This window comes from Triticum urartu, chromosome 3A, assembly GCF_056163025.1.
Source record: "Triticum urartu cultivar PI428250 chromosome 3A, HENAU_Tu73, whole genome shotgun sequence".
NCBI lineage: Eukaryota > Viridiplantae > Streptophyta > Magnoliopsida > Poales > Poaceae > Triticum > Triticum urartu.
Window position 1 is genome coordinate 414,070,551 of NC_141875.1, and position 72,089 is coordinate 414,142,639.

General features: G+C 48.0%; 1 protein-coding gene and 1 long non-coding RNA gene across 8 annotated transcripts; one reads left to right on the plus strand and one right to left on the minus strand.

The window, feature by feature from the left end:
- Positions 1–45,194: 45,194 nt before the first annotated feature.
- Positions 45,195–45,668, plus strand: LOC147979898 (uncharacterized). The gene has a single exon (XM_087515385.1). It carries the CDS (start codon positions 45,195–45,197, stop codon positions 45,666–45,668), a length of 474 nt encoding a protein of 157 aa, XP_087371511.1.
- A 5,064-nt stretch (positions 45,669–50,732) lies between these two features.
- LOC125530130 (uncharacterized) lies at positions 50,733–57,856 on the minus strand. 7 transcript variants are annotated; one of them, XR_015619044.1, is made up of 10 exons: positions 57,140–57,856; positions 57,009–57,063; positions 56,514–56,635; positions 55,643–55,752; positions 54,425–54,481; positions 53,419–54,316; positions 52,651–52,879; positions 52,408–52,520; positions 51,540–51,620; positions 50,733–51,207 (listed from the first exon to the last, which is right to left on the minus strand). It is a non-coding gene; the product is annotated as an uncharacterized LOC125530130 (long non-coding RNA). The 7 variants fall into 7 exon arrangements; XR_015619042.1 differs by having other exon boundaries at positions 55,588–55,752; XR_015619047.1 differs by having other exon boundaries at positions 53,419–53,467; positions 53,992–54,481; positions 55,588–55,752.
- Positions 57,857–72,089: the final 14,233 nt, after the last annotated feature.

A 72,089-nucleotide genomic window follows, 5' to 3' on the forward strand; every position in this document is an offset into this window, starting at 1 on the left:
ATAGGAAAAGCCAATACTATTAAGGAGGGATGAGGTGTTGCTTAATGAGCCTCTTGCTTCATGTGCTTAATGATATGCTCCAAAATCCTCAGCTACTTTCCCACTTCCACATATGACCTAAACCCTAAGCCAAACTCGGTCCTACCGATTCTTCCTATCCGGCGTCACCGAGTTTCACTCGTCATTAGCCACTGCCAAACCCTAGCAATTCGGTTCTACCGATAGGGATCTCGGTGTCACCGAGATGAGGTTGCAAACTCTCTATTTCCCTTTCGTAACTTTTCGGTCTCACCGAAAGAGCGAATCGGTCCCACCGAGATTGCAATGTAAACTCAGTGTTTCCCCTTTGTAACTTTTCGCTCTCACCGAGTTCCACTCAGTCTCACCGAAAGAGCAAATCGGTCCCACCGAGTTTGTCTGACCAACTCTCTGGTTAGCTAATTACCAAATTTGGTCTCACCGAGTTTGTGTAATCGGTCTCACCGAGATTACGTTATGCCCAAACCCTAACCATATCGGTCCTACCGAGTTGCATGTCAGTCCCACCGAAAATCTCTAACGGTCACTAGGTTTACATTTTCGGTCCGACCGAGTTTATTGATTCGGTCCCACCAAGATTGGAAAACTGTGTAACGGTTGGATTTTGTGTGGAGGCTATATATACCCCTCCACCTCCCTCTCATTCGATGAGAGAGCCATCAGAACACACACACCATTCCAACTCATATGTTCTAAGAGAGAACCACCTACTCTTGTGTTGAGACCAAGATATTCCATTCCTACCATATGAATCTTGATCTCTAGCCTTCCCAAGTTGCTTTCCACTCAAATCTTCTTTCCACTAAATCCAAATCCTATGAGAGAGAGTTGAGTGTTGGGGAGACTATCATTTGAAGCACAAGAGCAAGGAGTTCATTACCTACACACCATTTGTTACTTCTTGGAGAGTGGTGTCTCCTAGATTGGCTAGGTGTCACTTGGGAGCCTCCGACAAGATTGTGGAGTTGAACCAAGGAGTTTGTAAGGGCAAGGATATCGCCTACTTCATGAAGATCTACCGCTAGTGAGGCAAGTCCTGTGTGGGCGATGGCCATGGTGGGATAGACAAGGTTGCTTCTTCGTGGACCCTTTGTGGGTGGTTGCTTCTTCGTGGGTGGAGCCCTGTGTGGACTCGCGCAACCGTTACCCTTGGGTGGAGCCCTGTATGGACTCGCGCAACCGTTACCCTTCGTGGGTTGAAGTCTCCATCAACATGGATGTAGGATAGCACCACCTATCTGAACCACGGGAAAAACATCCGTGTCTCCAATTGCGTTTGATTTCTCCAAACCCTTCCCTTTACATTCTTGCGAGTCGCATGCTTTACATTCCGCTGCTCATATACTCTTTGCATGCTTGCTTGATATGTATTGTGTGTGTTGAAATTGTGCCTAAACTCCACTTAAACAGAAAAAGCTTACAAATTGCAACTCTTGCATTAAGTGTCTAATCACCCCCCTCTAGACACATCTACTTCTAGATCCTACAAGTGGTATCAGAGCTTTGGTCTCCATTGCCTTGGTTTAATCACCATTGGAGGAAGATGGATGTGTCTACATTAGGGAGTCTTAGACATAGAGTGCCTATTCTTGAGGGAGAGTATTTTCATGAGTGGAAAAATGAGATGCTTGTAATCTTCAATCAATATCATTTGAACAAGTATATTGCTAGCCCTTGTGCACCCCATATTGATCCCTTGCATCCTACCCTAGATGAAGATACTGACATGATTCGCAATCTTAGAACTATTGAGCTCATCATTAGAGGATTGCCCAAAAATTTGATTGCTAGTTTGCCTACTCACAATTGTGCCTATACCATATGGAAATTTCTTGAGGAACGATTTCCCGATTATTCCTTGAAAACTTTGGATGAAATTCTCCATAAATCTATTGCCTTGAGTAAGATGAACTCTAGTGATCCTAGTTTTGGTAAATGTCTTTTTGAACTTGCCAATCTTAAGCATGCTAAAGGAGATGTTGGAATCATTAATGATATCATATTCAAAGCTATAAGAATTCATAAAAGTGACCACTTTGATCATCATTTATCTAATGAATTACCCTCTCTAGGAAATGATGAGTCACAAGATCATGATGAACATGAATATTATGATGATGATGATGATAGTGACTTCGATCTTGATGATGCAATGAGACATTTTGGTCTTATGGCAAATCTTCGGGGATATGAATCAGGACGAAAGGAATGGGTTCTTGATAGTGGATGTACTGATCATATGACCGAAGATGAAGAGATGTTTCGCGAGCTTGCTGAAAATGACGGCCCTCGAAAATATGTCACCTTTGGTGATAATTCAAAGGGTAAAGTGGTTGGCCTTGGTAAGGTGGCCACCTCACATGATAGTTCCATTCAAAATGTCATGCTCGTTGAATCTCTTGGCTACAACTTACTTTCAGTATCTAGACTTGCTGATTTCGGTTTGAATGTCCTATTTACTGAGGTAGATTGCCAAGTATTTCGTCGAGACAATCATAAAATGGTCTTTACGGGTATGCGTAGAGGTGATCTTTACATTGTCGATTTCTCTAAAAAGGCACAACCTAAAACTTGCTTTGTTGCTAAATCCTCAAAAGGTTGGTTGTGGCATAGACGACTAGGTCACGTTGGCATGAGAAACCTTGACAAGCTTATTAAAGGAAATCATATCCTTGGAGTTAACGATGTCATATTTGATAAGGATAGACTTTGCAGTGCTTGTCAAGCAGGTAAACAGGTTGGAGGAAGACATCCTGTGAAGAATATCATGACCACAAGGAGGCCACTTGAGCTACTTCACATGGATCTTTTTGGTCCCAACGCCTACAAGAGTCTCGGTGGAAATTCTTTTGGTTTAGTTATAGTTGATGATTTTTCAAGATTTACGTGGGTGTTCTTTCTTAATGACAAGTCGCAGGTCCAGAAGATCTTCAGAAGCTTCGCTAGGAAGGCCCAAAATCAGTTTGATGTGAAGATCAAGAAGGTTCGGAGTGACAACGGAACGGAGTTCAAGAACGCAAATGTGGACACCTTTCTTGACGAAGAAGGGATTTCACACGAGTTCTCGGCTACGTATACACCTCAACAAAATGGAGTTGTTGAGAGGAAGAACCGGACGCTCATCGAAATGGCAAGAACGATGCTTGATGAATACAAGATGCCAAAGCACTTTTGGGCAGAAGCGGTTGAGACAGCTTGTCACGCAACAAATCGCTTATACCTTCACAAGCTACTCGGCAAGACGGCATACGAGCTCCTCACCAGTAACAAGCCTCAAGTTGGATACTTTCGAGTATTCGGCTCAAAGTGCTACATTCTTGATAAGCATCGTCGTTCAAAGTTTGCTCCTAAATTTCATGAAGGTTTTCTACTTGGTTATGGCTCAAACTCTCACACTTACCGTGTCTACAACAATTTCACCCGAAAGGTTGAAGAGACGGTAGATGTGAAGTTTGATGAATCTAATGGCTCGCAAGTAGAGCAATTGCCAATTGATGTAGGAGACAAAGACCCTTCAGAAGCAATTCAAGACTTGTCCATTGGCAAAATTCGTCCAACGGAGGTGAAGGAGAGTACTTCATCCGTCCAAGTGGAAGCCTCTACTTCACGACAAGGTGAACCAAGAATCGACACGGAAGCATCCACAAGTGGGACACGCCAAGATGAAGAAAACGAGGAAGTACATCAAGATGAACATCAACAACCTCCTTCTCCACCATGACAAGAGAACGACGACGTCAACAATGAAGAAGGCCAAGAAGAAGAACAAGATGAAGAAGATGTTCAACAAAGACCCAAGCAAAAGCTCTCACGAGTTCGAGCAAGAATTGGCAAAGATCATCCCGTCGAACAAATCCTCAATGATATACAAACCGGGAGAATCACTCGCTCAAAAACTCGTTTAGCTAACTTTTGTGAAATCTATTCATTCATCTCTAGCATTGAACCTATGAAGGTTGAAGAAGCATTGGAAGATCCGGATTGGATAAACGCTATGCATGAAGAGCTACATAATTTTGAGAGAAACCAAGTTTGGACATTGGTTGAGAAGCCCGACAACAACCACAACATCATTGGTACCAAATGGGTGTTCCGCAACAAGCAAGATGAAGATGGACAAGTGGTTCGCAACAAAGCACGTCTCGTCGCCCAAGGGTACACACAAGTCGAAGGTATGGACTATGGTGAGACGTATGCTCCCGTTGCTAGACTTGAGTCCATTCGCATCTTACTTGCCTATGCTAATCACCATAATATCACCTTGTACCAAATGGACATTAAAAGCGCTTTTCTAAATGGTGAAATAGAGGAGGAAGTTTATGTCAAACAACCTCCCAGCTTTATCAATCCTAAGAAACCAAATCATGTTTACAAACTTCACAAAGCTCTTTATGGTCTTAAACAAGCTCCTAGAGCATGGTATAAATGCTTGACCAAGTTCCTTACTACAAGTGGCTTTGAAATTGGTAAAATTGATTCTACTCTTTTTACTAAAAGGGTTAATGGAGAACTATTTGTATGCCAAATTTATGTTGATGATATCATATTTGGTTCAACTAACCCTCTTTTTAGTGAAAAGTTTGGAAAGCTAATGTCAGAGAAGTTTGAGATGTCTATGATGAGTGAACTCAAATTCTTTCTCGGGTTGCAAATCAAGCAAACTAAGGAAGGTACATTTGTCTCTCAAACAAAGTACACCAAGGACTTAGTCAAGAAGTTCAATATGCAAGAATGCAAAGGTATGTCTACACCCTTGCCTACTAGTGGACATAATGATTTAACCAAAGATGGTGAACCGGTTGATCAAAAGGTTTATCGCTCTATGATTGGTTCATTGTTATACCTATGTGCTTCACGTCCCGATATTATGCTAAGTGTGTGCATGTGTGCACGATATCAAGCTGCTCCTAAAGATTGTCATCTTAAGGCTGTGAAAAGGATAGTGAGATATTTAATCCATACACCAAATTTTGGCATTTGGTATCCTAAGAGGTCTTCTTTTGATCTTGTTGGCTATTCTGACTCGGATTATGCCGGAGACAAGGTTGATAGAAAGTCCACTTCGGGTACTTGTCAATTTCTTGGTAGATCTCTTGTGTCTTGGTCTTCCAAGAAACAAAACTCGGTATCCTTATCCACCGCCGAAGCAGAATACATTGCCGCTGGTTCATGTTGTGCTCAATTACTTTGGATGACCCAAACTCTTAAAGATTATGGGATTTCTGTGAAACATGTTCCACTGCTGTGTGACAATGAAAGTGCTATCAAAATTGGTCATAATCCTGTACAACATTCTCGAACTAAGCATATGAAGTTCGTCATCATTTCATTCGAGATCATGTTGCTAAGGGTGACATCAATCTTAAGCATGTTCGCATCGATAAGCAATTAGCGGATATATTCACTAAACCGCCTGATGAGAAAGTGTTTTGCAGGTTGAGAGGATAATTGAACATCATTGATGCTTCGAACTTAGAGTAGAAACTCCATTGGATACATGCAAGACATGAGCTTATGACTAATCCATGATATATCTCTTGTGATAACTATCTTATGTCTTGGATATATTTGCACCTTGCATGTTGTCTAACCCATGTTGCTTGGTTGAATCTAATTCCATGAGATTGCGACTCACTCATATCTTGAGAAATCTCTACATCACCAAGACTCTACACAATAGTGGTTGAAGACAAGGAAGCACAAAACCATTCAAACATATCCTTTGACAAATTCTATATTAAGCTTCATGATTGTCATTTTTGGATACACAAGTTCTCTTCCCTGCAAGAACTAACCCATGTAGGTAGATGAACTCAAACTCCAAGTGGTGCTCCCAACTCCTGATGAACTACATCAACCTTGAGCACCCACACAAGTTCAACTACATGAGCAAGAACCACATCACCACCCAAGGTATGTTATTCCATCTTAGAGAAGCTTTACTCCAAGACATGAGTCAAAGCAACTCAACAAGATGTGAATACATCAAGATGCTTAAACGAAAAATGGTAACCCCATTTTGAGCTTAAACGATGAGTATGACCTATGATCAAGTGTTCTCACTTGACTCCTAAGTCAATATACTCTAACATAGGTGACTATGTCACCGCCCAATTCTAGATGAAGATCTCTTGTGTTCTTTTCTGAGTTATTGCATTTGTCCCTTGCATATTTGTTTCCTTCTCTTTCAAACAAAAAAAACTTCATCTAGAAACTTACACTCTTTTCTTTTTGATTTTTGTTCTGCATATTTCTGCATCAAATTCCTTGCAAATCTTTCAGCTAATTCATTGCAAATCTTTGTGAGATCTTACTTGACTAGTGAGCTAAGGTGACAGGTGTTTTTCTCTGTGTAAACTCGGTTTCACCGACTTGCAATTTTCGGTCCAACCGAATCTTTTCGGTACCACCGAAATATGCCACTCGGTGCCACCGACTTTGCAATCAGAAAAACAGTTTGCCACTTGTTCTACATTTCTTCTGATCTAGCTCCACTCAATGAATCTTGTCCTCTACAAGCATCACAATTTTATCCTCTGCTTTGTGCTGAATCTCAAGGACCAAACCTATTCAACGGATTCCAGGAAAAACCTTCTTGGAAATTGATGTCAAAGGGGGAGAGAGAGATCACATCAAAGCTTGTAGGAGAGAGAGATCACATCAAGGGAGAGAAACAGTCTCAAGGACCAAACCTACAAGAGAGAAAGTATTAAGGGGGAGAGAGAGACCTCAAGGGGGAGAGAAAGTCTCAAGGATCCCAGATGTTGTTAAGGGGGAGAGAGAGATTTCCAGGGAGGGAAAATACTCAAGGATCCCAGATGCTTGATGTTCAAGAGGAGAGATGCCACATGTCTTTTTGGGGGAAATACATGTTCTATTCATATCCTTCAGCTCTGATTTTCTGTTTCCTATCTTCTCCCAATATCCCATGTAAGATTCAAGGGGAGCAAGACACCTAAGGGAAAGAAATCAGTCAAATTCATTGCATATCTTTATTCTTGGGGACATGTTGAATTCAATGTGGTACCTTGTACTTACTCTCTACATGTCATCCCAGTCTTGGTATTCTTGTGGTTTCTTTTGTTTGCTCTGGCTAGTGGACGTACCTGTGTTATCTAACCTTGTTTGTGCAGGTTCATTCCATCCTAAGCCAACTCAAGACCACAAGGTAAGTATATGCATCAAAATCATGAGTATGAGGAGTTCTTGCTTATGTACATACTGTTTGCAAGAAGGACTCATGAGCATGAAGGTATTTTCCTTGATAATCTTTTGCTCTGATGCATATGGCCAAGATGCATGTAACACATTGCCTACTCTGTCATGGTTATGCTCTCACATGTCTCTATATTTCATATTTACATGAGTGCATACATGTAGGGGGAGCCTATGCTTGTTACATGTCCTTCCAAAGCTTTACTTGCTGCTCTTTATATCTTTATCTAAAGCTTTGATGTATGTTGCCATCAATTACCAAAAAGGGGGAGATTGAAAGCACAAGTGCTCCCTAGGTGGTTTTGATAATTGATGACAACATATCGCTTGTTGGACTAATGTTTCTATCTAGCATGTTTCAGACAAGTTCAACAATGGAGTGGCATGAACTAAAGGTTGTGGGAACTCCTTCAAGATGCTAAGGACAAAGGATTGGCTAAAGCTTCAAGCTCAAGACTTCTCATTTTACATTTTAGTGATCCAAGATCACATTGAGTCCATAGGAAAAGCCAATACTATTAAGGAGGGATGAGGTGTTGCTTAATGAGCCTCTTGCTTCATGTGCTTAATGATATGCTCCAAAATCCTCAGCTACTTTCCCACTTCCACATATGACCTAAACCCTAAACCAAACTCGGTCCTACCGATTCTTCCTATCCGGCGCCACCGAGTTTCACTCGTCATTAGCCACTGCCAAACCCTAGCAATTCGGTTCTACCGATAGGGATCTCGGTCTCACTAAGATGAGGTTGCAAACTCTCTGTTTCCCTTTCATAACTTTTCGGTCTCACCGAAAGAGCGAATCGGTCCCACCGAGATTGCAATGTAAACTCGGTGTTTCCCCTTTGTAACTTTTCGGTCTCACCGAGTTCCACTCGGTCTCACCGAAAGAGCAAATTGGTCCCACCGAGTTTGTCTGACCAACTCTCTGGTTAGCTAATTACCAAATTCGGTCTCACCGAGTTTGTGTAATCGGTCTCACCGAGATTACGTTATGCCCAAACCCTAACCATATCGGTCCTACCGAGTTGCATGTCAGTCCCAATGAAAATCTCTAACGGTCACTAGGTTTACATTTTCGGTCCGACCGAGTTTATTGATTCGGTCCCACCGAGATTGGAAAACTGTGTAACGGATGGATTTTGTGTGGAGGCTATATATACCCCTCCACCTCCCTCTCATTCGATGAGAGAGCCATCAGAACACACACACCATTCCAACTCATATGTTCTGAGAGAGAACCACCTACTCATGTGTTGAGACCAAGATATTCCATTCCTACCATATGAATCTTGATCTCTAGCCTTCCCAAGTTGCTTTACACTCAAATCTTCTTTCCACTAAATCCAAATCCTATGAGAGAGAGTTGAGTGTTGGGGAGACTATCATTTGAAGCACAAGAGCAAGGAGTTCATTACCTACACACCATTTGTTACTTCTTGGAGAGTGGTGTCTCCTAGATTGGCTAGGTGTCACTTGGGAGCCTCCGACAAGATTGTGGAGTTGAACCAAGGAGTTTGTAAGGGCAAGGAGATCGCCTACTTTGTGAAGATCTACCGCTAGTGAGGCAAGTCCTGTGTGGGCGATGGCCATGGTGGGATAGACAAGGTTGCTTCTTCGTGGACCCTTTGTGGGTGGTTGCTTCTTCGTGGACCCTTCGTGGGTGGAGCCCTGTGTGGACTCGCGCAACCGTTACCCTTGGGTGGAGCCCTGTGTGGACTCGCGCAACCGTTACCCTTCGTGGGTTGAAGTCTCCATCAACGTGGATGTAGGATAGCACCACCTATCCGAACCACGGGAAAAACATCCGTGTCTCCAATTGAGTTTGATTTCTCCAAACCCTTCCCTTTACATTCTTGCAAGTTGCATGCTTTATATTCCGCTGCTCATATACTCTTTGCATGCTTGCTTGATATGTATTGTGTGTGTTGAAATTGTGCCTAAACTCCACTTAAACCGAAAAAGTTTAAAAATTGCAACTCTTGCATTAAGTGTCTAATCACCCCCCTCTAGACACATTTACTTCTAGATCCTACACTTCATTCGCGAGCGAATTCCGCACATGATGGGTTATTGTTGATGCCGGTGTGCTCAAACCTCTGCTCCAAGCTTTGGTGGGGCCTGCCATTCCAAACTCCGGCTGGGGTCACTAGAGGTTCACGAGTCCCTGTCTTGCCCCCGTCTGGGCCAGGCTGCGGTGGTTGAAGGACCTTGGTGTGACTGCGCCCATGGCGGTGAGGGAGTTCGTCAGGCGTCGAGTTCCCCCGCTTCAGCGTCATTCTCGCCCGATGTGGGACTTCCTCAACAGTCGGGACAACATGAGGTTTCAGGAGGAGGGGCTTCCTCTTGCTCCGCGGCAAACTGTGCTCACGGTGCTATCCGGTGTCCCCCTGCTAGACAAGATGCCTAGGAAGAGCTGCACGTTGAACCGCAGCGAGAACAAGGTTACCTTCGTTGCGACCATGCCTTCCTTTGATGAGTGGGGTCTGCGCCCAATTGGATTGGAGGGACCCCGCAAGAAACCCGTCATCGTGGTCCCATTCTTCGCCGCCGGTGACGAGCTCACCCCAGGTGATGGTGCGGGGGAGCGAGCTGCGACGGGGGCCGGCTGCTCAGGTGCTGAGGAGCACGTGCTGAGTAGTGATCCAGCAGCGTCGTCCTCGGGAGCTTGCGACGCCTCTCCTGAGGCGCCAGTCGCTGATGAGGTGCGGCATGCGGCTCCCGAGGTTGAGGCTTCAGCGGCCTTGGGAGGTCGCAGCGAGAGAAAGAGCCGGGTTGTTCGCCGCAGCCCGGCTCCCCTGAAGCCATCCCTCTTGGTTCTCCTTCGGCTCCGCCACGCGCCGGCCGTCACGTCTAGCGCTTCGGTCGCCTTTGCGTGGACTTTGAGGAGCTCCGCAAGAGGAAGGGATCCCCCAGCGGCAGCAACATCTTTGGACCGTTGAAGCGACGGAAGTACATCGCCATCGACGAGTAAGTACCTCTCCTTGGTGATCTTCTATGTGCCGCCTTCTCTTCCTGACGAGTGCCCCCTCAGGTCCCCTTCTGCTAGGGCCGCAAAACCTCCGGAGAAGCGGCTCCCTCTCGTTCCATCGCACTCGCTAAGCTCCAGCGCTTCAGGCCCAGAGGTTGCCCGCGGCGCGGGGTCAGCCTCGGGAGCTGGTCCATCGTCAAGGCGCCCCGAGCTTGTGCCTTCGCCGCCCTTCCTACGCGGCCTTGCTTGGAGCGCAGCGGGCGTGCCAAGGGCTCCTCCCTTGGTCACGGTTGGTGGATGGCTAGCCTCAATGCTGGAGCCACCTTCAAGCAGTGGGCCCTGCTCGGCCCGGGGCCCTCGCGAGGGTCAGCCGGCGCCTGGGGCCGTGCTAGCCCCCAGCCCCCAATCGGGAGACGGCGCGCCACTTGATGCTCCACCCGTAGCCCCTGAGGCGGAGGACGAGATGGGGCGAGCGTCCGAGCTCGAGCGCGGGCGCAGCGTGGTCCGCCACGAGCTCTTCCAGGAGCCGATGGGTGCGATGAACCGCATTGATGAAGAGCTTGCCGGCGTCGATTCGCGTCTTGAGGCTGAAGGTCTTCGGTTGGTGGAGGAGCGGTGCAAGCTGCGTGTGGCCATCAACCTTGGCCGTTATTATCGCGACCTCGAGAACGCGAAGGCTGAGGCGTCCCTCAAGGTTGCCAATGAGGCCCGCTCGTGAGCTTTGGAAGAAGCCCACGAGGCCTATTGCCACCGCGAGGCCGCGGAGGAGCACGCGTGGGAGATCCAGGCCTGGAGCGCATCCCTTGAGCAGCAAGCCGAGGTGTGCAGGGCCGCCCTCGCGTCGATGAGGGGGACGCCTATGGAGGAAGAGGAGATCTGGCAGCGTGAGGAGGCGCTGGCCCTGGAGGCCGTGGAGCGCAGCCTCGAGCTCGAGCGGCTGGAGACGAGGGAGCGTCAAGTCGCTCAAGCCGAAGATGTCGTCGGGGCCCGTGAGGCCGGAGTCGAAGAAGAGATCAATCGCCGGGTAGTCGTGGTTCGCGCCGAGCTGGAGGGCAGGTACAACTTGAGGCTGGAGCTTGCCGGTCAGGAGGGCGCGGGCAGGGCCGCCACCCTCAGGCCCAGGTTGGACGAGGCCGAGAGGCGTGCTGAGGCCACAACCGCCGCCCTGGTTACGGCGCAGGCGGACCTGGCCTCCGTCCGTGCCGAGCTTCTTTCCCTCCGGAGGCGAATTGACGATGCCGAGGCCGTCGCTCAGCAAAACAGAGAAGAAGTGCTCCAACGCCGAACGCTGGAGCGTGTGCATGGCCCTATGCTTCAAGACCTTTGGAACAAGGCCAACACCTCCCTGGGCCATATCTGCGACGAGTACCCGTGACCCCTCACTCGAGTGACTACGCCAGCCACCTGACCTTCTTCACCGAGGTGGTAACACGCCTGGAGGCTCAATCCGCCAGAGCTTGGTAGCTTGTTGAGGAGAGGGGTCGTGGCCTGCTTCAACGCGCCTTCTCCCGTGTCTTCAGCCACCTCCTGAACACCGACCCCAACTTCGACTTTGATGCCGCCATTGCTCCTGTGCCCATCGCCGTCCGGGGCAACTTGGCGCGTTGGGTAGAGGATCATGTCGACGCGTTGGTCAGGGCCTTCACCTTGGAGGACGGTGGTCGCCGCAGACGAAGGCGACGTGGTCAACGACGGTGATGGGGGCGTCGCTGACGGCGACGACGATTCTGACGAAGGTGCTGACGATGCGAGCGACGCGTCCCTGGATGACGCAGCGAGCGAGATCTCTGGCTGATCCTATATTCTCCTATTGTTTTATTCTGCACGCAAAACTCGGGCATGGCCCTAGGAAAACTTGTGAGAGCATTTTGAGAGGGGGAGCCCCTCATGTAAATGAATCGCAGTTTTTACTTTCCTACGCAATGTGGAAATGTGTCCTCGTGAATTTGTGAAGCTGTGGGCGAGTTTTCGGACGCAGATTACCTTAGCCAGCGCCTGTTTAGGGCTGGGTCATGAGGCGATGAGTTCCGGAGAATCTTACGGGGCTTGCCGCCCCGTTTGAAGGGGGTCCCGGAAAGGGGGAGCACCAGGCGTAGTGCTAGCACGTGCTCTGCGTGGTTCGGCTCGCGAGGAGGTTTGCGAGGGAGAGGCGACGGACGTGAGTCCCAAACCAAACAAGATCCAGAAGGCGAGAAATGGCTCGAAAGAGAAAAGGCACCCCCGCACGCAACGATAAAATTCAGCTTCAACTTAAATCCAGAACCAGAAAGCAAAGCCACAGAAAGAGAGATCCAAAGCAAAAGGCCGCGTCCGGCACCTAGTCTAGTCTTCGGGTCTTCAAGTCTTCTCACCAGCGCGGAGCTAAGTGCTGTCCACTAGGCGTGGGAGGGAGCCCCAGGGCCTGAGGCCGGCGCTCCTGAGATTTCGGGGCGTGTACAGCCCCAACTCATTATTACATGAGAGTGTCACGGGCGGCGAGCTTCACGGGCACCGGGCCTTCTTCACAGGTACTGGCCTTGCTTCATATCGCTAGACGAGGGCCCCACCTTGTGCCACTCTTGACCTCCTTTGAGCCGGCCGGAGACCAGGACGGTACAAAGGAGGGAAAGAGGTCGCCAGCGGTTCCCTCGGCGACCACGGGTCCTCTGCCGGAGGAAGGGTTGTTGAAGCCGCCCCGGTAGAGGGCCTACCTCCGGGTGTCCCCTGGTTTCACGTGCCTTGGGGAGGGGCCTTGCTCCTGGCTCCCTCTCGGCGGCCCCCAGCGTGTCTCCCTTGTTGAGACGGGTGCTGCTGTGCTGGGGTCGTCGATTGGTGCTGCAACCTGATTCATCGGTAGCCCATGGTTAGCATAAGCCTGTTCCTGAGAGGTTAGCGGTACCCAATAGTTGCCGTCGCCGGCGCGATCGCTGTGGTTCTCCGCTGGCTCTTAGAAGGCTTCGACTCCTAGCGCCCCTTCTCTCTAGTCTTCTCCAACGAATGAGCCGATGTCGTCCTTTGGCGCGTACCCTTGGTCCATCATGCGTGGCACGTAGGCTTCCGGGGCTGTCACCTCGTACACCATGCCGTGGTGCCCCACACTCCATGTTGCTCCTCCCATGATGGCGTCCTGGGGATGATAATACGACATCCGATCAAGGCCATGAGGGGTGACGCTTGCGCTTGTGCTTCTCGAGGGCGGCATGGGGGGAGTGGAACCCCCTACGCCGCCGGCTGTGCTAATGTTGGGGAAGCCCCCGGGCATAGTCGACGGCGTGCAGATGTGGTGAGGCTCGCTGCATGACCTTGCATTGGCCTGGGGGGGAAGTCGGTAGCTGAAGGGTGGCGCTCCTGATGCCGCTGCGTCCAAGAGCTCCGCGACACGCTCAAGCAGCATGTATCGGCCGCTCTCCATCAGCCTGCATCGCAGCAGCTCCCTTGCCACTGTGGGTGCCGCCCGCATGTTCGCTTGCTCCCGCCGTGAGTGCGACGCCGTCGCAGCAGCGTGACTTGCTGCTCTCACCGCGGCCCGCGCTTGCCGTGGGGTGAGGGTGGATGATGCCTGGCCGCACTGTTTGCGCCCGGCAGAGCTCGATGACGCCCGCGCCGCCTAGGGTGCGGGGTCGAGATCTTCATGGGCAGGCGGCGCCGTCCGGGCCGGCCAGGCCGCCCAGCGGTCGGGTCCGGCTCTTGGGTCGCCAGACACCATAGCCGGTGAACATCGGAGAGCCGATTGGCGGAGAAAAGGCTCCGGCGCACCCCTACCTGGCGCGCCAAATGTCGGGGTATGGGGTCCTGGCAAACCCTTAAGGTTCGAACACTGGGGTGCGCGCGAAGTCTTTCCCTCGAACCGATCTACGCTCTAGCTTGCTAGGATCTCGCGGACGAACTCGACGAACTCACAACACAGAAGGACACAATGTTTATACTGGTTCGGGCCACCGTTGTGGTGTAATACCCTACTCCAGTGTGGTGGTGGTGGTGGATTGCCTCTTGGGCTGATGATGAACAATACAAGGGCAGAACGGCCTCTTGAGGTTGGGGCGTTCTTGTGCTCGGTGAGCTTGTGTGTGAGGTGGTCTCTCTTTTTAGCTCAGCTCTTCTCTCTTTAGCTGAGCCCTCTCTTCCCCCCCCCCCCCCCCCGATCCCCCTCCACTGTGGTGGCTAGTCCTATTTATAGAGGCCCTAGTCCTCTTCCCAAATATCGAGCGGGAAGGGAGCCAACAATGGCGCGCTAATTTGATGGGGGACAGCTAGTACAAGCTATCCTGACAAAAGTAGTCTTCGCCTGCACAAAGTTCTGGTGGTGACACCGTTCTGGGCTCCACGGTGACCTCCGTCTTGCAGTCCTCGGTCTTGGTCTTGTTGCACCGAAATGGCAACCTTTGCCTGATGCCTCGGTACTCCGCGGCTGCGCTTGCCCCCCTTTGCACCAAAGCGGAAACAAGGACGCTGTGCGCGCTGGCGCCCGCCTGGTGTCGATCGTCATCGGTCACGTCACGAGAACCTCGTGAGGTTCGCCTTGCCTTGATATCTCCGCTCCTCATGAGCCTGCCTAGGTAGGTCGCTCTAGAGGAGGTCTTGCGTCGTCCGCCTCGCGAGGCTTGGACCCTTGCGAGGGTCTTGGGCACTTCGTTGGTGAGGATGGGCCGTACGGCCTGCTGGCTTAGCCACGCGGCGGGCCGCAGGCAGGCAAGTCTGGGGACCCCCGTTCCCAGAACGCTGACAGAATGCACACATCAAATGCAACCAAAACGACAAATCACCATGTTCTGCTAAGCACCAGGTGTTAACATTTTATAGCACTCTTGTAACAATGAAAATGGCATCATAATGCACAGTGACATGCATGGAAATGCTAGTAACATGAAGAGATCAACAAGACGAACATTTTGACATATCATATGCATGATTTGAAACCACGGTCACCGAGATATGGCATGATGAAGGAGGCATACAAATATCAAGGAAAAAGGACTTAGTGAAAATTATACCCTTCGAAAAGTCAACGGGATGAGGTGGTGCGGGATGAAGAGACCCGGGACGGGGCTTGCGCGTTTGGTTGAATGGACGGGTGGATCTGATCCAGGCGAGGATCCGGGACGGATCCGGCGACGACGACGAACTCCGGCGAGCAGCATGGCCGGAGTCTTGGAGGAGACCAGCGAGGGGCGGCGTGGCGAGGAGGAGGCAACGGGCGACGGGTGAGGACGCGGCCGGTGGCGAGCTTCGGCGCGGGCGGCGCGTGGCATCGCACCGGCGGACAGAGGCGGCAGCTCGCGAAGGCGCCGGGCGGTGGAGCAACACCGGCGAGTGAAGGACGGGGCGGCGCGCGCGGCGGCTGGCGGCGTCCGGTCGCCGGAGACGGATGCGGGTGGAGGGAGGAGTGAGCGGCGCGGGCGCTCGGGCCGCGGCGGCGGCGGGATGGGCCCCGCGGGCCCGATTTGTGCCCGGCGTGCCTGGCGCGGAGGGGAGGAGAGAGAGGCCGGCGGGGGGACGGGTGGCAGCCTCCGGTTGGTCCGGCCGTCAGGGCGGACGCGTCTGGCGGCGGCGGACATGTCCGGTGGCGGCCGGGAAGATTTCTAGGGTTTCATATGCGCGAAAATTTTGGGGATGGGTACATATTTATAGGAAGATGGAGGTAGGAGTGTCCAAATGAGGTGCAATTTTTGCCCACACGATCGTGATACAACGACAGAGAACGTGGAGATGGTTTAGATGGGTTATTGGGCTGTTTTGGAGGGGTGTTGGGCTGCAACACAAAGAGGCTTTTGCGGTTACCCGGTTAACCGTTGGGGCATCAAACGGGCTCCAAATGGAACGAAATTTGACAGGCGGTCTACCGGTGGTGTACCAAGGCCACTTTACAAATCTCGACCCATTCCGAGAATGTTTTTCTCCCGCTCACGAAAAGAGACAAGAGGGGTGCGCCGGTGCATGTGGGAGTGTCGGATTGCGAAACGGAAAATGGGGAAAATGCTCGAATGCATGAGACGAACATGAATGCAAATGCGATGCACATGATGATATGATATGAAATGCATGACATGAACAAAAATCAAAACGAAAGAAAAAAACCTAACCACAAAGGGAATATCAGATGACGTGGCCGAAAATGGCAAGAGTCGGAGTTAGAAATATGGAATGTTGTATCCGGGGTGTTACAACACTCCACTGCAAGAGGATCTCGTCCCGAGATCTAGGATGGCACCGGAGGGAAAACAGAAAAGGAAGAGGAGAGGTAAACTAAGTTGCTTCTTCAAAAAATGAGTGAAACCACGAACCTTGAGAGGTTAAACCATTTCGAGAAAAGAACACAACGGAGATGATCGAAGTTGAAAACACTCCATTAGGAAAGAGGAACAAGGAAGAACAAATTCGGATAGCACTCCGGTTGAAAAGAGATGCAAGACTTGATAAGATGAAAAGAATTTGAGCAGAGGACACAACACTCCGGTTAAATGGATAAGCATGAAAATAACACGATCCTAACAACTCGAGATGATGAGTGAAGAGAGCAACATCACAATGCCTCCTGAAGAAATGAAAGAAAGGAACGAAAAGAACGGAGAAGAGAAAACATCCTCTCCCCCAAATAAATTGGAAAATCATCCTTACGAAGAAGGGTTGAACGGAGTTGTTGGAAAATCAATAACAAAAGAATAAGCTTGTAGTGGGCCTATGGAAAACGCCTCAAAATTATGAGGTGAAATTCTGCCACTAACGGAAACAATAGATTTGGACTGATTTCAACAAGGAGACTAGAAACTAATTTCACCGGGAGGATAAATGAAGAACTTGGGTCATTTATAAGCACCATAAATAGCAACAATCCTTAGGGAAAGATTTAGGTGAAATATGACCCAAGATAACCCCAACGAAGAGATTAATGGATTTAGAATACCTCATTCTTGATAACTTGTGAATCATGAAACACGAAGGGAAATTATCAAGAATGACATAATACCACCTCAAAAGATAAGGGAGAAGGGATTGAACTTTGAAACGCAAGATGAAGAATACTTGAACTCCTCAAAACAAGACATGTGTTGAACAACATGTTTATTTCAGAGTATAGCTTGGCAGATCATAACTTAAGGAGAGATCTTGAAGAACAATTGAAGAATGAACAGACTCCTTGACGAGCCACCATGAATAAACTCTCGAAGAACTCCGGATAGATAAAAAGAAGGTTGCAAGGAAAAGAAGCTTGAAAAGAATAAGATGAATCCTTGCATTGATTAAATGGAGCTTCGCGATGATATAATTGAGAAAAACTTGGAACTCCGGAAAGAAAGATAAACAAATGAAATCAAGAATTTTGATGAACCTCCGGAATAAGTAATTAATCACTTGGATAAAACAAGAATAAGAATTAAGTTATGCTTATATTTCACTAATTTAGATTGATGACAAGCAACGGGTTTGGCATACTACTTATTGTCGTAGAAAGTATTAAGAGAGATATAGCTTAAACTTGAGAAGGTCTTCAACGAACCACCGGTATGATTGAAACAACGAATAAATTGATGTGATAACGAAGGAAGAGAAATCTTGTACGAACCACCGTAAGAATTGAAAATGAAATTAGCAAAGGCACAATTCACCGGGAAGAATTGGAAAACGAATGATGATACTTGAGGGAATTTAGATACATGAGAATGAAGAGATCACAAGCTGATTAGAGGATACTTAAATGATGCACCGGTATGATTTGGAGAACGAGAGCTGAAAGCTTGAATGAATAATTCTGAGATGACGGGCTCCGGAGAATGAAACTGAAAAGACTCCTGGATTGCTCCAAATGGTTGAAAAGAATTCTCAAAATCGAAAACAATTATGAGAGGATGGCATGACGCTAGAACCATATATCTTCATGAGAATGGACCAAGATTTAAGAGAAACTCTTCTTCGGTCTTCAAAATCCGAGAATGACGATGAGACACACCACCAAGAATTGTTGAGGCACTCCGGAATAATGCAGAATATAAAGGTTGAATCGACAATGAAAAGAATTTGAAAGATCTTGGAGAAAGACATTTGACTGATGATAACTCTTTCTTATGTCAAACTTTGAAATGAATATGAGAATAGCTCTGAGAAAATAGAAGAGTCAGGTAAGATCCTGGGAAAAGACCTGTGGGTTAGGGCCCACTCAAAAGATACACCGTTGAACAACTTTTAAAGCGAGATTGCACCGGTTGAATTAAATGGCTTGAATGAGATAACATCCTTGAAAGAGCTTGAACGAATGCAGAGTGGAAAACACGAATCTCCTGAGATATCTTCAGTACTCCAGAACAAATGAATGGCGAGAACTGGATGGTTGAGAGGTGCACCAGCATGAGAAAGCATTGGACAAATGAAAGGAATGTACTCAACACCGAAGCTTGAATTGAATCCACGAGAAAAGAAGAAGAATGAAGAATGATGAACTTGTAGAGAATCTTCATGAGAACCACCGGGTAAGAACATTGATTGAAAAGAATGAAGAGACTTCACATGAATAAAATGGATACTTGATTAAGACATCTGATTCCTTGAAGAAAAAGGGTGGGAGGGTGGGAAAACAAAGGCAACTTGGGAAGATGGAATGGATACCATCGAGAAAACTTAGAGTTGATCTTGTGGATGTTGAAAAATGATGGGATCATCTCGAAGAGAAACACACCGGTTGGAAATAGAATTGAGATGACAATCTCGATAAATAAGAAGGGTTAGTATTCACATAGGAATATGAGAACACCGCTTAGGAACGGTATGGAATCAATATTTGACATAGAAGCAACTCGAATACCACAACTCAAAACAAAACAAAGGATTGGAACAAACATATGATAGACCCCATATCGTATCATGTGTCTGTTGGAAAGGTATCCTATGAGATACTTGAATTCCCACTTATAAACTCCTGAAACTTTCTGGTTATGAAATCAGGTGTTGGGGATACAGGGAAAGCATAATATATCACCCAAACTAACAATCCCTACATCCAGCTGTATCCATCCAACACATAACCAAGAAACCTTCGGAAATCGTGTACCTCAACCTTTGAAAAGCATCCGTTATACGAGTTATGGCAGTACTCCCGAACTCTCTCCCTAGTACTGGGTGGTGTCGAGGTTATCTCACCAACAACTACATAAAAGAGATTTTTCGATGTCGGCGAACTCAGGTATTCTAGAACTGCAACGATAAAATTGTGACGACAACACCTCAGAGCTCAACTTCCCGGGACACTGCCACAACCCCTAAATGTCAGGAGGCACCAAGAACAATGTTCTTTTCACAAGACTATCGGAACGATTCCAAGATACCCGCATGATCCTAAAAAAAATTCATGAAATTTGAGGAGAGGGAAGTCAAAACTTATATGTCAGGAGGCCTCACCAGAGCGACGAAGGGACTGAGAAGTAAAAAGAATCCTACTCTCCGATATATATAATCCTAAGACTCAAAACATTTTATTCTAGACTCAACAACGTCAGCGATTCGATCAAGCAGGGGCTCCTAAGTCGGGGATGGATCTGATTACCAACTTGTAACACCCACAATGCGGCTATATCTCCCACATGTTGGGGCACGACTTAGAGGCATAGCCGCATGGTAGTTTTGCCGCAAGAGGGGTAATCCTCACACAATCCCATGTACTAAATAAGAAAGGGATAAGGAGTTGGCTTACAATCGCCACTTCACACAATACATAAATAATTCATACATCATCCAAATACACTCAAAGACAGACTACGGCCAGAAAAAAGGAAGACAACCCCAAATGCAAGATCCCCAATCGTCCCAACTGGGCTCCACTACTAATCATCAGGAAACGAAACGTAGTAAGGACCCAGATCCACTTCGAACTCCCACTTGAGTTTGGTAGCATCACCTGCACTGGTATCCTCAGCACCTACAACTATTTGAAACTAACCGTGAGTCACGAGGACTCAGCAATCTCACACCCGCGAAATGAAGACTATTTAAGCTTATGGGTAGGAGAAGGTAGTGGGGTGGAGCTACAACAAGCACTAAGCATATATGGTGGCTAACATACGCAAATAAGAGCGAGAAGAGAAGCAGCGCAACGGCCGAGAAGCTAGAAGTGATCAGGAAGTGATCCTGAAACTACTTACGTTCAGGCATAACACAAGACCATGTTCACATCCCGGACTCCGCCGAAAAGAGACCATCACGGCTACAAGCGCAGTTGATTCATTTTAATTAAGTCAAGTGTCAAGTTCTCTACAACCGGATATTAACAAATTCCCATTTGCCACATAATGGCGGGCACGGCTCTTGAAAGTTTATACCCTGCAGGGGTGTCCCAACTTAGCCTATCACAAGCTCTCACGGTCAACGAAGGATATTCCTTCTCCCGGAAAGACCCGATCAGTCTCAGAATCCTGGTTACAAGACTTTTCGACAATGGTAAAACAAGACCAGCCAGACCACCCGACTGTGCCAACAAATCCCGATAGGAGCTGCACATATCTCGTTCTCAGGGCACACCGGATAAGCTAAGCATACAAGTACCAACATAACCCAAGATGTAAAGGGACAGTCCCGCACGGTGCTCTAGTTTGGACCAACACTCAGAGGAGCACTTGCCCGAGGGTTTAAAATAAAGATGACCCTTGAGTCCGCGGAACCCTAGGGAAAAAGTCTTAGGTGGCAAATGTTAAAACCAAGGTTGGGCCTTGCTGGAGGAGTTTTATTCAAGGCGAACTGTCAAGGGGTTCCCATAACACCCAACCGCGTAAGGAACGCAAAATCAAGGAACATAACACCGGTATGACGGAAACTAAGGTGGCAAGAGTGGAACAAAACACCAGGCAAAAGGCCGAGCCTTCCACCCTTTACCAAGTATATAAATGCATTAATTAAAATAAGAGATAATATGATATCCCAACATATCCATGTTCCAACATGGAACAAACTTCAACTTCACCTGCAACTAGCAACGCTATAAGAGGGGCTGAGCAATAGCGGTAACATAGCCAAACAACAGTTTGCTAGGAAGGTGGATTAGAGGCTTGACATGGCAATATGGGAGGCATGATATAACAAGTGGTAGGTAGTGCGACATAGTGATAGAACGAACAACTAGCAAGCAAATATAGAAGTGATTTCGAGAGTATGGTCATCTTGCCTACAAAGTTCTCAGAGTTATCGAAAGCTTGATCCTCGATAGCGTACTCAATAGGTTCCTCGGTCTCGCACTCGTCTCACGGCTCTACCCAAGGCAAGAACACAAGCAATGGAGCAACAATCAATCACGGTGCAATGCACAAGAAACATGATGCAATACATGGCATGATATGCAATGCATATGCGTGCTCCGGAAGGAAAAGAAAGATCAATGCATCGACTTGGCAAACCAAGTATGCCTCTGGAAAGATGAGCCAATTTCGGTCGAAATCGATATAAGGATCATCGAAAACGGATGCACGATTTGCAAATGACAAGCAATATAAGGATGATGCGAAACTGCGATTAGCAGCATGATAGCACTTAGAATGCAACAAGAAACTAAGCTACTGCACTCCAACATGTCAACAAAGCATATGGCAGTTATGTACAAGAGATTCTTGACAAAACATGAACACTGAGCTATGGCTAATTCACCATAGAACAGGTTGAAACAAGCATGGCAAAAGTGCAATAGATTCGTGATAGCAACTTTGCGAGCTCATGCCACTCACCACAAAGCATTGCATGACAACATAAGCATACCAACAGTAAGAAAATATGTTCGTGAACCTAAACACGGCAAGATCAAGTTAATAGGATGCATGGATCACTAGCAACAACCATGGCAATATTGATTAACATGTTAACAATCTGCCAGGAACAATATATAGCAAAAGTAGAGCAAGAAAAAGACATGCTAGAGCACTCCATAATTTCAACCAGGGGCATGAATGGATAGAGCATAACCACATGTTCAAAACATCCTCACCGAAGTCTCTCAAAATAAGCATGGATCTCATGGTAGTATCAAGTTTACATGGCATCAAAATAACAACAGGAAAAAGGGCTTAGCAAAATCCTAAGTCCCTGAAAATAGTAACATTATGAAGCCTACTTTGCATGCTTGTGCTAGTCACCACATAGATTACAAAAATACAAGGGTTGTACCTCTGTAAATATGGCATGATGTAGTTCAAAACACATGTAGACCTCATGTTCATAGGATGCACACATCAAATGCAACCAAAATGACAAATCACCATGTTCTGCTAAGCACCAGCAGTTAACATTTTATAGCACTCTTGCAACAATGAAAATGGCATCATAATGGAGAGTAACATGCATGGAAATGTTGCTAACATGAATAGCTCAACAAGACAAACATTTCAACATATCATATGCATGATTTGGAACCACGGTCACCGAGATATGGCATGATGAAGGAGGCATACAAATATCAAGGAAAAATGACTTAGTGAAAATTATACCCTGCGAAAAGTCAACGGGACGAGGTGGTGCGGGATGAAGAGATTCGGGACGGGGCTTGCGCGTTTGGTTGGATGGACGGGTGGATCCGATCCAGGCGGGGATCCGGGACGGATCCGGCAATGATGACGAACTCCGGCAAGCGGCGCGGCCGGAGTCGTGGAGGAGACCGGCGAGGGGCGGCGCGGCAAGGAGGAGGCAACAGCCGGCGGGTCGCGAGGCGGCGGAGTGAGGATGCGGCCGGCGGCGAGCTTCGGCGTGGGCGGCGCGCGGCGTCGCGCCGGTGGACAGAGGCGGCGGCTCGGGAAGGTGCCGGGCGGCGGAGCAATGCCGGCGAGCGAAGAACGGGGCGGCGCGCGCGGCGGACGGTGGCATCCGGTCGCCGGAGACGGATGCGGGCGGAGGGAGGCGTGAGTGGCGCGTGCGCTCGGGCCGCGGTGACGGCGGGATGGACCCCGCGGGCCCGATCTGGGCCCGGCGGGCCTGGCAGGGAGGGGAGGAGAGAGAGGCCGGCAAGGGGAGAGGTGACGGCCTCCAGTTGGTCCGCCGTCAGCGCGGACGCGTCCGGCGGCGGCGGACATGTCTGGTGGCGGCGGGGAAGATTTCTTGGGTTTCATCTCCGTGAAAATTTCGGGGAGGGGCAAATATTTATAGGTAGATGGAGGTAGGAGTGTCCAAATGAGGTGCGATTTTCGCCCACACATTCGTTATCCGACGACGGAGAACATGGAGATGGTTTAGATGGGTTATTGGGCTGTTTTGAAGGGGTGTTGGGCTGCAACACAAAGAGGCTTTCGCGGTTACCCGGTTAACCGTTGGGGCATCAAATAGCCTCCAAATGGAACGAAATTTGATAAGCGTTCTACCGGTGGTGTACCAAGGCCACTTGACAAATTTCGACCCAATCCGAGTACGTTTTTCCCCCGCTCACGAAAAGAGACAAGAGGGGTGCGCCGGTGCATGTGGGAGTGTCGGATTGCGAAACGGACAACGGGGAAAATGCTCGAATGCATGAGACGAACACGAATGCAAATGCGATGCACATGATGACATGATATAAAATGCATGACATGAACAAAAATCAAAACGAAAGACAAAAACCCAACCACGAAGGGAATATTAGATCACGTGGCCGAAAATGGCAAGAGTCGGAGTTACAAATATGGAATGTTGTATCCGGGGTGTTACAAGGGAGATCATTCCTAGTGAGGTAAGCAAGGAAAGGCTCGGTCCATGGGGGAATTACAGCCATAATTTCATGGGCCGATGGTGTTATTTCAGTGCCTGAGCCCCCGATGATATCGGTACTGTGTTCGTAATCGGGGGGTATGATCGGCTCTGGGTCGGTGCTCCCGTTCTCGTCTTGCCACACCACGGATGGCTTGAAGAGCCTTTCCAGAAAGGTGTTAGGTGGGACGAGGTCGCATTTAGCGCCCATGCGAGCAAGGATGTCCGCGGCTTGATTACTCTCTTGAGCCACGTGATGAAACTCGAGGCCCTCAAATTGAGCTGATATTTGGAGTACGACGTTGCGGTAAGCCGCCATCTTCGGATCTTTTGCGTCAAAGTCTCCATTTATTTGGGATATTGCAAGGTTGGAATCCCCGCGCACCTCAAGGTGTTGTATGCCCATGGAGACAACCATCCGGAGACCATGCAATAGGGCCTCGTATTCGGCTGCATTGTTAGAGTCTGTATACAATATTTGGACCACGTAACGAATTGTGTCTCCTGTGGGGGATGTCAAGACGACACCAGCCCCCAGTCCGGCTAACATTTTAGAGTCATCAAAGTGCATCACCCAATTGGAACACGTGTCGTACAATTTAGGGAGTTCGACCTCAGTCCATTCGGCGACGAAGTCATCCAACACATGAGATTTAATGGCTTGGCGTGGTTTGTACGTTATTTCAAATGGTAGGAGCTCAATGGCCCATTTGGCAATCCTGCCGGTGGCGTCCCGGTTGTTTATAATATCATTGAGTGGTACTTCGGAAGCCACCGTGATTGAGCATTCTTGGAAGTAGTGTTGTAGCTTGCGGGATGCCATAAAGACGGCATATGCTATCTTCTGATAATGCGGGTTATCGGGATTTGCATGGTGTGAGGACCGTCAATATGTAATATACTGGTTTCTGGAGTGGGAATTTATGTCCTTCCTCTTCTTGTTCGACGACGAGCACCGCACTCACCACCTGGTGAGTTGCCGATATGTAAAGCAGCATTGGTTCACCGATGTTTGGTGCGGCCAGGATGGGGTTGCTTGCTAGCAAAGTTTTTATTTCCTCCAGCCCGGCTGTTGCAGCATCCATCCACACAAAGTGGTCGGTGCGTCGGAGCAGGCGATACAGTGGCAACGCATTTTCTCCTAATCTGGAGATAAAGCGGCTCAAGGCTGCCACGCACCCGGCTAGTTTTTGGACCTGCTTGAGGTCGGTTGGTGTTGACAATTGTGACAAGGCTCGAATTTTACTGGGTTTGCTCTGATTCCCCTATTGGAGACAATAACCCCGAGTAGTTTGCCGGCGGGAACACAGAAAACACACTTTTCCGGATTGAGCCTTATGTCATATGTTCGGAGGTTGTCGAATGTGAGGCGTAAGTCGTCTACCAATGATTCAACATGCTTAGTTTTGATGACTACGTCATCTACATGTGCCTCCACAGTCTTGCCGATTTGTTTTTCCAGGCACGTTTGAATCATGCGTTGGTAAGTGGCGCCGACGTTTTTGAACCTGAAAGGCATTGTGTTGAAGCAGAAAGGCCCATACAGGGTGATGAATGCCGTTGTGGCTTGGTCAGATTCCTTCATCTTAATTTGATGGTATCCGGAGTATGTGTCGAGGAAACAGAGTCAATCGTGTCTCGCGGTTGCATCGATAATCTGGTCGATGTGAGGTAGTGGGAAGAGGTCCTTAGGGCAGGCCTTGTTAAGGTCTTTGAAATCGACACACAAGCGCCAGTATTTATCCTTCTTTGGTACCATGACCAGGTTTGCTAGCCAGTCCGGATGTTTGATCTCTTTGATAAACCCGGCTTCGAGTAGTTTGGCCAGCTCCTCGCCCATAGCCTGTTATTTGGGTTCAAAAAATCGCCGGAGCGTTTTCCTGACCGGCTTGTATCCCTTCAGTATATTGACACTATGTTTGGCCAGGGAGCATGGGATTCCTGGCATATCTAAGGGGTGCCAGGCGAAGATGTCCCAATTCTCATGCAAGAACGCGCGTAATGCGGCATCGACCTTCGGATCCAGCTGCACCCCAATGGAAGATGTTTTCTTGTGATTCGTCGGGATAAAGTGTTGTCGCCAATGTTCTAGGCTGGGTTGGACATTCTTATTGAAAAATAAAAATGGACCGGGACTATTTACAATGTTGTCTACGATTTGCATGGGTCCGTTGGTTGCAGGAAGAAAATGGTGGGAGAAAGAAGACTGGTCGCTATCTTTGCCTAAGAATAATATCGACTGAATGTAACGACACTATCATAGGAAATAATATCCTCCTGTTAAATCGTGAATTTAAAGAACTAGTGCATGAGCATTTAGCTTTATTTATTTATTTACTTATTTATGATTAGGGGAACATGAGCATGTACCTGGATCGGATTCATGTGAGAGCCTCCCTTCCAGTTAATTATGGGCTCCTCTATTGGGCCTTCATCAGTGGGCTACATGTTATCAACAAGTGGAAAGTGTGTTACATACCAAAAATAGTATGCGCTACGTACGATACGGGGCACTAAAGGATCGGACCATGCAACGAATTCCAAAACATTGTGTTTGTCGTTATAACAACACAATTATTCAACCAACAGACGAGATATACTACTGATTGTACATTGAAAACAGCAGCAGCAGCAGCAACCAGGGCTGGGAGTGCAACAGAAGCAGTAAGCAGGCCAGAAGAGTAAAGACGCAACTCTCTCTTCCAAACCAAACATCAGCCATAATTACAAAAGGGCTACCAAAAAAGAACAAGTGTATGCATCAAACTAAATAAAGATCCTACTACACTAAGTGTAAGCATCTAACTAACTGGCTCAGTTAGACGTTACTATTTATTAAGATGTGGAGATCTGCTGACGGCTTGAACCAGATGGGTGCCTGACGGGGGAAAGTCCAGCCAGCAGGTCGAAGTCTGATACTTGCGACCCTCTCTCCTTCTTTGGGCTGCAGAGTGTGGCGGCACATATCAGGGTATGGTACGTGATACGTCTCCAACGTATCTATAATTTTTGATTGTTCCATCCTATTATATTATCTGTTTTGGATGTTTAATGGGCTTTAATATACCTTTTTATATTATTTTTAGGACTAACCTACTAACCAAAGGCCCTGTGCAAATTGCTGTTTTTTTGCCTATTTCAGTGTTTCGCAGAAAAGGAATATCAAACGGAATCCAAATGGAATGAAACGTTCGGGAGAGTTATTTTTGGAACAAACATGATCCAGGAGACTTGGAGTGGACGTCAAGAAAGAAGCGAGGAGGCCACGAGGCAGGGAGGCATGCCCAGGGGGGTTGGCGCGCCCCCACCCTCGTGGGGCCTCGCAGCTCCACCGACATACTTCTTCCTCCTATATATACCCATATACCCCGAGAACATCCGAGAGCACCACAAAACCCTATTTCCACCGCCGCAACCTTCTGTACCCGTGAGATCCCATCTTGGGGCCTTTTCCGGCGCTCTGCCGGAGGGGGAATCGATCATGGAGGGCTTCTACATCAACACCATAGCCTCTCTGATGATGTATGAGTAGTTTAACAAAGACCTTCGGGTCCATAGTTATTAGCTAGATGGCTTCTTCTCTCTCTTTGGATATCAATACAAAGTTCTCCTCGATTCTCTTGGAGATCTATTCGATGTAATACTTTTTGTGGTGTGTTTGTCGAGATCTGATGAATTGTGGGTTTATGATCCAGATTATCTATGAACAATATATGATTCTTCTCTGAAATCTTTTTTTGAGCTTTCATACACTTATAGCTCTAGTGCATCCGTTGCATGGCAATCCCTACTCACTCACATTGATATGTATTGATGGGCATCTCCATAGCCCGTTGATACGCCTAGTTGATGTGAGACTATCTTCCCTTTTTTGTCTTCTCCACAACCACCATTCTATTCCACCTATAGTGCTATGTCCATGGCTCACGCTCATGTATTGCGTGAAGATTGAAAAAGTTTGAGAACATCAAAAGTATGAAACAATTGCTTGGCTTATCATCGGGGTTGTGCATGATTTAAATATTTTGTGTGGTGAAGATGGAGCATAGCCAGACTATATGATTTGGTAGGGATAACTCTCTTTGGCCATGTTATTTTCAGAAGACATGATTGCTTTGCTAGTATGATTGAAGTATTATTATTTTTATGTCAATATTAAAATTTTGTCTTGAATCTTTCGGATCTGAACATTCATGCCACAATAAAGAAAATTACATTGAGAATTATGCTAGGTAGCATTCCACATCAAAAATTCTATTTTTTTATCATTTACCTACTCGAGGACGAGCAGAATTAAGCTTGGGGATGCTTGATACGTCTCCAACGTATCTATAATTTTTGATTATTCCATGCTATTATATTATATATTTTGGATGTTTAATGGGCTTTAATATACCTTTTTATATTATTTTTGGGACTAACCTACTAACCAAAGGCCTAGTGCAAATTTCTGTTTTTTTTGCCTATTTTGGTGTTTCGCAGAAAAGGAATATCAAACGGAATCCAAACGGAATGAAACCTTCGGGAGAGTTATTTTTGGAACAAACATGATCCAGGAGACTTGGAGTGGACGTCAAGAAAGAAGCGAGGAGGCCACGAGGCAGGGAGGCGCGCCCCCCACCCTCGTGGGCCCCTCGTAGCTCCACCAACGCACTTCTTCCTCCTATATATACCCATATACCCCAAAAACATCCGAGAGAACCATGAAACCCTATTTCCACCGCCGCAACCTTCTGTACCCATGAGATCCCATCTTGGGGCATTTTCTAGCGCTCTGTCAGAGGGGGAATCGATCACGAAGGGCTTCTACATCAACACCATAGCCTCTCCGACGATGTGTGAGTAGTTTACCACGGACCTTCGGGTCCATAGTTATTAGCTAGATGGCTTATTCTCTCTCTTTGGATCTCAATACAAAGTTCTCCTCGATTCTCTTGGAGATCTATTCGATGTAATTCCTTTTGCGGTGTGTTTGTCGAGATCCGACGAGTTGTGGGTTTATGATCAAGATTATCTATGAAAAATATTTGATTCTTCTCTGAAATCTTTTATGCATGATTTAAATATCTTTGCAAGTCTCTTCGAATTATCAGTTTGGTTTGGCCTACTAGATTGATCTTTCTTGCAATGGGAGAAGTGCTTAGCTTTGGGTTTAATCTTGTCGTGTCCTTTCCCAGTGACAGCAAGGGCAGCAAGGCACGTATTGTATTGTTGCCATCGAGGATAAAAAGATGGGGTTTATATCATATTGCTTGAGTTTATCCCTCTACATCATGTCACTTGCCTAATGTGTTACTCTGTTCTTATGAACTTAATACTCTAGATGCATGCTGGATAGCGGTCGATGTGTGGAGTAACACAAGTAGATGCAGAATCGTTTCGGTCTACTTGTCGCGGGCATGATGCCTATATACATGATCATGCCTAGATATTCTCATAACTATGCGCTTTTCTATCAATTGCTCGACAGTAATTTGTTCACCCACCGTAAAATTTGCTATCTTGAGAGAAGCCACTAGTGAAACCTATGGCCCCCGGGTCTATTCTCCATTATATTATTCTGCCGTCAACAAGCTATTCATGTCGCTGTTTATTTTGCAATCTTTATTTTCCAATCTATACAACAAAAATACCAAAAATATTTATCTTATTATCTTTATCACATCTCACTTTCTTAAGTGACCGTGAAGGGATTGACAACCCCTTTATCGCATTGGTTGTGAGGTTCTTGTTTGTTTGTGCAGGTAGGAGGGACTTGCGTGTAGTCTCCTACTGGATTGATACCTTGGTTCTCAAAAACTGAGGGAAATACTTATGCTACTGTGTTGCATCACCCTTTCCTCTTCAAGGGAAAACCAACGCAAGCTCAAGAGGTAGCAGTACGTTGTGTACACACAGTTTTTCCTGATGAACGAAACCGCGCTACCATCATGATCCTTGTCGTCGGTTATCTCCTGGTTAAACGGATAATTCAGTTAGAGAAACAGAGAGCGTGTACCAAGGCTACTTACCAGCCTCCAGTCAAAAATTCCTGAAGGCCCAGAGAAGTTTGGATCCTGCTCAAAGACCTTGCAGTGACTGTGATTGTATTCCGTGGAACAACACGCCTGGTACATGTGAACGATCATCAATCGTTCGCCGTTGTTGATCGAGCCAGGAACCAGCTGCAACTGCCATGCCGCTTTTCTTTGAAAGGTTATGGGATTAGGAAGGGTAGGGACACCAGGCGGCCTACAACATCATATCAAGTTGGAGTCAAATAAAAAAGGGCTCTTAATGTAGTCAATCTTAAGAACAACATGTTATGAGCATGAATATTTTTTCAGTAAATGTTGACACTAATATAAGCAAGCCATCATGATATCATAGGAAAGTAACATACTGATATAACAACCGTTTGTAGCGATGACTGGAGTAGGCCAGCAATACGTCCAACCATAGAAGGAGTCGACAGCGTAAATGAAGCCCTTGTGTTCAATGGCATCAGCGAACCATGGAGGATGTATGATCCTGCGATGGACGTGCAGATTTATCCACTTACTGCAGTGACCTATCAGATAGGCAAGACCGCGGTTGAAGAATGCAATTAGCCCGAAGTCTTTATAATTCACAGATCTTGTGGGCACTTAGCAGATTACAACCTTGAGCAAATCAAACTTGGTATCATGTTGGCTACTGTAAGATTTCGAGTATTCTGGGCCACGGTGCCAAAGCAGTGCAGTGTTAATCCAAGGAAGGGGATCAATCACCGGTTGTAGACCTCCACGAGCATCCAGCTGTCGCGACCGTCGACGAGCACCATCCAAGACGTGTTCATGTTGACCCAGTACATACCGTTAATGTAGTTGAGCGTGATGAGGATCGGATCGCAGTCAAGTGGGTTGATGCTCACCACCCTACGATCGTTATGCTGCATGACACATCGTTTCCGAAGATCAGGCGACATCAGCAAGCAAGGAGCTGGCTTAAAAAGCTCCGGCCTGAGGGCTTTGAGTAAACGGTACAACCCCAACGAGCACGCGGCGAGCGGCATGGTACTGAGATTGTCCACACACAAAACAATGAGCTTGATTACCTCTGTGAGGAGCGAATTCCAGCCACTCTTTCGGCAGACGCTGCTTAGTTCTGACATTGTTAGTGCTTGGGATTCAGACGAGGGGGGCGCCTTAGCGGGGATGGAAGATTGGACGAGATTATGTGCGGACAAAGATGGAGAAGTGAATATGTGTTGCGGGAAGTGGACAGGTGATGATGACTACAACACGTCGCTTGACTTACGAGACACATACCAGCAGCGTAGGGTCATATCGATGCCAGAAAACTTGCTTGAGTGATCACAGTACTGGTACTCCCTACAGTACCTACTACTATGCCCTAACTTGCTTGAGTAGAGTAGTAGTGGAGTAGGACTGAAGGAGTAGTATATTCTAATCTAAAATAGTTACAAAGTTCAATGCCCGAGCGTGGAACGACTATGAACCGCCATCGGTGCTAACTCCAATCCCCAACAAACATTCACTGGGAGACATGGCAGTTGCAAACGCCCGCGACGCAGTTACAGTACGTGTGTAAGGGTGGCGGTTTTGTTAAATACTATGGCTTAAAACCAGGCCACCGTCGGATGGAAATCTGACGGTTACGTGGGATTTGTCAGGATTGAGCTCGTGGCGAACAATCACCAGATATCATTACTAAAAAAAGGTTAAAACACCCAGGGCTATAACTTGCACCGGTTGACCACTAACAATGATACTAACATAGTTGTAAAATGGTCAAAGACCGTGTCTACGTGGTGTTTGGAATTATATGCAGAAAAATTAGCAAGATGCCCATGCATTGCATAGAACATCAAGATGCATTTTTTTACAAAACACCTATTGTGATTGACCCATGCAGGAGTAATCCCATGTGTAAAAACTAATGATATCTTGAGAATTTTGTCGGAAAATGGTATGTCAACCATTTCATCGAAATAATGATATCTCGAGAAAGATGATAGATAAGGTGAGGAGGAGTGGGGCGTGGTGGTGACTGGTGGTCGGACTGGGTGGAGACTGTTGGGGAACGCAGTAATTTCAAAAAATTTCCTACGCACACGCAAGATCATGGTGATGCATAGCAACGAGAGGGGAGAGTATGATCTACGTACCCTTGTAGATCACAACGGAAGCGTTGACACAACGTAGAGGAAGTAGTCGTACGTCTTCTTCCCGATCCGACCGATCCAAGCACCGTTACTCCGGCACCTCCGAGTTCTTAGCACACGTACAGCTCGATGACGCTCCCTGGGCTCTGATCCAGCAAAGCTTCGGGGATGAGTTCCGTCAGCACAGCGGCGTGGTGACGATGATGATGTTCTACCGACGCAGGGCTTCGCCTAAGCACTACAACGATATGACCGAGGTGGAATATGATGGCAGGGGGCACCGCACACGGCTAAGGAACGATCACGTGGATCAACTTGTGTGTCCTAGGGTGCCCCCTGCCCCCGTATATAAAGGATCCAAGGGGGGGTGCGGCCGGCCTAGAGGAGGGCGCAGGAGGAGTCCTACTCCTACCGGGAGTAGGACTCCCCTCCCCGTTCCTTGTCCAACTAGGAGAGGTGGAGGGAGAGAAGGAAAGGGGGGGCGCCGCCCCTCCCTCCTTGTCCAATTCGGACTAGGGGGAGAGGGGGCGCACGGCCTGCCCTAGCAGCCCCTTCCTCTTCTCCACATTAGGCCCATGAGGCCCATTAACCTCCCGGAGGGTTCCGGTAACCCCCCGGTGCTCCGGTTTTATCCGAAACTACCCCGGAACCCTTCCGGTGTCCGAATATAGTCATCCAATATATCAATCTTTATGTCTCGACCATTTCGAGACTCTCGTCATGTCCGTGATCACATCCAGGACTCCGAACTAACTTCGGTACATCAAAATGCATAAACTCATAATAACTGTCATCGTAACGTTAAGCGTGCGGACCCTACGGTTCGAGAACAATGTAGACATGACCGAGACACGTCTCCGGTCAATAACCAATAGCGGGACCTGGATGCCCATATTGGCTCCTACATATTCTACGAAGATCTTTATCGGTCAGACCGCATAACAACATACGTTGTTCCTTTTGTCATCGGTATGTTACTTGCCCGAGATTCGATCGTCGGTATCCAATACCTAGTTCAATCTCGTTACCGGCAAGTCTCTTTACTCGTTCCGTAATACATCATCTCACAACTAACATATTAGTTGTAATGCTTGCAAGGCTTATGTGATGTGCATTACCGAGAGGGCCCAGAGATACCTCTCCGACAATCGGAGTGACAAATCCTAATCTCGAAATACGCCAACCCAACATGTACCTTTGGAGACACCTGTAATGCTCCTTTATAATCACCCAGTTACGTTGTGACGTTTGGTAGCACCCAAAGTGTTCCTCCGGCAAACGGGAGTTGCATAATCTCATAGTCATAGGAACATGTATAAGTCATGAAGAAAGCAATAGCAACATACTAAACGATCGGGTGCTAAGCTAATGGAATGGGTCATGTCAATCAGATCATTCAACTAATGATGTGACCTCGTTAATCAAATAACAACTCTTTGTTCATGGTTAGGAAACATAACCATCTTTGATTAACGAGCTAGTCAAGTAGAGGCATACTAGTTACACTCTGTTTGTCTATGTATTCACACATGTATTATGTTTCCGATTAATACAATTCTAGCATGAATAATAAACATTTGTCATGATATAAGGAAATAAATAATAACTTTATTATTGCCTCTAGGGCATATTTCCTTCAAAGACATGGGGATGGACGGTGCCGGTAGCGGCCACCATGCCAGATTGTTCCAGAGACTTCCTTTTTAATTGCTCAGCAATGAGGTTGTATGAGATAAGGATGAACGAGGCAAGGCCTTATCTGTAATTGTGGAGAGAGATGCAGGTATCTTTTGTAAAATTGTCATTGTTTGCTTTCTATCCGTCAGATATAGATCGGACAGTCTATATTATAAGATGGCAGGCACACCATCATCACCAACTCGATTTTTTCTCTACTCCTACTCCTATAAAAGACTCAGTTGGTGATGATGGTGTGTCTGCCATCCGCCATTTCTGACCATTAGATCTGCATCTAACGGTTGTGATGTAAGTTGTGGCCTTTTGCAACAATTCCCAATTCTCTGCTCCAGTTTACACAAAACCCCTTAGTATCTTGAAACCAACCACATTCCTCCCTTACTTCATCAAAACAGCCCAAAGAATATATTTGGAGTGAAACATAAGATATTTTCGTGATATGTATATCAAAACTAAATTGTTTTCTTTCAAATTTGTGATTATGTTTTATTCTACTTTGGATCCGTTGCAACGGACAGGCTCATTGTTATAAAGGTTTATCTCTTGCATTGTCCGCAATGAACACCTAGCATTGTGGTCTGGTCCTGATGCTCGCAGCGCGATGACCTGAGTTCGAATTCTATCCTAAACTTTAGCTTTATATTTTTTTTAATATATACTTCTTTCTCTACTATACTGGCAGTGGAACCCATAGAGTACTTAGAATACAAGATTAAGGATGGATTTGTTTCGTTTTAACTTTCTGTATGAATCTGTAGCCAGCCTGCAAGTCATGTACACTGTACTGACAGTGGAACCCACAGAGTACTTAGAATACAAGATTAAGGATGGATTAACTTTTTATAGAGGGAGAATCATACACGCAATTAACTCAAATGGATTGGACGTGACTATGTTATTCTCCAACGGCAATCGGCAAATTTCCTCCCGTGGGTCAGAGTAGGTTTCTCGGTTTGCATGCGGGTTTAACGCAGGGGTTTGATGGAGGCGAGGAGGCGTGTTCAGCCGGGCATGCAGCGGACAGCGCAGTATTATTTGATTTGACAGCTACAACTAGTATATTATAAAAAACAAAGATGAGTAGTATAGATAGAGATAAGAGTAGAGACTAGGGAGGAGCACCATCTACTGCTTCGTGGGCTACTCCTGCGCTCCATTCGGCGGCCGCAACGTCCCCTACAGCCACTCCCTCCTGCGCTCCATTCGGCGGGCGCTGTTGAAATTTGGGGAGCGCACTCTTGCGACTGCTGGAAGCGATGACTTCACCGACGATGGCTTCTTCCCCGACCTTGGCAACCTCTTCCTCAACGACATGGGCGACAACCTCAACACCAACGGTGCTGCTCCCGTTGCACCGTATGTGTTTCTGTCCTTCTTGTTTGAAATCGTGGTAGAATTCATGTTTCCAGTATGTGTCCTAGATTCGATATGTTCATCTACTATGCTAGTCCACATGATTAGTTCAATCTCTGTTATAGTCGGCATGATTTATTTTGTGCTTATTCGGACTAAATCTCGTAGTAACTTGCTCATATGTTCAACTGGCAGAACGTCCCCTACAGCCACTCCCGTTTCATGATAGACCTGGTCGATGCCTCCAAGGAGCCCTTCGTCTACTGCTATGAGTGCCCGATGCCGTTTTGGGGCTCGCCGGCGGACATCGTGCATCACCTCACGCAGGCGTGCGTTGATCACTACTGGCCCTTGGCGGAGTACATCAAGTACGAGACAAGCTACCCGTTCACCGTGCCAGAGTTTCTGGAGGATCTCCGCCACCTACTAGTCTCGGAGGAGGACGGCAGCGTCTTCCTCTTGATCGTGGGCACCGGCGAGGCCCGCGCAGGCGGCCGCCCTGTCTTTGTAGTGTGTGTCAGGGGCGACGCTGCTGACGCGAACACTGACACGAGGCCGATGTAAGGGTGTGTGCTCACTATTACTACCCCTCGGAGGTACGTGGGCGGCGACACTGGCTACGTCAAGCTGACTAGGACTGTGCCGAGCTGGGACCTTCCCGCCGATGTGGACATGGAAGACACATGGCATGATTTGACCCCCAACAATGTGCATGGGGACTCCAAGGAGGTTCACGTGGACATATGCATTACCAAGTTAAATGTTGATCATTAGTCTTCGCTCAATGTAATCTGCTGTCTAAGCATGTGGAGACTTCCATGCATGATACTATTGCTCTATTGGAGTATCGCACATGAATAAAAGTGTATCCATTTATGGTCTAGTCTAGAATCTTCCATGTATGAAATTTTTACTACAGTACTAGTGAAATACTTATGATGAACCATTTCTTACATCTCCTCTGCCCCCTTCCAAGTCATCCTGATTTAATGCCTCCGTCTAGGTGTATAAGGGCATGGTTAATACTTAATAGTATAGCCAACTGTTGACTATAAGAAAGTGCCATGTCATCTGTAGCCAACATGTATAACAATCGATACTAAAAAACTAATTCTTAAAGATCATTTCTTGCAAAGCACAATAAGTGTTATTTCTTCACAAGTTTTGGATGCAGGTTGAACAGTTGAACGCTTTTGTTTGCAAAAGATACTTTTTTTCTATTTCTCCCGGATGTTTGTGAGCTCTAGAGATGAAATAATATCCAAAGAAACCTATCGATACCCATTACACATGAGATGACCCCCACATCCTTTGTAAAAATAAACAACTCCCCGATCAATGCATTTCATTGTTCCGTGCAACACAAGGGCACCTTACTATAGATTGGTATGACCAAAAATTGAACTAACATTATATATAGTACGATAAATGCTGATGCATGTCACCTAAAATTATATCATTGAAAACTATGTTCAAATACGAATCCAACGATATAGTTTTTGTTGACATGCACTAACATTTTGTCAGTTAAATCTTCAGTCAAATTCAATGGGGGACTAATAAACCACGACCGATGTAGTACTAGTGTAGAGGGCGGTGTTGCATGCGAGTCTCGCCCCGCTCGTGGCGCAGCAGTAAATCCATCATATCACAAAACCCAACCACTCCCAGTAATAAGTGGCCTGGTAAAATAAACGGACAAGCAACCATCACATCCCTCCGTCTTTTTTGCATTTCATCTCTCTGCATTTACTTTCTCTGGTTCATCTCGCACACTCGATCCCTAGCTACTACTCCTAGTATCCCTAGCTACTACTCCTAGGGCCAGTTCTTTTGGTGGCTTAAAAAATAAGTCGTTTCTTCCCCGGCTTTTCCCATAAGACTAGTCATAGTGGAGAGTAACATTAAAGGTGCCTCACTCATTTATTTGGGCCTCTAAACTACTACTAGTACCTCCGTCCTGGTTTATTTGTCACAATTGTAATTTGTGCTAAATTTTGACCAAAGATTTAACTGATAAAATATTAATGCATGTGACATGCACTAACATTTCATTAGTTAAATTTATGATCAAAATTTGACACAGATTACAATGGGGACCAATAAACCAAGACGGAGGTAGTAGTTATGGGATTACTAATCTAGAAGCCTAAAAGAACTGGGCCCTGGTACTCCTAGTAGTAGTACTCAAGTTGGAATTCCAATTGCACGGCAGAACTTGTTAGGCAAAAAATTCGTTACAGGGTGTAGGAAGCGGTTTGGGAATTTGCATGCCTTTCCGACCAGTGAGATACTCCATACAAAGTATGACAGAGAAATAACCACAGAGAAGGAAGCTAAAAGTAAACAATCAAACGAGCATTTCTGCATTTGTTTTGCAGTGAATCGTTTCACAAGCTTGACTAGTGCTATTTTTCTACTTTTACAAAAACCGCATCGTAATGTTAAAACGTGCATTTGCACGTACATAAGTAATAGTAGTACTCCCTCCGCCTAGGTGTATAAGTCTTCCCTCCTTCTTGGTCATGGTGCACAACCAAAGATGACTTATTCACCTGGACGGAGGGAGTAGCACAGTCTGCAAGCATATATATAGAGAGAGAGACGTGCAGTGCGATAGTATATAGGAGTAGTAAAGTTTGTGCTATATGCACGTACTTAGAAAATGCGTACGGATACACAAGGTTTCCAAACTTTACCTTTATATACATAATTAAGGACGCTAATAATTCCTGAACGTTCGGGATCTATCATTTGCGTCCCAAAACTAATGAGATCGCCTTACAAAACTAAATTATACTCGTACTAAAAGCCACGGCGCTCGCAGGAGCGCTTGCGGTGCGCCACGAGTGCCTTGGTGCGCGGTCGTTTCCCAGCACGCCAACACAACGCCTCTTCCTTAGCCTCGCAACTCGCGAGGTGTTGATTGGCGGCGTGCCGATGGGCGAGCGCGATCTCACCAGTGTGGTGATCCGGTGCCAACAGGTACTCCTCCTCGCTGGAAGCATGCACCCGGTCCATGTACCGCCAAGTGTAGATGAGGCGCTTGGGCCCGACTGCACTCAGGGCTTTGGCACGGGCGTCCTCCGCCACCCTCACAACCCTTGCACGAGCCTTCTCCCAAAGAGCCAATTGCCTGACTCTCTCGGACGCGACATAGGCCTGCCAGGCAACTTGTCCCAGAGCCAAAGCCTCCCACAAGGCGACATCCATTTCTTTCCAATGCTCCTCAAGGGTGGGGGGGCTCGACGAGCGGCGTAGCGTTCTCCTGGTAGCGGGGAGCTGACATGTACTCCGATGCGCGTGCTGGTGAGATTGGGAACGCCGACGCGTCCAGGCGAGGAGCGGAACACCGATGCGTCCTCCTCGACTAGTGGCGGCGAGGAACGGAACGGCGACACATGACTGTCCGCGCGGTGCAGCGAGGGGCACCTGGGGCTTGGGAGGGGTGATGCCATGGTGGTCGACGTGAGAGGGAGGGGGGAGATAGCGATGAACGTGAGCTTTCTTCCAAATGTCGTGGGAGGCGCAGTATTTATAGCGAGCAATGGCACACCTACGTAAGATATGGACTGAGCTGCACTGACTTAACTGTAGGTCCAGTTGCGTCACTGACATGTGGGCTAGACCCTTGTTGGGCCCATATGTCAGTGACCCAATGCACCTACAGTTAAGTAACTGAAGCAGCGTCCCGTAATATATGTTGCGTGATTAACGTAGCAGCTACGTGGGCATATTTGTTGGAGTAAATTACGGGGGAGGGAAGGGGTGGAAATATTGCTGGTCACAACGGATTGGATGAGCGCGGGGGGAGGAGAGTCATGCATGCAGATTTTTTCCACACGGGGTGGAGTGGTGGGACCGCTGGAGGGAGAAGGAGAGTCAAGCAGGCATATTGTTTTCACACATGGACAGGAAAAGATTTGGAGACGAACGGGCTTCCTGTAGGTATGGGGAACGGTGCATAATAAGTCATCCAGCATGTCGGGCAAGGTATAGTCTCAAGTCATTAAAAACATACACGCCCCACACATGCTCATATTTCAAGGTGCATTAAATTATTGCATGCGATGATTAAGGATGGCCATAATGGTGGTATCTTAGCTGGTATCATGCACACGGGAATAGCAAACATGCTGATGGGGCAAAGAATTAAAGAAGTGAGGGGGTTAGAGTAACTAGTGTTCATGCATGCATGCAATGCGATAATGCATTGGTAAACACATTTTTTATGAAGAACGACATCATTAGTTGAGTACTTTTGCATACTACAAAAACTATTCCACCGCCTCTATCTTGGTAAGAGTAGGTGAAAATTTTGAATCAAGCCCTTTAAAGTAGAAGGGAGGTAGTAGTACTCTAATAGCTAACCTTGTTGTGATGACTAGATAGGACATGGCACACACCTAGACGGAGGAACTAGTCTGCATTGTGCATTTAAGTTTTGTCTGAAGTCAATGTACCTCTACTTTGACCAAACTTATAGAAAAATGTATCAACATTCACAATGTCAAATCAATATTTTTATACGCATTATGAAATGTAGTTATTATACTCATTATAATTAGTATTGTAGATATTGATATTGTTAGTATAAATTTGGTCAAACACTTTGCAAACAGTTGACGGAAGTAAAAGGGGCCAGAGGGAGTATGATGCATGCGGACTATGCAAAAAACTGCTCATTTATAGCCGGTCGAAGTCTCAAAGGGCGCGACCACGCGAGGGAGGCGAAGGTCGTGGGAGGCGCGACAGTTGATGGAATTAAGTGAAGTTACATCCATGCGCCGGCATGGCGTGCGAACAGGCAGAAGCTATACCATCACGCCTACGATATGGGTCTAGTAGACATGACATCTAGTGGGTCCCGCATAGTACTCGAGAACTCTTTGGGGGCTTGTAGCCGTTTATCCACCGGGCAAGCCAACAACCCCACGCCGTTCGCACGCCCTACTCGTCCCCATATTCTACTACTCCTACCTTATAGCAGTTCGCTCCCAGTCGTCCCGTCCTTTCACATTATACCAGTTCAACTTTTCCTAACCCTCCTCCAAAATCCATGGCCTCCCAAATCTCCATGGTCGCCACTGAGTACCAGGTTAGAGCCATCACCAGCGATTAGTTCATCGTCATCTACACACGTGGATCCGCGACGGTGAAAGCATGCCTTGCTCACTTCCTATGCATGTTCAACAGTTCAAAGGATGAGTGGGTCAGTGGGCTAGATGTTGAGTACACCACAGTCCTGGAAAGAGAGAAGATTCTAAAGGAGGCCGAGAAGAAGAAGCCCGTTGTGATCGAGGTTTGCGTACATAACGTGTGCTTGGTCTACCACATATACCATGCCGACGTTGACTGCCGGGATTTTAAGAACTTCCTCAAGGACGAAAGAGTGAAATTCGTTACTATAGACTTTAGGAATGACAGGGATGTCCTGGGTCAGATAGGCCTCGTTGTAGGCCAGCCCTTCGATCTCCAGAAGGCAAGCCTGGTGTCCTCCTCTCAGCCTTCAATGCTGACCCTGGCAGCAGCCATGATTGATCCTTCTTACGCTAAATTGAAGAAACCTCACCACGAGTTTCATCATGCATGGGATTCGAAGACATTAGATGAAGATCACATCCTGTACGCAGCAATGGATGCCTACCTTTGTTTAAATATCTACAAGGGTTTGATGAAGAAGCAGAGCCCAGTGTCCGGTTTAAGCATAGAAGCGTCAGTGAAGAGGAAGAGGAAGAGGGACGAGGACGAAGTCGAGGACGTGGACTCGGACTCCGAGTAAGGTGGCCGTGTCGTCGCTCATGCTGGTTCTACTACAGTGTCAAGCGGACTAATTGCTTAGTTTTATTTGAGTGGTGTGTTGTGCTGATCCCCCAGCAGAACTATGTTTATGTTCTTTCTCGTTTTTTGAACTTTATGTTCTTCCTCGTTATTTCAACTCTTTAGTATGTACAGTAGTACTAGTACTAGTATGTCTTACTACTGTTCTTCTTGTAGTTGGTACTACTGCTCGTATCTTCATGTTCCTACTGTACTTAATACGTTCATACTAGTAGTATAATTTGGGTCAGTCAATTTGTGAAAGAAGTTTGACGGAGCGAAGGAAGAAGACGGCGGAGAAGCTACCCCAGCATCTATATTAGGGTGGCAGGGTGCCCATGATCTATCTTATGAGTGTTGGGTGTGGAATGCAGTTCACTGGAAAAAATGGACCGTGCTCGGGGTTAAACGGATGGCGGGGGTGGGGGAGCATGGCGGTTGCAAGCGGTTCGGGGGAGGGCGGGGCGACGACGACAGGCGGTTAGGCGTGTGGCGGGCTGAGAAGATTAACAGTGCATCAGTTTCAGAGGTTGAAGAAGCCCTTCTATCCATCCATGTTGCATCCAATGGCTCACAAGAGTCGTATGACCCAAATTGTTCCTTCAGATTGCAGGATCCACGTGGCATTCAAGGTCTCGAAGGTAGATTTCGCGTCCGCACCCGGTTTGCAGGCTCGGCGCGGGCGTGACCAGCTTCCGCGGCGACGGCCACCATGCGTGCCTCCTCCGCGCGGGCAAAGACGACAATGACACGCTAGTTCCTCCTCGCTGGCGTGCTAGAGCACGCGCTCGTCCTCCTCTTCATACGCTGTGTGCATAGGCGCGGCTCCACCAGGTTCTCGCGTGCTTGGCAGCGCGGCGGCATCGCGAGGAGGGACTACAGACGACGTGAGCGGGCGAGCCTTCGGCTTCATGGCACAGGGATGGCGGCGACACGGCCGTGATGGGTGAGAAATTGTTGGCCAGAGCAGGCGGGCGCCGGCATGCACAACGGCGACGGCGGCATATTGATGAGTGCGCATATGGGAGCTTAGTTTAGTTTTATATAGGGTTGGCCAAACTTAAAAGAAAACCGTACTAGTACATGTAAACATTAGACTAAGGCAGCGCTTATATTAGTTGCCATAGCCATGATACGGAATCCGGTGCAAGCGTCTGAACCACGGCCGCGCGGTCGATCGAACGGGGCGTCACCATGTCGCGCTCGAAGGACATCGACCGAACCTTTGTGTGTGTGTGTGTGTGAAAACAATCCCCGAATATTACTCAACTTTTTTCCTGGAAAAGTTCTTGACGCTACAATATTTCCATATATTTGAATTTAGCTCCAGTTCGTGTTTATTTGGATTTGGACATTTTAGGTGTTCCCTAGTTTTTTTAATACTATTTTTGTGTGTGTGACTGAGAGAGAATGTGTGTATGTGTCCATATGTGTGTTGTGGCGGAAGGGCAATGTGGAGACGATGTGCGTGTGATAGAGACATAGAGAGGTGTGAATGTGCAAATGATCGTGCATGAGTGAGACATAGACAGATGCTGATACGTTGTGTATACATGAGAGAACGGTCTTCTATTTTACTTGTGTGTGTGGGAGAGAGAGAGAGCGAGAGGGGGGAGCATCTGTAACACAACAACCATCTCTCTCTATTCGTCCATCCCTTTCACGATCGCATGTAACACATGCATCAACGCACACATTTTGACACCCTCACCCGGCCCCTGCCCACCTCAAGGCCCGCACATCGCTCTCTATCTCGCACGCACAATCTCTTCGTGAAAACCCTATTTAGCATGTAGCTTTCCGTCACATACACACACATTTCTCTCCATAGGTTTGATTCCTCTCAATATTTGACACACACACACACACACCGCACACACACCCCCTCCCCAAGCACACAATTCATCCCCATCCAAGGTTATATGGCGACCACTCTCGCTTGTGCTTCTATGCACCCCAGCATGCTAAATACCTCAATCTTCAAAGAGGGCATCGAGGAGATCGAAGACGGCGACCACACTGCACTAGAGAATGCAGGGCCATTTGGAAGCAGGATGATGTGACGACGGCTGACTGACTCCTCCTCCCTCTCTCTCCCGCACAAAATTACCAATCCCTCTCTCCACCGCACAAAATGATCAATCGCTCAACCCACAAGATCCTTCCCCTCTCGTCCATGTTTTTCCAGCTCTCTCATCAAACATGTTGTCTCTTCTCCTTCCACGTGTACAGAATCCCGATGCACACGCATCTCACGTATATTACATGTCTTCATCTTTCTCACAGACCTAACTTGTTCCTCTCTCTTTCTCTCTCTATCTCTCTCGTTAGGTTTGTCTCCTACTCTCTCTTCCACATACATACAATCTTTCCCGTCCTATCTACTCCATCTTCGCAAGCTCTCTCTACACGTTTCATTCCCACATTGGGATGTGTTCAAAATGTTGCTTTTATAATGGATGATGTAGAGTTATGGTTGGTTTTGTTGCATCCTACACAGTAATAACTATAAAATGCATTTAGATTCTCATTTGACTGGGATTATGTGAGTTTGAGCATATTGTGAAGTACTATAGACCCCGTATACATCTTGGAATTCAACAATGATTGCAACTATTGAATTGTATAGACCATTACATTCGAAGTCAGTAGCCTAATATATTTATTTCACAATTACAACAAATGATTAATTCAGTACAAACTAAGAAAACAAATGTGTACTCCCTCCATTTTTATTTAGGTCCGCGTAGTAGCATTGGTCAAAGTCAAGTTTTGTAAACTCTCAGAAAGTTTATAACAAAAAATATTAACATATACAATACAGTAACAAATAAATACCATTAGATTCATTATTGAATGTACTTTCACATCATACATATTTGTTATGGTAAATGTTTATATTTTTCTATAAACTTGTCTAACTTAGGAAGTTTGACTTCGGTCAAACCTAATATGGAAAGTTAATAAAAACGGAGGGAGTACTAGTAGTTACTAGTAGTACTCGCTAGTTGCTTAGCCCAATTAGCCAGCACGCCACACGGGGAGTTCAGTGTCACAAAATTTTGAGGTCGGCGGGAAAATCTCCCACGACCCTGATTTGAGCAGTGCGAAGTTACCATCATAGCCTTAGGAACAGGCCTACGGATGACGCTTGGTAGGGGGCTATTTTCATAACTTCAGGTTCACCCTACCCAGCCAACCCCACCCCGGCACCCAGAGTAGTACACCTGAATACTCCCCATTTTCTATACCCACCGCAAAATAGACTTCTCCACAGCACTGCAGCCTTCATGCTCCTCCCCTTCTACATCGGCACACTCGTCCACCACAGCGCATCTGCCTCATCAACGACCTCGTACGCCGCACTAGAGCTGGTCCACCATCGTCGTTGTACATGGAGCCTCTTCCCTGGCACTGTCTTCCACGATCTCGGATCTGCTTCCCGGAAGCCGACGCCAAGCACAGAAGCACCACCGTCGTGGAAAATGAACTGACTCCCGTTGCCGACCGTGATGCACAGAGGCCGTTGCGACCATCGTTCTCCTCCTCGATTGGTAATGTGTGTATTGAATCACTTAGCAGTACATGTGCAGTTCCAATTTTGTTCATACCTACCCTTCAAATTTCCTGGTTGCTATTATTCCTGTAAAATTAATTGGTTATAGCCTCCATTGTCCAACAGAATATCAGCTTGTAATTGTGCGTCGCTCCTGTATCGCACTGTGCTTGGGTAGGTTCTTCATTTGCAACCAGTAGTGTGGCAAATGATGAAAAGTTTTTTAGAACTAGCAAGATGCCCATGCGTTGCACGCATCAATATGCATTTGTATGAGTAGTTTATCTTTTGGGAGAAATGGATGAACGAGGGAAGGCCTTATTTGCAAATCTGGAGAGGGGTGTGGGTATCTTTCTGCAAAATTGCCATAGTTTCCTTCCTATCCGTCGGATAGAAATCGGACGGCCTATATTGTAGGAAGGCAGGCACACCATCATCACAAACTCTGTTTTTTAAAATAAAAAAAGAGTAGAGAGTAGAGAAGTAGAGATAAATATTAAATATAAAATAAATATAACAGTAGAGAAGAGAGTAGAGATAGCAGGGACGTCGGGAAAGGATCGCATGCGTGGGGAAAAAATCGGCAGGGCGTGTGCTAGTTTTGGCGCGCGACGTCCGGCGCGCTTTATAAAATCCAACGCCCTCCCACCGCTCTGTGCCTTGCCACCGCTCTCTCCCCGCTCTGTGCCTTGCCACCGCTCTCTTCCCACTCTTTCTCGCCTCACTGCCGCCGCACCACCATGCCTCCGCGTCGCCGGGAAACTTGGGGATACCATGGCGTCCGCGCGCGCCCCTCCGGCGGCTTCTACGCCGAGATCCGGTTCCGCGGGATGCGCCTCGGCCTCAGCAATTTCGACACCGCCAACGAGGCTGCCCGCGCATACAACGAGGCTGCGTGGCGCCTCCGGTGGCCTCATAGAACATTGAACTTCTCCAACGTGCCGACATGGGAGCGGGCGCGGGAGCTCGTGCCTCTGTCGCGGCTTATCACCGACGAGGATCGTCGCGACAACTGGAGGCGGGAGCGCCGTCTTGGCATCGCCGAGATGGATGAGGAAGCCATAGCGCTGTGGCGCCAACGCTTCCCGCGGGACATCATCAACGAACGCGAGTTCTACATGCAAAGGAGGGCGGAGAGGGAGAAGAGGAGGGAGGAGCAAGCCGCCTATCGCGAGGACAAGCGTACCGAAAAGCGGACGCTCAATTCAACATGAGGCTAGGAGCAGCATCGCCCTGAGAATCCAACGATGATCGGTATCTTCACACCTACATTGAGACGTCGGAGGAGGACATCATCGAGGAGGAGTCGGACGATGAGGAGTAGTTGAACTATCTATTTTTTATCTATCTATGCTGAGAACTATCCTCTACTCTCTAGTGTCTAATCTCTATCTCTACTTCTCGATCTCAGCACTGTAAACGCTTTTTTAAAGCACCACGTGTTGTGCTTCTATTGGAGATGCTCTAACATGGCAGACAAGTGCTTTAATGTTGCCTACAAGATGCGTGAGTATTACTAGTAGTATATTTTTCTTACCATGTTGAGATTTTAAAACCATGAGTGCGAACATGCAGAGGAGCAATGAAGACCAAACACGGGATATTGGGGACATTTTCAAGGAGCGTGGCAAGTTAAAGAGGAGCTGCACCGAACCTGTAAAACGAGCTTTGGTATGTAACACCCTTTCAATTACTTTCGTTTAGCCTCGTGTTCTTCGATGTGTATATGTTGTAGTTTCTGTTTCTCTTAGCCTCATGTTCTTCGATGTGTAATAAGAAGAGTCTTAATCGTCCTAATGTTTTCGTTTTTAGCTTGATGTAGGAAGTGGATGTTCTCACCTTGTAGTATGTTTTTATATTTTTCCTTTTGAATTCACTTCTACAAGTCCTATCTATCTGTCTTCTACTAAATGGATCTGGGTTGCTCTGAGTATTGATCTAAAAAGAAGTAACTTCATGTCAGGATGCAGTTCCTGCAAGTAGGGAAGTATGGTCAACCTCGAGATCATGTTTCCAAAATGAGGCTGGATTACACATATGGTGCCAGTTCCCTAATGATGTTGGATTACACATAAGGTGCAAATTCCCAGATGATGCTAGATTACACACAAGCCAGGTGGAGTCGTCAGTTGTTCGTGTCCTCGTGGCTCTAGTAAAGGCTAAAAGAAAGCGTGCAACAGCCCTTAAGAATGTAGCTGAGTTCCTAAAGAAGCGAAAAGAGCAATCAGATGATCTCTTCACCCAAGCCAAAGAAGAGATGGAAGAAGCCAGAAATAAGCTAGTAGAGGCAGAGCAGGCTAGGCGTCCCATGCTATCTAAAACTGTTGTCGATACAAAAATTCCTTCATAATAGCTAGGTTCAAATGTTTATCCTGTCAGCATGCCTGTTGTGATGTCCGTGCATCTACTGACGTGGCACAAAATATTTTTTTTCAGGTCATGTAATAACAGCAATTACTTTCTAAACAATAACAAACATAGCATTGGACATGGTATAGTTCACGCGCAAGCCCAACATTCCAAGTTCAACTTCCACATCAAATTCATGTTCACGGATATCTGCACATTCATAGATAATGTCCACAACCATGATTCACTTCAAAGCCAAAAAATGTGACGAGAGTTATAATTAAAGAAAACCTCTAGTTCCTGCTACCACTGCGAGCACAACAAGTCAAGACCATGCGTAATTAATTATATTTTGGTCATTTTTTGTGTTCTAAAATGCCGGCCGACTCGCGGAAGGACATGTTGCCGGCACAGGCGCGGATTCAATGGAGGCAGGCGGGGCAGTCTGAAGCAATTTGCATGCGGCGAGGAGGCGTGTTCAGCCGGGCCTGCAGCGAGTGGGGCCCTCTTGGCCGGCGTGCCGGTTCAATGTCTGTGCTGTGAGAGGTCGCGTCTGTGTCAGAGCAATCACTCCCTCCAGTCCTTTTTTGTTTGGGTATAACAAAATTTCGTTTTCCATTCACATTTTACAAGTAAAATTCGTGGACAAACTTTGACCCAAACTACGATGGGGACTAGTAAACTGGAACAAAGGTAGTAGTTTTTTTATCAAAAAGTGTTTCCCCCTTCTGATTTTCATTACTGAAAACCAACATCTAAACCATAGTATTTTCCGTAGAACTACCAGGTTCAAAATCTCGCAACATAAACACATACAGCCATACGCCAAGGAGGTAGTAGTTATGAATTCCATTTTTGCTCCATACAAATCGTTCTAAAAACTACTTAGTACTTATAACGCGCCATTGAATATCGGAACTCTTACCCCGCTAAAAAATGATATTTTAAACGTGGCTACTGGATCTGGCGAGCCATCGCCTCCAGGTTGTTCACCTGTTGCCCCGACCATCAACTCCTACAGATCAAATTATCATGCAAGCAGACTATTCCTACAAAGGTGCGCTCCACCATGTAGTCGGTACCCGCGCATGCAGCAATCGTGCACCTAGGTTTTCAGGATTTATTTGTTAACGGTGCCTTTACATAACTCTCATGTGTGCGAGACAGCGAGAGACCGACTGCGTGCGTGCGCCTCTTCTCTTCGTATATGTACTCCACCGTTTGTCTGGTGTCCAAAATATTATACAGTGGTAATAACTACTCCCTCCATTCCATAATGTAGTGCCTATAGATTTTTTGAAAAGTCAAACCTCACAAACTTTGACCAAGTTTGTGGAGAAAAATATTTACATCTAGAGTGCGAAACATATATCACTAGATTCATCATATGATGTAGTTTTGCATTATATATTTTTGCTATTGTAGATATAAATATTTTTCTCTACAAACTTGGTCAAAATTTGCAAAGTTTGACTTCTTAAAAAATCTATAGGCACTACATTGTGGAACGATGCGTTGCCACACGATCAAAGTTGATTAATAAATATTCACCGATTTGATAGAAAAAAGAGTCTAGTTTTGAAATATGTATATCACTAAAAATATGTTATGTTTCACTCAAAATATATTCCTTTGGCGGTTTTTATGAGATAAGGGAGGAATGATGTTGGTTTCAAGATTCGAGAAGTGGTATATGTCTAATTTCTACTCTTACAAGCAAGATGCCCGTGCGTTGCACGAAACACCAAGATCTTGTGGGAGAAAAGGATAAACGAGGGAAGGCCTTATCTGCAAATGTGTAGAGGAGTGCGGGTAAATTGCCATAGTTTCCTTCCTATCCGTTAGATATGGATCGGACGGCCTATATTGCAGGATGGCAGGCACACCATCATCACCGACTATGTTTTTTTATAAGAGTAGAGATAAAAAATAAAGTTGGTGATGATGGTGTGCCAGCCATCCTGCAATATATGCCGTCCGATTTATATCTGGTGGATAGGAAGGAAACTATGGCAATTTAGCAAAAAGATACCCACACCCCTCTCAACCTTTGCAAATAAGGACTTCCCTCGTTCATCCTTTTCTCCCACAGGATAAACTACTCATACAAATGTATCTTGATGTTCCATGCAACGCATGGGCATCTTGCTAGTTGTTACAAAAAGCCCATGTGTGTGTGAGAGAGAGGGAGAGAGGAGGAGGACAGGGTGCACGTGTGACAAAGACATAAAGAGTGTGTGTGCGAGAGGTATCAGCTTAAAATGAGGCGATAGTGTGTGTGTGTGTGTGCATGATCGAGAGGGCGTTGATGGTGTCATGGACTAGGGGATACTCACCACGTCATCTCCCGACCAGCTGGATCGGGCCAAGGACCCCGTGGCGGTTCATTCATGGGCCACTTCGGGTAGCCCATGCCGCATACAAGGAGGTTTTTCCACAAGACTTGGCGCACAAGACGAGGACTTTCCAAAACCCTAGGCCTCTGGTGCATATATAAACCAAGGCCAGGCTAGTCAATAGATCACTACATGACATCTCATATTCATTAGACCAATCTCGTGGTAGACACATGTACCCTGTACTACACCCATATCAATATAATCAAAAGCAGAGTGTAGGGTTTTACCTCCATCAAGAAGGCCCGAACCTGGGTAAAATCATGTGTCCATGTTACCATCACTCCAGGACGCCTAACTTAGGATCCCTACTACAAGATACGCCGGATATAGAACCGATATTGATGCTTTCATTGAGAGCCTGCTAGGTGTTCGTCGTGGTTTGATGGGGATCAAAATCAATGATCAAGTGATGTTTTTCTAGTTAGATCAGTATTGTATAAACCGGTTTGTTTGCAAACAATTTTTTCTATCGCCTCTTTTGTTTTGTCTGCAGATCAGATCGGAGTTGGCAGAGAGTCAGGTCCCGCGGTGACTATTATATCCGCCATTTAATAGTATATTGGATCCGAGCTACCCTGCGCGCCATAAAAATCCTGGAGAAGTGCGCGTATGAACAGTAGCCTGGAGCTGGCAAATTCCTTGTACGTGTCAAATGAAAAATTATATAGTACTCCAGCGCATGTGGCCGGCCGACGGGAGTTCAGATGGCGGCAACACATCAGCCAGGTTTGTTTTCTTCCCTTTTTTAATTCAGCTCGTAGCCGGCCATTGTTTGCTGCTACCCTTTTTGTTTCTTTAATTAAGTGCATAGACCTAAAGTGATACTGACCAAATTGAGTACTAATTTTGCAGCACGGTACCCTTGGTTTGGTCATTGGATTCTAGTAGTAGTCCGAACACTACTCCACCTAAAAGATCAAAACCAATCTAGTCTTGGTACTGGTTGTTAGTAATTATGTACAGACTGCTTCGTTTTACCTGCTTTGCAGACGTAGCTCCTGAGGACGTGCTGCACATCGTGGGAGATCTTGAACGGCTACGTTCCAGCCAAGAACGCGCGCACAACATCAAGCTAGAGCAGCAGACACATGCTGAATTCGGATCGTTCGGTGGCATACAGGGAGACCTAATCCTTCTTTCTTTTCTTTGTTACTAGATGACCCGTTGCGCCGATGGCGATCGGCGCAAGGGGCGAGAGTACGGCAAGTATGGAAAGAGTGAACCTAAATATATTTAGGGGCAGATTGGTACACATGGATCATTCATGATAGAATATGATATTAGGAGCTTATGATAGAATGTTTACAATGCTATTGGGAAGTAAGGTAGAAAGGGGGAGATTCATCTCATAGGCTTTATGCTTGTTGGACCATCGGCGCTGCGATTGTTCATAGTGGCTGGGGTTGAATGTTCTCATTGTTCATAACAGAAATCCCTTCAACATCATCATCCAGGCTCCATTAGTACTTGTGCAGATTGTTCAGCGTTGTTGTCAAATAACTGATGATTGAAGCAGAGGAAAGCAGCAACGATAGAAAATCATGCGTAAGATCAATAGATGGATGTGCTGCCGGGTAATAATAACTGGGGTTACACAGGTTATAATATCACCGGCAGTTGTACAAAAGCAACGTATGGCATCATCGGCAACCACAGGTAAGGTTCATCTTATCATAGAGGCAAATTAGATATTCTTAAGACAACAGGCTATGCATGCAAAAGGCATGGGTTGCTGTAGATGGTCCGTCTAGAGGACATGGACGATGAGAGTCAGGCGGTGCTCTGCGGTAACCTTGAAACAAAAGGCGCAGATACATCCTTCATGGATGTTTGCACGGTGGCGGAACTCCGACCAGTTTCTGGTTATTGTGGCTCTCTTGTCTGTTCCCAGCATGATACGACAACTGGTGTGCAGACTGCTGTTTGCGAGCTTGACCTTGAGTGTGTCATCATCTGGTTTGATGTACTCTTTCAGCTTTTCTTTGGTGTAGTGGACCTGAAAATACTGGCATGCGAGAGGAATTAATTGAGTAGATTGCAGAGTGTCATTTGGCTTTGAGTAAAAAGCTTCAAATGTACAGTTTAAATATAGTTGTTTCTGTATGTATGGCACTCTAGTGAAGGAGAACAAATATAGAGGACCTCTGTAGAGACCAATGTGTATTCATTACAGAATTAGTTCACGAAAAGTAAGTTGACACCAATGGAATACAATTATATCACTTCACATACAGCAAGAAGAGCACAAATGAGTAAGCAAATAAACATCCGCTCAAGGAGACCAGATCCAATTAGCTAAACAGCTGTAGCATAGATAGACCGTAGTATTTTCTTTACCTCGCCTATTTCTGGCATCAAAGTCCTCTGCCCTCACCCCCTCTCCAAGCAGCAAGGACACAACCAACATCAGCAAAGGACCTGTGAAAGGCAAGGAAAAAGAGCGATACACCCTGGCCTGAACCAATCCAACATAAGAAATGCAGACAGCTAACCAAGGAAGAACACCTAATTTTGAGTGTGTTTTATTGCTAATCTAGATCAAACATCGGTAAAGCAAAAATCTTAAACATTAGATCAAAGTAATTAATAGAAAGTAAATGCTAAACAGGGGAACCATAGCTTGATGCGGAAATTAGAGATATTAGATTTTAACACTCCACAAGCTGTGGGCATGATCTGAAAATTAGGACTAACATATAATTATGAACACACATATATCACACTTGCAAAGGGAGACAAAGTGCAATTATAATTATGAACACGCACATATAACTACGTGACACATGGCAACCGCAGCAGCAAAGAAAAAACATGGCTGATTGGTTTATAAAATATAGCTTCAACGAAGTCTGCATTTATACATGGATATAACACTACTCAAATGTACAAATCTGGCATCAACAATAGAGCTTCACAAGTAGCCTCAAAGATTTCTTTAGTTTCCATTGCCAGCAATGTAAGTGGTAATATAGTTATGAAGGAACAAATGCTGCATTGTAAAAACAGAGCATCTCAAAAAGAAAAAGAATGAATAGGTGACATCAAACCTACAACAAATATATACCAACTATTGCCGGTTGATTACTCACTAATCAGCAAAATGTACTTATATTTGAGGTTCTAGATTAAAAAAAGCTTGAGAAAAAGCTAACAATACACATGAGAAGTTGAACAAAAAAGATAGAAGGAAGCGATAGAAGTATACCTTAAATCGAATAGCTTAATTGAGTATCTTGGCCAACCCTTTGTACCTCTCATATGTAGTTCTGAGGCAAAGAACGGAGAATAATCATTTGAATTGAGTGCACAACTGTAGACCTGAATGGAAGAGGAATGGTCAAGCACGACATAGTAGAGTAGGATAGTGAAAGCTAGAAATATGTCCTTACAACGATGGAGACGTGCTACCAAAACGTAAGTTGGAGGAGATGAGGAGCATACTACATACCGGCAGCCTTCCCGGTGTCAGTCTTGATCACGGACACTGGCCTGATGTAGCCGCCTCCGGCCACCCGCCAACACCCACGATGGACGACGCGTACCTGATTCCACAAGGAAGACGATCGAGGGTTGTCGCTCACAGCGCCGCTCTTGTCTTGACAGCTGCTGCCACATGTCTAGGGAAACTTTTCTTTCCCTGAACTTGGTGAACCTTTAGCTTGTGTGCCTGAGACACTCTGCAAATTCCAAATGGTATGAGAACAATCACGATTATTTAATGTAAAAGGGAGGTCATTGTATTTACTGGTCTGAAAGTGTTGTATATGATAAAATCAAAATAGCTAGAAGCCTAAAAGTGACCCAACAATACTTTCAACAGGTTGCTATTTCTGCAAGCAGTAGTATGCTTTAACCTCATAAATCAAAACATAACATGTTCAGGGCCAAAAATGTTGACCAAAATAAAGCGGTACCAAGCCTATTTAAATTCATGACCGGTGCAGCCTCCTAGCTTAATAAATATATTGTTGTCAACAAAAGGTAGAGCAGTCCCTTTGGAAAGGGCAAAAAGGAATAAAAGCACGGTTAAAATATAGACCACTCATGCCCTCTCTCAACAATTTCTGCATCTCATCATAACTAGAACCTGATTCGCATCTAATCAGAACTAAAAACCAGTTAACACCTCGATCAATGCCAGCATTTAAAATCTAAACACCCTACAATCCTGTAATGCAACAACAAAGAAATCTGAATAGTGGCGAGTACTACTTACGTTTGTTCTCCTTCATTCCCCGGCATGTCCTCTCTTCTGCCTTCCTATCCTACAATACAACAACCAAGAAATAGAGCAACTAATCATAAGCGCGTAGCAATACGACCAGAAAGATTGGGCTCAATTGAACTAATAGTAAGCAGGAGGCACGACGAAGATCAAGAATTTACAGGCATCTTGTGCAAACATGCAACATAGCACCATTGCAGCACTGCCACAAGTATCGACCACTCATTACAATATCATGACAGAATGCTCGTGTGGCCATTCTTATTCCAAGATATGCGACATCCTTCTATGTGGCATATTCTAATGCAAGTATGGACCAAGATATGTTCTAATTACTTGCCAGCACTCCAAGATAATTAGAGAACATGCAAGTATGGACCAGAGAATCGATTATATGTGCAAGCACAAAAGATAAAGTGGATACCCAGCCAATTAGCTAAAACTGTAAAAAAACAATTAAACACCTGACTATACTTCCACTGAAACTATTGCAGCATAAGTAGTTCTTATCTCTTGGTCTGCACCAATGGACCCAAGGTATCATGCTCTTGTGTTAGAGAATACCATGTTTTCTTTTTTTATTCTTTGTTTATCTTGGCATGTGAAATGCAATTCACCACTTTGTACTCTGACCTGTTTTGCCCATACACCAAAAGCACCAGAAGGCTAAGATAAACAAAAAACAGGAGGCAACAATTAATTAAAAAAACAGAGGATATGCTAATGAATTAGAAGTAAACATTTGGAAATATCCCTAATGGTAAATCTATCACGAGAAGTTTCTTATGATTCTTTGTAGCATTTTTTGGAGAGCATCAAACATGTAATCAAATAATGGGGCAGCAGATCAACACCCCCTGCAGTAAACAAACAGCCACCCCTGGCAGTACTGCAAAAGAAATCAAGTAACTGAGATAAGCACTGAAATAACCATAGAATATTTGAACAATTAGCATGGCGACCATGCTCATTTCGGCAAGTACATCCTACAATCTACCTGTGCACCACAATGGGCAATCGCAAGCCCCAACTCATGCAATCCTACAATCCAGGCCTGCACAAAAAAAAACAATCATCATGAACAAAAGGAAATGAAAACATGAACGCGGCAAGGTCGATAAGCTAAACCAATACAACTATACATTAGCCCACTCGGGCGTATACATCGCTAACAACCATAGCAATATATTTGCAAAGAAGAAACATAATAATAGATCAATAATTCTTTCTTCGTCCTTCATGGCTTTTATGTGTGTGTCCTTCACGGGATTATCTTACAGAAGAGAGGTATAAATGGCTCTCTTTGCTAGTTCATTTGTTACCATGAGTTTGAGTTCTTCAAAATACCTGTTGCCATACAATCAGTTAGGAAACTACTCTGCAAGATATGAGTACAAAGAAACCAGACTGTCAGATTCAGTTGGCCACTCTGTTCCTGCCAATGCGCTCCATTAGCTACTGAGAAGATCGGTTCAATTGAAGGAAGCTTTCTAGCAGCAACATGGCTAAAACCATACGTGATTGCAAGCACACAGGTTTGCTTAGTACAGATCGATTGAACCGTTCTTCAAATCCCCTGATTAATTTAACCCACACTAAAGAACGACTCTCTTAGGCTTGCCCGTAATGAAACTAAGCTAAACAAAATCCTTTGATTAATCCGAAACAGCCATCAAGCCAGCGCAATCCAAAGTTCCAACAAACAGCAACAAAAGGAGACACGGAGAGAAAGAGGTAGGTGGATTTGAGTCATCACCAAGTCACCATGAACTGGACGAGCTCGCAGTAAGACCGCATGGCATCTGGTCTTGCAACTTGCTCTCACTATGGAAGCTAAAGCATTAAAATGTATACTCCCTCCTTCCATCTATATAGGGCCTAATGTGTTTTTCGAGGCTAACTTTGACCAAATATTAGAGCAACAATATATGACATGCAACTTACACAAAGCACGTCGTTATATTCGTGTGTGAAAGGAGCTTTCAATGATATAATTTTCACATTGTGCATGTCATGTACTATTAATCTTGTCAATAGTCAAACGCGGTCTTAAAAAATGCATTAGGCCCTATATAGATGGAAGGAGGGAGTATATAATATGTCTGTATCTCTAGCATTACTCAATCTGGAATACTCTGCTTAGCTGGACAGAATGCATACCTATCGCAGACAAATACTACAGGATGACAGGTTCCAAGGATTCCTTGTTATTTACCAATGATCTGACATCACCTTCAGGAATCTTTCCCAGCACAAGTTAGTCCTCTTCAATAAAGCAGAAATATATTGCATCGGATATGGAGCATTGCAGCTTAGAAGCATCCCCTACAAAATATAAATCACTGAGAATTAGAAAATGATAAATCTCAAATTTGCAGTCATAATCAAATTAAAGACAACTAAAGTTAATGTCGCCCTATAATCTCTCTTCTTCTCCATGCCAGTGAAAAATCAACATGAAAAGAATAAGAGTGAGAAGAAAATGAAAGACAATGTGCAATACATCATGATTGGCTAAAACATCGGCTAATCTAGCCAGCCAGAGGCTATATTTGATGACCACAGTTGAACAACTAAACTCAGGTCAACAACAATTAGGTAATTAATTAATTCAGTCCTGATTAAGAAAAAGAGATACAAAGATTTATTACGCAAGGGACTATACAACCAGTAAAGCACCCCTGTATCTGTCCATTAATCCAATCTATTCAAGATTGAGATAATGGAAAATACAAAAAATATCAACATCGAGACCATTTCTCCAAGGAAAGAGAAGCTAACAAATAAGTGGAACTGAACCACCACCTCCTGCTCCTTGCCATCAAACCACTGAATCGTTTGTGGCGCAAATAAGCGGAATTAAATCACCACCTCTTTCTTTCATTGCCATCAAACCACATAATTCTTTGTGGTGCAACGCACGATGACTGAAAAAGGAGACCATCACTGCCATGTCGGGAAGCACCCAGATGGGATGGAGTTGATAAGCTGCACCGTGACCACATTTCTTGGGTCTGGATCAAGCCTTGGTCTGGATACAACCAATAAGGAAAAAAAGGGGAAGAGCATGAGAGGGGGGAAGATACCTAAGCGACGGGCAGTTGCCGCTGGACCTCAAGGTCAGCAACCGAGAGCACGATGGACTGCGGCTGCAAGCACCTAGTCCATCAATCTCCACAATACTTGCTGCTTCAGGCCACGACAACCACTGAAAAAAAACTGCTTGTCAAATCCAGCAATAAACAACAAAAGAGGCAATTCAAAGGTATATAATGCCTTCGTCCCTGAACAAAGGTCAACTTCAGATTGATGTTAAAATCTTTTGAAACTTTTACCATTAAACACTAATATAAATTTGCTAAACAAAATGATTCTATTTGATTTGTCCTTTTATGGTTATTTCACTTGGTTTGGTCTACATGACAAACGAACAATTAATACCAATGGCACTTCAGACAAATCATTGGTTGAGAAAAATCATGAGTACAGGAAAACGTTAACACACACAATGGAGCGCCTGTATTGCTGTACTGTATGGTTGGAATATAAAGGTCATGGTAAGAAGGAACTGGGATATATACCTGGTTGCTTTAGCAAGACGCACCTGCTACCACCCTCCGATGTGCCTCCCTCTCCCTGTACAAAATTCTTCAGATTTGCACCTCACCTTTTGCATCAGTATGAAAGAAGAGGAGAGAAGGAGTTAGCGTACCTTCAGAAGGGCCCATGACGCTGCAGCGCCACAACAAGGAAGTGGGGGACCTTGCGCCATAGTCAAATCTCCCCTAAAGCTGAAGCGGCCCACGTTCGATGCATAGGCCAGCATCTTGCTGTTTTCCTCGTCCAGCCGACGACAATGCAGAGGCGTCCCCGGTGGCTTGTGGCGGCGTCTGTCCCCCGCTCCAATCGAGAATCTGGGAGGATATGAGGAGAGATGGTAGCATCCTCGTCGCTCACCGGCGCTCGCTGCCGGCCGCATCAATCACTTCTTCGCCACAACACCGTCCACCTCACCCCCCTGCTCCTCGCACCCGAGCTGAAGACCTCACCGCCGCTGCTCTCCAATGGCGGCAGTCTGCGCCCAATCCAGAACCACAACACGCGGCGGCGTAGATCGAGAACGCGGGACGATATGAAGAGGATTGAGGAGACGAGAGGGTGGCGGCCACCGCTGGAGAAGCTCGCCTCCGCACCCGCACGCCTCGGATCCGACACGGGGCAGAGGAGAAGGGTGGCGACGAGGAGGGACCACCGCTCGGGAGCACAGGCCTGCGCCAAGGTCCGCGGTCTCTGGTGGCGTGGTCATCGGCCACGGCGAGCTGGACGGGCGGGGTGAGCGGCTGGGAAGGGGCCGAGCGGGACGGGCGGAGCGGCGGGGTGAGCGGGTCGGGCGGGGCGGCAGATGGGGAGGCGGCTAGGGTTCTACCTTCTACGTTGCACGGGAGCTGCTGGGATTTATACCCAAAGGTGAAATGACTAAAATGCCCTCGGAGGGGCACCTAATTAACAGGCGGTGGCACGAGCGATTTAAAGGCGACGTGGCCACCTTGGTCCTGCCTAGCGGTTCTCCAGGGTTTATAGGTTAAAGGTGAAATGACTAAAATGCCCTCGGAGGGGCACCTAATTAACAGGCGGTGGCACGAGCGATTTAAAGGCGACGTGGCCACCTTGGTCCTGCCTAGCGGTTCTCCAGGGTTTATAGGTTAAATTATACCCAAAGGTGAAATGACTAAAATGCCCTCGGAGGGGCACCTAATTAACAGGCGGTGGCACGAGCGATTTAAAGGCGACGTGGCCACCTTGGTCCTGCCTAGCGGTTCTCCAGGGTTTATAGGTTAAATGGCACTTCAGACAAATCATTGGTTGAGAAAAATCATGAGTACAGGAAAACGTTAACACACACAATGGAGCGCCTGTATTGCTATACTGTATGGTTGGAATATAAAGGTCATGGTAAGAAGGAACTGGAATATATACCTGGTTGCTTTAGCAAGACGCACCTGCTACCACCCTCCGATGTGCCTCCCTCTCCCTGTACAAAATTCTTCAGATTTGCACCTCACCTTTTGCATCAGTATGAAAGAAGAGGAGAGAAGGAGTTAGCGTACCTTCAGAAGGGCCCATGACGCTGCAGCGCCACAACAAGGAAGTGGGGGACCTTGCGCCATAGTCAAATCTCCCCTAAAGCTGAAGCGGCCCACGTTCGATGCATAGGCCAGCATCTTGCTGTTTTCCTCGTCCAGCCGACGACAATGCAGAGGCGTCCCCGGTGGCCTGTGGCGGCGTCTGTCCCCCGCTCCAATCGAGAATCTGGGAGGATATGAGGAGAGATGGTAGCATCCTCGTCGCTCACCGGCGCTCGCTGCCGGCCGCATCAATCACTTCTTCGCCACAACACCGTCCACCTCACCCCCCTGCTCCTCGCACCCGAGCTAAAGACCTCACCGCCGCTGCTCTCCAATGGCGGCAGCCTGCGCCCAATCCAGAACCACAACACGCGGCGGCGTAGATCAAGAACGCGGGACGATATGAAGAGGATTGAGGAGACGAGAGGGTGGCGGCCACCGCTGGAGAAGCTCGCCTCCGCACCCGCACGCCTCGGATCCGACACGGGGCAGAGGAGAGGGGTGGCAACGAGGAGGGACCACCGCTCGGGAGCACAGGCCTGCGCCAAGGTCCGCGGTCTCTGGTGGCGTGGTCATCGGCCACGGCGAGCTGGACGGGCGGGGTGAGCGGCTGGGAAGGGGGCGAGCGGGACGGGCGGAGCGGTGGGGTGAGCGGGTCGGGCGGGGCGGCAGATGGGGAGGCGGCTAGGGTTCTACCTTCTACGTTGCACGGGAGCTGCTGGGATTTATACCCAAAGGTGAAATGACTAAAATGCCCTCGGAGGGGCACCTAATTAACAGGCGGTGGCACGAGCGATTTAAAGGCGACGTGGCCACCTTGGTCCTGCCTAGCGGTTCTCCAGGGTTTATAGGTTAAAAGGTGAAATGACTAAAATGCCCTCGGAGGGGCACCTAATTAACAGGCGGTGGCACGAGCGATTTAAAGGCGACGTGGCCACCTTGGTCCTGCCTAGCGGTTCTCCAGGGTTTATAGGTTAAATTCAACGAAGGCGGACTTTGCTTTTTGCTAATCATAGTCTTTCTTGCACTTCTCACGTGCTAGCACTGGTATTAGTGCTATTACGAGATGCAAGTCCATGAACACCCACATGTGTCTCTTCGGATTGCTACAATAAATAAACCAGATGCTATTAATCCTAATAATTTTTTTACATGGGTTTGTTTTCTCCGATGAATTATTACTCTGATTTGTTCCATTCTCTACACACAGATCTATCAAATGGTGGCCGCATTAACGACGGTCACGTGGTGGTTCGGTTAGTTTCCGTACACAATTCGGCGAACGCCGCATCCGGAACTCGGACCGACCTGTGACTTCAGGCTTTGTCACGCCTTTACCGCATCACGCTGACCTCCCTACATCGACATTGACTTCGGCGCTAGGCCACATATCTTTAAATAAATTATTTTGTGTAAATTAATTATGTGAGTTTTTTTATATATTTATATTACTATTTTTTTACTCCACTATTTTATGTGTGCAGGTAATCGACTTTGACTATGTTACACGGTCACTTCGGCATCACCAGCCGACCTGCATGAGACTTCGTCATCCGCCGATCATAGCTTCGTCATGTTAACTGGACCAAGAACTTCATCTCGCCACATCGGTCGCGCATCGTCGTCGCTTCATCAAACTGAAGTCCACCATGCTGAACAGGTCGACTGGCGTGGCGGCTTCATTGTCACCTTGCCGACTAACTCCGCCAGCTCGGCTATACTTGAAGGAAATATGCCCTAGAGGCAATAATAAAGTTATTATTTATTTCCTTATATCATGATAAATGTTTATTATTCATGCTAGAATTGTATTAACCGGAAACATAATACATGTGTGAATACATAGACAAACAGAGTGTCACTAGTATGCCTCTACTTGACTAGCTCGTTAATCAAAGATGGTTATGTTTCCTAACCATGAACAAAGAGTTGTTATTTGATTAACGAGGTCACATCATTAGTTGAATGATCTGATTGACATAACCCATTCCATTAGCTTAGCATCCGATCGTTTAGTATGTTGCTATTGCTTTCTTCATGACTTATACATGTTCCTATGACTATGAGATTATGCAACTCCCGTTTGCCGGAGGAACACTTCGGGTGCTACCAAACGTCACAACGTAACTGGGTGATTATAAAGGAGCATTACAGGTGTCTCCAAAGGTACATGTTGGTTTGGCGTATTTCGAGATTAGGATTTGTCACTCCGATTGTTGGAAAGGTATCTCTGGGCCCTCTCGGTAATGCACATCACATAAGCCTTGCAAGCATTACAACTAATATGTTAGTTGTGAGATGATGTATTACGGAACGAGTAAAGAGACTTGCCGGTAACGAGATTGAACTAGGTATTGGATACCGACGATCGAATCTCGGGCAAGTAACATATCGATGACAAAAGGAACAACGTATGTTGTTATGCGGTCTGACCGATAAAGATCTTCGTAGAATATATAGGAGCCAATATGGGCATCCAGGTCCCGCTATTGGTTATTCACCGGAGACGTGTCTCGGTCATGTCTACATTGTTCTCGAACCGTAGGGTCCGCACGCTTAAAGTTACGATGACAGTTATTATGAGTTTATGCATTTTGATGTACCGAAGTTAGTTCGGAGTCCCGGATATGATCACGGACATGACGAGGAGTCTCAGAATGGTCAAGACATAAAGATTGATATATTGGATGACTATATTCGGACACCGGAAGGGTTCCGGAGAAGTTTCGGATAAAACCGGAGTGCCGGAGGGGTTACCGGAACCCCCCCGGGGGTTAATGGGCCTTATGGGCCTAATGTGGAGAAGAGGAAGGGGCTGCCAGGGCAGGCCGCGCGCCCCCTCTCCCCCTAGTCCGAATTGGACAAGGAGGGAGGGGCGGCGCCCCCCCTTTCCTATTCTCCCTCCACCTCTCCTATTTGGACAAGGAACGGGGAGGGGAGTCCTACTCCCGGTAGGAGTAGGACTCCTCCTGCGCCCACCTCCTGGCCGGCCGCACCCCTCCCCCTTGCTCCTTTATATACGGGGGCAGGGGGCACCCTAGGACACACAAGTTGATCTTCGTGATCGTTCCTTAGCCGTGTGTGGTGCCCCCTGCCACCATATTCCACCTCGGTCATACCGTTGTAGTGCTTAGGCGAAGCCCTGCGTCGGTAGAACATCATCATCGTCACCACGCCGTCGTGCTGACGGAACTCTTCCCCGAAGCTTTGCTGGATCGGAGCCCGAGGAGCGTCATCGAGCTGTACGTGTGCTAAGAACTCGGAGGTGCCGGAGTAACGGTGCTTGGATCGGTCGGATCGGGAAGACGTACGACTACTTCCTCTACGTTGTGTCAACGCTTCCGCAGTCGGTCTGCGTGGGTACGTAGACAACACTCTCCCCTCTCGTTGCTATGCATCACCATGATTTTGCGTGTGCGTAGGAATTTTTTTGAAATTACTGCGTTCCCCAACAGTGGCATCCGAGCCTAGGTTTTATGGTTTGATGTTATATGCACGAGTAGAACACAAGTGAGTTGTGGGCGATATAAGTCATACTGCCTACCAGCATGTCATACTTTGGTTCGGCGGTATTGTTGGACGAGACGACCCGGACCAACATTACGCGTACGCTTACGCGAGACCGGTTCTCCTGACGTGCTTTGCACATAGGTGGCTTGCGGGCGACTGTCTCTCCAACTTTAGTTGAACCAAGTGTGGCTACGCCCGGTCCTTGCGAAGGTTAAAACGGAGTCAAATTGACAAACTATCGTTGTGGTTTTGATGCGTAGGTGAGATTGGTTCTTGCTTAAGCCCGTAGCAGCCACGTAAAACTTGCAACAACAAAGTAGAGGACGTCTAACTTGTTTTTGCAGGGCATGTTGTGATGTGATATGGCCAAGACATGATGCTAAATTTTGTTGTATGAGATGATCATGTTTTGTAACTGAGTTATCGGCAACTGGCAGGAGCCATATGGTTGTCGCTTTATTGTATGCAATGAAATCGTGATGTAATGCTTTACTTTATTACTAAGCGGTAGTGATAGTCATGGAAGCATGAGATTGGCGAGACGACAATGATGCTACGATGGAGATCAAGGTGTCGCGCCGATGACGATGGTGATCATGACAGTGCTTCGGAGATGAAGATCACAGGCACAAGATGATGATGGCCATATCATATCACTTATATTGATTGCATGTGATGTTTATCCTTTATGCATCTTATCTTGCTTTGATTGACGGTAGCATTATAAGATGATCTCTCACTAAATTATCAAGAAGTGTTCTCCCTGAGTATGCACCGTGCCAAAGTTCGTCATGCCCAGACACTACGTGATGATCGGGTGTGATAAGCTCTACGTCCATCTACAACGGGTGCAAGCCAGTTTTGCACACGCAGAATACTCAGGTTAAACTTGACGAGCCTAGCATATGCAGATATGGCCTCGGAACACGGAGACCGAAAGGTCGAGTGTGAATCATATAGTAGATATGATCAACATAGTGATGTTCACCAATGAAACTGCTCCATCTCACGTGATGATCGGACATGGTTTAGTTGATTTGGATCACGTGATCACTTAGAGGATTAGAGGGATGTCTATCTAAGTGGGAGTTCTTAAGTAATATGATTAATTGAACTTAAATTTATCATGAACTTAGTCCTGGTAGTATTTTGCAAATTATGTTGTAGATCAATAGCTCGCGTTGTTGCTTCCCTGTGTTTATTTTGATATGTTCCTAGAGAAAATTGTGTTGAAAGATGTTAGTAGCAATGATGCGGATTGGATCCGTGATCTGAGGTTTATCCTCATTACTGCACAGAGGAATTATGTCCTTGATGCACCGCTAGGTGACAGACCTATTGCAGGAGCAGATGCTGACGTTATGAACGTTTGGCTAGCTAAATATGATGACTACTTGATAGTTTAGTGCACCATGCTTAACGGCTTAGAATCGGGACTTCAAAGACGTTTTGAACGTCATGGACCATATGAGATGTTCCAGGAGTTGAAGTTAATATTTCAAGCAAATACCCGAGTTGAGAGATATGAAGTCTCCAACAAGTTCTATAGCTAAAAGATGGAGGAGAATCGCTCAACTAGTGAGCATGTGCTCAGATTGTCTGGGTACTACAATCGCTTGAATCAAGTGGGAGTTAATGTTCCAGATAAGATAGTGATTGACAGAATTCTCTATTCACCATCACCAAGTTAGTAGAACTTCGTGATGAACTATAGTATGCAAGGGATGACGAAAACGACTTCCGAGCTTTTCATGATGATGAAATCGATGAAGGTAGAAATCAAGAAAGAGCGTGGCGGTTGATTGGACGTGGGCGCCTTAGCAACCGCGCGAGTTGATAAAGGAGTGGCATCCACCTAGGCTTTGCTTCTTGCTTTCCCCGGTTGCTGCTCAGATCCCCTTTCCTGCGCCTCTCCTTCCTTCCTCCAAAATTTCCAGATCTACTCCGACCGTGTGACCTGCGATCATGGGGGCCGTCGGTTGGCCCTCGCCAGCTATTAGTACGGATCGGCGCGCGCCCTTCCAGTTCATCCCTCCTTGCTTCTCCTTCTTCCCGGTCCTTGCTCCATCTTGCTGCGATGGCTCCGATCTGCCGGTTCTCCACGGCAGAGAAGGGAAAGGCTCCCCGAGAGGAACCAGACCCGCTCCCGCCGAAGAAACGGCTCGTCCTCCGTTGCCCGGACGAGGGGGTCCATCAGGTGGTGTCGAGGCCTTGGTGCGAGCGGGCGCCGCTGGGGTTCCCGCTTCCCTTGTACGCCCACATAGAGGGCCCTGAAGGAGCTGATGCTGATCGCCACGGGCGGTGCCGCCGTGGGCGCCGACGAGTCATGAAGGTGTGGGTCGTCCCCCCTGGGGTCCACACCGAGGGCTCCTCCCGAGAGTTCGTGCTCCACGTCGCCATGCCTCCTTAGTCTTGGATTCGCCTTCCTCCCTTCTTCGCCTCCATCATCCCGCAGGGAGAACTCCTGGAGCTTTGGCTGCAGCACGCCGGCTGCAGCGCCCTCGCGACCGAGGCAGAGGTCGCGGTCGTTTCCCCCGGCGAGGTCTTCATGACTCGAGGCTGGAGCGAGATCACCCGGGTTTGCAGGACAAGAGGCGCCCTCGCGATCCACTTGGAGTACGACGGTGCTTCAGTGATGTTCTTCAAGGTCTTTGATGCGAGTGGGCGCCGGCTGGAGTGCTGCCCCGGGAGAGGTGGCCAGGACCCTGCTGCGATGAGGACTGGGCCCGCCAACCACTCCCTTGGCGGCTCCTCAGGCGGTGGAGGCGTCGGAGGTTCCAGCGACTCCGGCGAGCTCTTCGCGACTCCGGAGACGAGCGACGACAGCTACGAGCCCCCGAGCAGGCGCCACTCCTGGAGCAGGGCGGGCTCGTCAGGCTGCCGCCGACTCTGATCTGGATGGGGTTGGCGTCGGTGCTTGACGGCCCACTGTTGATGATGACGTCTTTTGCAGAGACGCGCGTAGTTTGTGTCCCTTTAGGATCTGTTCCCTGCGAGGAATCAAAGACGCGTCCCGTGGGGGTTTGTAAGGTGCCTGTGATCCTGTTTTGTTAATATAACCCTTGTCGTAGAATTGTGCGAGTTGCTCATTCCATTTTAGCTCAGTCCTCCCTTTCGAACCTCACGAGGGCTTGGTGCTCTGTGCCGACAGGTCCCAGTCCCAAGGCGGCTTCAGCCGTCGCTGGTATGCCAGGTCGCGATGCCGTGGTCAAGGCCAGGAGGTGAGCGACCCGGAGTCCGGTAAGAGCCCCTGAGTCGCGATGCTCACGAGGTCCCCTTTGGCGCTCAAGCAGCCGTCGTTCGGTGAGAAAGGAGAGCGGCGTTGCTAACATGGGATTGCATTAGGTGTGGGGATGATGCCACGGTAGTTGGCGCTTCTGGGTGGTGACTTATCTCGAGAATCAGGGGCCGCTTTCTGGTGTGTCGCCGGGTCCGTGCATCGGCAGGCATGAGGTTGCTTGGCGAGGTCCTCGCGTGTCCCTCCCCTCTCGCCTTTGCTCCCCTTTCTGCTCTACGTCCTCGGGTCCCGGCCCCCGAGCGAGTCTCAGCCGTCGCTGGTATGCCAGGTCGCGATGCCGTGGACAAGGCCAGAGGGTGAGGGCTGGAGAGCCAGTAGGAGCCATTAGTCGCGATGCTCAGGCACCCCCCCTTTAACGTGCAAGCGGTTCACGGGGACGAGAGTGAAGGAGACACCACAAGGGCCTCGCCTGATGCAGCTCCTTCGGGGGGTCCTGTAGGTCCATCATAGAAAAAACAAGGGGGTTGCCATGACAATTGACGGTCAGCCGTTGGTTGCTCCCGAGGGGTAATGAGGCACTGAAGGCTTTGACGAGGTGGCGCCATGCGGGGCTGCCGCGGCCAGAGCTCAGCCATTCAGGTTTGTCGGCGTTGCAGGGACGGACCCATGCGCAACCGTCGTGCCGTTTGGGAGCAATTCCGTCAGTTGAGTGGGCAACTAGGTCAAGCGCATTAGCCGCGGAGGAGTGGATTCATGTAAATAGAAGCTGGGAAGGCGGACATCACTGGGTCTGGCCCGAGCGACTTGGGGATCATGCAGCCCAAGGGGCGCCCCCAACAAGGTAAGCTAACAACATGAAATAAAAAGGGATACACGCCGCAGGGACGGACCCACGCGGCCTGGGAATAATGCAGCCCTGGGGGGGCGCTCCCAGCTGGAAATGAAACTCGAAAGATGTCACCTGATGACGTTGAGGACGAAGGAGCGTTGGTGTAGTAGACTCGGTGGGCTGCAGAAGCCGATCTTCACGAGCCCCCAGGCCCAGGGGCCTCGGGAAGCTCCGGTGGCGCTGGCGGCTCCTCGCGGACCATCTCCATCCCCGCCAGGGCTGCGGAACGCCTGGCCTCTCGTGCCTCCATGATGCCCCTCATGAGGCGCTGGTACGTGGCAGCCGTGTTCGGCAAGCCGTAAGGCATGCGAACATGGCTGTGGGGTGGACCTCCGCAGCGCCCCACTCCCGAGGGCCAGAGGCGCTCCAGAGAGGCGACTCGGTTGAGCCCTGGTATGTCGATGCAGACGCGCAGCCCACCATCCTCGCCTGGATGGGGAGCCACTGCTGGTAGGCGGCGGCCGCCTTTCATGACTCTTGACTCCTGTAGCTCCTGAATGGCCTTGCTGACGAACTCCTGAGGGTCTGGCTCTCCTTGCCTTGCTCCTTCTTGAGGGAAACGTGCTTCGAAACACGCCTCCATGTGGTGCCCAAGCGCCTCCCTCGTGAGCCTAGCTAGGTCGGTGGCCCTCCAGGGGAGAGCCCCCGAGCCCTGCCTGAGGAGGGCGTCGGGCGCGCTTTCCTATGTGATGGAAGGAGGTTCCCCCTGGGCAGGCACGGACGCAGAGGGGCCTGCCTACTGAGTGGTCGGGCCGGACGATGTCTTCTTCTTCTTAGGGGCTGTCTCGGGAGGCCTCCTGCTTCCGCGATCCGGGTCTTCCAGTGACGCGGCCTGAAAGGCTCATTCCAGGGAACACACCGCGTCCTTCTCTTCACAGGGCACCGTGATGACTTCGCCACTTCTTGGCATCTTGAGGACGTTATAGCCGTGGTGAGTTACGGACATGAACTTGTCCAGCGCTGGGTACCCAAGGATGGCGTTGTACGGCAGGCGAATGTGAGCGACGTCGAAGTCGATGAGCTCGGTGCGGTAGTTGTCGCGTGCTCCGAAGGTGACAGGGAGGCAGACCTGCCCAATCGGGACCGTGGAGCCGTCGGTGATACCGGAGAAAGGCTTGGTTGGCTGAAGCTGGCTGTAGGGCACTTGGAGATTGTTGAATGTTTCCACGGACAGGACGTTGAGCCCTGCCCCGCCATCGATGAGGGTCCTGGTGACCACCACGTTGCTGACAATTGGGGAACAAAGCATCTGGAGGACTCTGGCTGTAGCCGCACACTTGAGTTGATCTGCTGAGCTAAACGTGATGGCGCACGCCGACCACCTGAGAGGGCGCGTGGCTTCGAGCCTGGGGAGGGCTGCGTTCACTTCGCGGGCGAACTGCTTGAAGATGCGTTGAGAGGCTGGGGCTTGAGCCCCGCCCAGGATGCAGGCGATCGCGCGCGGCTCCTGGAAGCCCCCAGCCCCCTCGTCCTGGTTGCGGTCCTTGTTTCTCCTTGGCTGCGGCGGCAGCGGAGGGAGGCCTGCGTTGCCTTGCGGGCGATCCTCGCGAGGCTGATCCCTCCAGTCTCCCTCGCGAGGCGGGTCTTGCCAGCGATCCTCGTGAGGTTGATCGCGCCACCCTTGGCGCGGGCCACGGTCTTCCCAGCGTCCTACGTTCCTTCCTCCTCCTCGATCATAGCCCCGGTCATCGCGGTCAGGGCGACGGCCGATCCTTCCTTCTTGCACGGCTCGGAGCTCTTGACATTCGTTGGTGTTGTGGGTGTGGAGGTCGTGGTACACACAGTACCGGCTGCCCTTGGAAGGTTCGGGATGATCTCTGCCCCGCTTGGTGTCTGGTTCTGCCGCGAGCACGGCAGCCCCCTTGCGCTTCACATCCTTGGTCTTGGGCTTCTTCTCTTCTGGGTCTGCGACAGGCAGCTCGAGGAGGGAGAGACGCCCTTCCTCGGCCCTGGCACACTTGGTTGCCAGGTTGAACAGCTCCAAGGAAGTGCACAGGTCTTCATGCATCGCCAGCTCCTCCTTCATCTTGACGTCGCGCACGCCGTCGGAGAAAGCTGAGATGATGGCCTCCTCAGTCACCTTGGGAATCTTGAGGCATGCGCTGTTGAAGCGCTGGATGTACTTCTGCAGGGTCTCCCCGGGCTGTTGCTTGATGCAGCGCATGTCGCTCACGGCGGGCGGCCGGTCGCGAGTACCTTGGAAGTTGGCGATGAAGCGGGTGCGCATCTCGTCCCAGGAGGAGATTGTGCCTGGAGCCAGGTTCAGGAGCCAGGTGCGGGCCCCGTCCTTGAGCGCCATGGGAAACCAGTTCACCATGACCTTCTCGTATCCGTTGGCAGCTTCGATGCCCAGCTCGTAGATCTAGAGGAACTCCGCAGGGTCAGCTGTGCCATCGTAGCGAGGAGGCAGGTCTGGCTTGAACTTGCCGGGCTACGCGACGCTGCGTAGCTCGGCGGTGAAAGCGCGGCAGCCTGCTGTGGCCACGGGAGGCCTTGGGTGACGGAGAGCTTGGTCTTGCATGTCCCCACGCGCTGCAGCTGGGAGCAGCGCGGGGTCTTGACGCGTGGGAGCAGGAGCATGGTCGCGACGTGCTGGAGCGGGGAGCGCCCGGGCAGCTTCTTGCGGGCGAGGGACTTCTTGGCAGCTCTACTCTTGCCGCGCTGGCACCTGACGGAGCGGGTTCCGCCCAGGGGCCACGCGCCTTGGAGCCATGGCGTCTTCCTGAGGAGGAGGCGCCCGGGGCGCTACCGGAGCTTCATCGCCCGCGCGGGGCGGGGCGCGGTGCAGCGGAACGGACAGCGCAGGAGAGCCCCCTGCGGCGCGGACGAGCTCGGCGACGCGGTCGAGCCATTCTTCGTAGACGTCGTCGACGGGACGGTAGCGCAGTAGCTTGTTTGCCGCGATGAACGCAGCCCGAGCCTCCATGGGCAAGGGAGTTGCGGTGCGGCCGTCTTGCCGCACGGACGGATGCTGAGACGATGCTTGCTGCTTGTCCCCCGCCGGGCCGGTGGCGGCGTTGACGGCAGGTGACGGGGAACGGCGAGGACGCCCGCCGTCAGGGGCCGTCTGGGCGACGCGGGAAGCGAGAGCGGCCCGGCGCTCGGCGCGGGCCCGACGAGCGTCAGACATGGGCGTGATGGTCGGAGGAGAATGGGGTGGTGGAAGACGAATCCCGGCGCACCCCTACCTGGCGCGCCAAATGTCGGATTTCGGGTTCCGGCAGACCCTTGAGGTTCGAACACTGGGGTGCGCGCGGAGATTTCGCCTCCTACCTACCTGCACCCCTCCGCCTCGCTAAGATCTAAGCTATGGAAAGAACAACACAAGAGACACAGGGTTTATACTGGTTCGGGCCACCGTTGTGGTGTAATACCCTACTCCAGTGTGTGGTGTGGTGGATTGCCTCTTGGGCTGACGATGATGAACAATACAAGGAAGAACAACCTCGCGAGGGTCTGTTCTTGGCTGGGGGGATGAACCGCTGGGAGGAGTTCAGCCACCCTTCTCTCTCTCTCTCTTCCTCTCTCCTTGCCCTCTCTCTCTGCCTGCTCCCTTTTCACCTCTTGATCCTTTTTTCCTCTCTTCTCCCTTCTCGTCTCTCGTGGGTGGCTGGTCCTATTTATAGAGGCCCTGGTCCTCTTCCCAAATATCGAGCGGGAAGGGAGCAAACAATGGCAGGCTAATTTGAAAGGGGACAACTAGTACCAGCTGTCCTGACAAAGGTAGTCTTCGCCTGCACAAAGCTTTGTTGGTGACGCCGCCTTGGGCTCCACGATGACCTCCATCTTGCAGTCCTCCCGGTCTTGGTCTTGTTGCACCGAAACGGCAACCTTTGCCTGATGCCTCGGTACTCCGCGGCTGCGCTTGCCCCCTTTGCACCAAAGGGGAAAGGAGGACGCTGCGCGAGCTGGCACCCGCCTGGCGCCCTTGGTCGTCATGGCTTGCGTCACGGGCACCTCATGAGGTACCCCGCCTTGATCTCTCCGCCTCCTCGCGAGCCAGCCTGACGAGGCCGTGCCTGAGGAAGCTCCGTGTCGTCTGCCCCATGAGGCTTGGCCCCTCGCGAGGGTCTTGGGTTTGTGTTGGTGAAGATGGGCCGCGCTGGGCCCCCCTTTGAGCCACGCCGCAGGCCGCAGGCAGGCAAGTCTGGGGACCCCCGTTCCCAGAACGCCGACAATTGTATCAAGGTATTTTTGGCTTTTGGTTTAATAGATCTAAAAATAAAAGCAAATAAAAGGTAGATCGCAAAGGCAAACATATGAAAGAGAAGACCCGGGGGCCGTAGGTTTCACTAGTGGCTTCTCTCGAGAAAAATAGCAAATGGTGGGTAAACAAATTACTGTTGGGCAATTGATAGAACCTCAAATAATTATAACGATATCCAAGCAATGATCATTACATAGGCATCACGTCCAAGATTAGTAGACCGACTCCTGCCTGCATCTACTACTATTACTCTACACATCGACCGCTGTCCAACATGCATCTAGTGTATTAAGTTCATGGAAAACAGAGTAATGCAATAAGAATGATGACATGATGTAGATAAGATCCGTTTATCTATATGGCGGTAGATATAGATCTCGTCTTTTTATCCTTAGTAGCAACGATACATACGTGTCCGTTCCCTTTCTGTCACTGGGATCAAGCACCATAAGACCGAACCCACTACCGGGCACCTCTTCCCATTGCAAGATAAATAGATCAAGTTGGCCAAACAAAACCAAAATATCGGAGAAGAAATACAAGGCTATAAGAGATCAAGCATAAAAGAGATCAAAGAAACTCAATGCTTTCATCGATATAAAAAGATAGATCTGATCATAAACTCAAAGTTCATCGATCCCAACAGACAAACCGCAAAAGATTTACATCATATGGATCTCCAAGAGACCATTGTATTGAGAATCAAGAGAGAGAGAGAGATGAAGCCATCTAGTTACTAACTGCGGACCCGAAGGTCTACAAAGAACTACCCATGCATCATCAGAGAGGCACCAATGGAAGTGGTGAACCCCTCCGTGATGGTGTCTAGATTGGATCTGGTGGTTCTGGATTCTACGACGGCTGGATGAATATTTCGTCGACTGCCCTTGGGTTTTGGGAATATTGGGGTATTTATAGAGCAAAGAGGCGGTCCGGGGGGCACACGAGGTGGGCACAACCCACCAGGGCGCGCCTGGGCCTCCTGGCATGCCCTGGTGGGTTGTGCCTCCGTCGGGGCACCCCCAGGCGCAACTAGGGCCCGTTGTGTTCCTTCTGGCCCATAAAAATCTCCATAAAGTTTCGTGGCATTTGGACTCTGTTTGATATTGATTTTCTACGATGTAAAAAACATGGAAAAAACAGCAACTGGCACTTGGCACTATGTCAATAGGTTAGTACCAAAACTGATATAAAATGACTATAAAATGATTATAAAACATCCAAGATTGATAATAAAACAGCATGGAACAATAAAAAATTATAGATACGTTGGAGACGTATCAGCCGCTGCTGCCGAGAAAGCCGGGGATGGTGATGGGCCGTACTGCAAGATTCATCGGGCCAAGTGACACGACCTTCAAGAGTGTTATTAGGTTGAGCAGCTTGTCAAGAAATAGAAAATAGAGTATGAGAAGCGATATACGGAAAAGGGTCAAAATGTTGCTGGCGGTAAGAGCCGATGTGGTGAAGTAAACAACCCCGACAAACCCTTTCAGAACCAAGGAATGCCCGCCAAGGGTCGAGAGAAGGAAACCTGTGATGATGAGAGTGATGGAGGGGATGAAGAGGAAACCAGTGAGCAGTAGTTTCAGAAGGCCACTGACGCCCTGTGCATTGACGCAGGTGCATCTCTACACGCCTCTCACTGCCAGCTCAAACGGTGGGCAAGAGAGGTCAATGTCGTGGAACCAG

What these genes read in the sequence shown, in the direction of transcription:
- LOC147979898 (XM_087515385.1), top strand. Translation starts at nt 45,195, where the DNA reads ATGCCTCCGCGTCGCCGGGAAACTTGGGGATACCATGGCGTCCGCGCG.